At 43.9% G+C, this 61,914-nt stretch overlaps 4 protein-coding genes across 5 annotated transcripts; 2 read left to right on the forward strand and 2 right to left on the reverse strand.

Annotated features, from left to right (window-relative positions):
• The first annotated feature begins 546 nt into the window (after positions 1–546).
• Positions 547–7,515, forward strand: klhl22 (kelch-like family member 22). Of its 2 annotated transcripts, XR_011597329.1 has the most exons (8): positions 547–794; positions 1,924–2,089; positions 2,182–2,505; positions 2,675–3,084; positions 3,378–3,570; positions 3,743–3,976; positions 4,416–5,126; positions 7,032–7,515. XR_011597329.1 is itself a non-coding variant. In XM_070904036.1 (7 exons), the coding sequence occupies exons 1-7, from the start codon at positions 547–549 to the stop codon at positions 4,755–4,757; spliced, it is 1,917 nt and encodes a 638-aa protein (XP_070760137.1). In that variant the 3' UTR covers positions 4,758–6,037. The 2 variants fall into 2 exon arrangements, 1 of the variants encoding a protein (XP_070760137.1); XM_070904036.1 differs by lacking the exon at positions 7,032–7,515 and having other exon boundaries at positions 4,416–6,037.
• Positions 7,516–9,366: 1,851 nt separating this feature from the next.
• Positions 9,367–12,092, reverse strand: tbx16 (T-box transcription factor 16). Its single transcript, XM_070904037.1, has 9 exons — positions 12,077–12,092; positions 11,764–11,920; positions 11,541–11,643; positions 11,007–11,171; positions 10,617–10,763; positions 10,442–10,512; positions 10,245–10,333; positions 9,937–10,150; positions 9,367–9,845 (listed from the first exon to the last, which is right to left on the reverse strand). The coding sequence occupies exons 1-9, from the start codon at positions 12,090–12,092 to the stop codon at positions 9,425–9,427; spliced, it is 1,383 nt and encodes a 460-aa protein (XP_070760138.1). The 3' UTR covers positions 9,367–9,424.
• Positions 12,093–18,281: 6,189 nt separating this feature from the next.
• Positions 18,282–53,432, reverse strand: cabin1 (calcineurin binding protein 1). The gene is made up of 40 exons (XM_070904233.1): positions 53,307–53,432; positions 52,618–52,669; positions 52,371–52,463; positions 52,148–52,261; positions 51,354–51,488; positions 51,032–51,212; positions 50,808–50,937; positions 50,556–50,705; positions 49,957–50,264; positions 49,667–49,844; positions 49,443–49,576; positions 49,140–49,357; positions 48,877–48,949; positions 48,393–48,580; positions 48,139–48,279; positions 47,617–47,805; positions 47,280–47,522; positions 47,001–47,154; positions 46,805–46,920; positions 46,387–46,548; positions 45,322–45,528; positions 44,960–45,105; positions 44,505–44,766; positions 44,097–44,267; positions 43,303–43,392; positions 43,002–43,162; positions 42,694–42,905; positions 40,086–40,151; positions 39,157–39,336; positions 38,550–38,944; positions 37,113–37,226; positions 29,337–29,500; positions 29,145–29,241; positions 28,350–29,030; positions 25,976–26,050; positions 25,660–25,662; positions 21,960–22,215; positions 19,214–19,372; positions 18,905–19,107; positions 18,282–18,783 (listed from the first exon to the last, which is right to left on the reverse strand). Exons 2-40 carry the CDS (start codon positions 52,618–52,620, stop codon positions 18,628–18,630), a joined length of 6,708 nt encoding a protein of 2,235 aa, XP_070760334.1. The 5' UTR covers positions 52,621–52,669; positions 53,307–53,432; the 3' UTR covers positions 18,282–18,627.
• Positions 53,433–54,821: 1,389 nt separating this feature from the next.
• LOC139283819 (neurofilament light polypeptide-like) lies at positions 54,822–56,983 on the forward strand. Its single transcript, XM_070903859.1, has 4 exons — positions 54,822–55,892; positions 56,043–56,167; positions 56,293–56,693; positions 56,790–56,983. The coding sequence occupies exons 1-4, from the start codon at positions 54,822–54,824 to the stop codon at positions 56,981–56,983; spliced, it is 1,791 nt and encodes a 596-aa protein (XP_070759960.1).
• Positions 56,984–61,914: the final 4,931 nt, after the last annotated feature.

Here is a 61,914-nt window from a genome sequence, read left to right on the forward strand (position 1 = left end):
TGCTGGCTACAAAGAACTTGGTGCCATTGTGACCAAACAGCCAATCTAAAACGTCGTTGTTTTTGACGAACACGAAGATATTTTCGTGCAGTCGTTTTGTTTCTGTTTTTAAGGTGCCCAGCTTGCTGTTTTTATAGTGCGTTTCATCAGCTAGCAGGCTAACCAGCTGATAGCTTGCTAGCTAGATGTTCTTCACCGTTTAAACTAACTTAACATTAGCTGACGTCTTAGCAGCGTAGTGGCAGCTAGCAGTAGGTCGACGGTAGGGCGCATGTATGTAACTTTATACTACATACGTCTTTCTAATAGCTCTGTAGATTGAGCTATTGTGTGAATCGTGAATATAACTTGTTAAAGAGCAGTAACGTTGCAGTGACTGTGCAGTGACTTTTCAAGCAACCGTAACCACCCTTCTTTAGCCGTTAGCTGCCCAGCCTATTCCTCCTCTTTCTGTATATTTCTCTACGTGCAGACATCAGTTGTGGCTTTTGTTTATACCAAATATGAGAGAGAGAGAATGATGTCAGTACTAGACAGATAAACGCGATGAAGCCTGGACATCAGTGTACTGCCATGGCTGAGGATGGAGAGCTGAGTCCAATGGGAGGACGCGCTGGCTCATCGGGCCGCCTGGGCCGACAGACCTACAGAAGTTCAGCCCATTTCCGCAGCCTGCTGGACGGCTTGCTGGCTCTCAGACAAAGTGGCATCCTGTTCGACGTGGTGCTGCTGGTGGAGGGTCGACCAATACAAGCCCACCGTATACTTCTGGCAGCCGCTTGCGATTATTTTAGGTAACACTCACGGCAGGCCTCCTTGTCAGATACCAGTCAAGACTAGCTTAAACAATATACAGATTGAGAGGCACTCTGTACAGGCAGTAGTCATATGCTTACCATTGACTGTGACCAGAGGCCTCCAGGCTACTAAATGTATGTCCAGTCAAGCTATTTCACACAACTTGTTGTTGTTATTATGGTCCTGTCCCCGTTTACATGTAGCCCATTCTAATCAGTGAGTGCAGGTGTCTGTAGACACAGTGTATCTCAGGACATGGCCGAGGCTTGGTGCAGAGTCCAGTGTAAACAAAGTTTCTCCTCTTGCACACCATCCCCTGCAGCTTATCAACATTTTCACATGATCAGCAGTGGTGTGCACATTTTAGGTTGACTTTGTAGCTTGTGTTTACTTTCCTGCTTCCATCATCACCTAAATTGACCTGCTTTCGTGGACAAAGTAGGTCACGGATACAAACTCTGATGTCCACACTCGGCCAGCGGTGTACGTGACACAGATAGGTGTATTGAATGTGAAGTCAAACAATAAAGGAGTCAGTGTGTCACTTTGCACTTTACATTGATTTGTAGCTTTCTGTGCAGGGGTGGAGGAAGTTGCTTCTCTGGTGCATTCTCTGGTAAACCAGAGCCCTATTGTTGGTAGATAGCCCTGTAATCCCATTATATTGCTAAAAGTAGGTAAAGATAAGGCATACAGGTAACAGGCAGGTAACATCCGGTTACAGATAAGCTGTATTTTGTTGGGTGTGCTCTGCACCAGCAGTTGAAGGGAATAACAACTGAGGCTCAGTAGATTCAACAAAGATTTGGTTGAAAGCATACGAAGGTGTTGTGATGGATACAGAAATCTCAGCATCAGGAGCATTAGAAGCGCTTTGCTCACTTTTCAGGTGGTTTCTCAGCTTAACATGAACCCTTTCTTTTGGGCTTTTGTCTTTAGTGGACGGTTCATAGTAGAAAATGACAGAAAATCTGCAGAGAAAGAGATGTGGACATTGTGCCGTAAAAGTACAGAGTAGAATTCAAACTGGGGTCATTGTGGCTACATGGTATGCTTATTACAGTCACTGTGGCATCAGGTCACCCCAACATAAGCCATTTAACACGTGTCACTGTTCTCCACCAGGGGAATGTTTGCTGGAGGCCTTCGGGAGACACAGCAAAAGGAGATCCCAATTCACGGAGTGTCTTACATGGCCATGAAAAAATTACTTGACTACATCTACACTTCAGAGATTGAGTTAGACCTGGAGTGTGTGCAGGAAGTCCTGATAGCTGCCACGCTAGTACAGGTAAGCTCTTTGTTCTTTTGCTAGATCAAGTTGTACATTGTTGTATTTTTTGGGGGGAGGGGGGCTAATCCGTGTCCTTTTGTGTTTCAAAGCTTGAGCTGGTCATCGGCTTTTGCTGTGATTTCCTTTTCTCCTGGCTGGACGAGAGCAACATTTTAGAGGTGCACAATCTAGCCGATCTCTACGGACTGCAACAGCTTAATGCCAGGGTCCACTCCTACATCCTCAGGAACATCCAGACTTTGTCTCGAACCGATGTGTACCGACAACTCCCCCAAGATGAAGTCTTCAGAGCGCTGAGCAGTGACGAGCTTCAGGTGAACAGTGAAAACGAGGTGTACGAGGCGGCTCTTCACTACCACTACAGTCCTGTGCAGGTGGAAACTGACCAGGTGTACTTGCAGGTCAGTCAGAAGGTGTGTCTGCATTTTGTTCTCATCTCTCCTGCTCCATCACATACACACTATATACTATATACCTGCTTAGCTTTGCTTGAAGCTGTGCTTCAGTTTTACTCACACTTTGTCAAAGCTTTATCTTTCTGAATATGCAATCAACTCATTCTTTGATCTTTCTGACCCAAAGGATAATCTCAAGATGCTCGATGCTGTGCGTTTCTGCCTGATTGAGAAACAAGTCTTGCAGAGGCTGTACGGCAGACTGAACCAGTGTCCACTGAAGGAGTCTGTGTCCGCCGCCCTGCGGTACCACGAGCAGGAGATCTGGCAGCCCGTCTTGCAGAGTCCTCTCACCCAGCCGCGGTCCACCTTCCACTGTATATTGGGCTTCGGGGGGATGTTCACCTCCAGCTCCCTCACAGACGGCGAGCATTTATTTCAGGTGTTCCACCCGAGCTGGGGGATGTGGAGGACTCTCACTGCAGCTCACGCCCCCCGAATGTCCAACCAGGGTGTCGCCGTGCTCAACAATTTTGTTTATCTTATTGGAGGAGACAAGAACACCAGTGGATTTCGTGCAGAGACCCGCTGCTGGAGGTGAGACCCCATTTGTCCTGTTTAAAAAGTGCAGACCTAGACTCTATTTGAATTAGGTTCTATTTAGGACTGCAGCTTTCACTTACTTTCTTTATCAATTATTCTGTTGATTAGTTATTCTTTAGTTATTTGAACTTGCCACATGACATTGTGTGTGGAATAATTATCTAACAATTAATTGATTAAGCGACTATAATTATTTAAGTGCCAGTTCTGTTACCTTTGGAGTGTTTCACAGATCTGATTGGAATTCAGAAAATCATATCTTCACTGTTTTTAATGCTTTTCCCCAGATACGACCCTCGTCACAACAGCTGGTGCTCCATCCAGCCTCTGCAGCAGCAGCATGCGGACCACTGTGTGTGTGTGCTGGGCGGCCACATTTATGCCATTGGAGGACGGGACTACTGCAATGAACTGGACTCAGTGGAGCGCTATGACCCACACACTAACATGTGGGAGTTTGTATCACCCCTGAAGAGAGAGGTATGAGAATAGAGTTGAAAGATGGAAAAAAGGCTTGTAATACCGCTACTATCCACATGATGGTGCTACATACTCACCTGTGTGTTGTTAATTGGGCTTCCCTGTTAAATAGCAGGTACCCCCCCCCCCCTTCCTTGATTTTCCTTTAATACTAGTCTAACCCTCCCTCCAGGTTTATGCCCATGCTGGAGCAGTGCTGGATGGGAAGATGTATGTAACATGTGGCCGCAGAGGAATGGCGTACCTCAGAGAGACCTACTGTTTTGACCCAGTGGCCAATCATTGGACAGCATGCGCTGAGGGGCCAGTGGAGCGGGCGTGGCACGGCATGGCTGCTGTTAACGGACGCGTTTATGTTATTGGTGGAAGCAATGATGAGCGTGGATATCGGCGTGATGTCCTGAAGGTACAATGTCACAAGTCATCAGTGGTGAAGGCAGTGTTTACTCTGGTAAACAGTGTTTTCACTGTTTGAAATGTTGCCTGATGTACTTGTACGTCATGTTTTTACACACAGTTCATGCATTATGACATATTTCTTTTGTTTTTTTCTTTTGTTTTCCATTTGTTTTTTGTATGCAAATGTGACGTTTTTTTATGTCTCAAAGTGCCCCAACTTCTTGATCTCCCCTCTCTCCTCTCTGTCTGACAAATTTAGATTAGAAAATATTCTATAGTCTATTGAGTCCAACCTCATTTTACATTGTGGTGAAGGCCTTTGTGAGCTCGAAAGCCAGTGGTTTTTACTTATTGAATTAATTACAAGCCAGAGCAGTGCCAGGTTATTACTGTTTGGATAGCACTTCTATGAAATGGACAGTAATTCATTTCCCTGTCTTTTTCAGGTGGGATGCTTTGACCCTGAAGCCAACTCTTGGTCTTTAGTGGCCCCCCTCCCCGCTGGACACGGAGAACCCGGCGTAGCTGTGCTGGACAGAAGCATCTACATCCTGGGAGGACGCTCTCACGACAAAGGCAACAGGATGAAATATGTTCACGTGTACAACACAGACGCAGACGAGTGGGAGAATGAGGCCGAGTTTAAGGAGCGTGTCTCTGGCCTGGCCGCCTGCGTGGTGCTCATGCCCCCTGCTGTGATCGCCCATGCCAGGAGCTGGGAGCAGCGCACCAAGGCCTCATGGGAAGACGTGGACATGGTCAACTCGGAGGACTCTAGTGAGGATTGAAGCAGCTGTGTTGAACTGAATGTCTTAGCACTGGAGACACTTGTGTGCACTTTTGTTACGCAGCATGTTGAATTTTAAGTACCATGAGGACATTTGTGGCAGTGCTTATGGCAGCACCGTGTCCTTCTTGCACGTCGACCACTTTGAGTGCCTCTGAACCAAAGTGTCATTCAGGACCTTTGCACACTTTTTGTTCCTTTTCAAATCTTAGGTAATCGTCCATGAGTCCCTTGCCTCCTCAAACGCGAATGCTACTGTTGGTCTCTGATGCTGTCACTGTAGCTGCCTCTGCATTGTTTGTCATAGAGAGAGCCTCTATGTCCTCAAGTGAGAGAAGGCAGTGAAGACTACTGGCTATGCAATAACATGGTAAGAAGTTCTCTCAGCTGCCTGGGTTTGTTCTTTTAAGAATTTGTGACAGGATTTCTTCTAAAATTGGGTTTCGACTTTTAGACAGAGATTTACAGGCAGCTGTTACCTTTTGTAATGTCGCCCCTTAGTTAGCTAGAAATATTATTTATTTGTGAGAATTAAATCAACCATTGTTGATTTTTATATATATATATAATTTACTTCTCCACCCTAGCAGCTCCTGGTTATTGTCTGGAGCTACAACAGAGTTCTCTTCACATCCAAACTACTGAGTTATCATTAAGTTGTTATTTTGACATTGTGCCTTGTTTCTGTGGTTACAACCTGAGCTTGTGTTGTGAAATATATTTCTATGTTTCAGTGTATTCTGTGGATGGAGGTGAGCCTTTCGGTATTGTGCCTCTGACAGCACAATTAGTTTTTGTTTAAAGACACCATTGTTTTGTGTTTGTACCTTAATGATGAGGCGCTGGTGCTACAGGTTGTAGACCTCAGCTCACAACGTGTTGCCGTGTCTGTCAATTATTTATGAACGTCTTGATGTTTGTGTGGTGAAAACCAAACCATTTTTTTGGTGTCCTTTCACTGACCTTTCATTCTGTATAAGCTAGTCCATAAGTCAATCCAAAGAGCACAATGAAGAGTGGTTGTAGAATATTTCTATTCGGTGAGTCGAGCTTTCACTGTTTGATTTCGGCATTTAAGAGGTTTAATGACACCTGCTCCTCTACGTATCCTTTATTTCTCTACAACTCTGGTTTAAAATGTACTTTGCTTTCCCATATATTGAGAGTTATGTCCTAAGGAAAAGAAATGCAATGTACTAGAACACACTGTCACACGAGATATGCAAGTTTAGGATCCTGTTCATGAGGCAAGTTTTGAAATGTAATAAAAATAGTAATATATCACTTTTGTCATGTGTGCATGTTAGCTGGGTTCAGGGCTGTAGCTACCATTGAGGACACCAAGGTCATGTCCTCGGTATTCTTTCTGGGAATTTGGGGGTTTCAGCAACACATGGTGTGTATTATTTAGGTTGATTGTAGTATTGGTATATTTAAATTAGACTACTTTTAGTTCAACAAAACAATCAAAGGATTCTGTGTTTCTCCATCAGGATTTTATTCCTGACAGCAGAGAGAGGGCTTTGAAACACCATTGAGGGTCCATTGTTGGGAAATAAAAATGGTATTACAGGTGCATAATTCCCTAATAATTTCCTAAATGGTTTCCTGGAATCTAGTACTGATTACAGGGAAAATAGTTTGTTGTGTTGTTTATAAGCACTTCAAAGGAATTTCCTCAAAAGTCTTCATGAAACTTCATGTTGTTGTGTAATTCAACAGTTTCACGAATGAAACAGGAAATCTCCACTGACGAATGTCTTCCCGCTTTGAGCTTCTGTCGGTGGTTGCTGCCTCTGACCTTTATTCCGCCCAGTCTCTACTAGTTCCTCTCCATTTGGCCCTACACTCCATCAGCTTTATGAAGGCTGACTGCTGCTTTCCTCTCCGAGGCTGTTTCATCTACATCTGTTCCCCCCCCCCGTTTCACACTATTGTGCCAGTTGTCTGGTGGGATCTGCTGACACCAGCACTGGACAACCAGGATCAACAATCTGCCGCGTTTATGCGTCGGCCTTTTCATTCTAGAGCTATAGTGCCACCTTGGGTATACTTAAGACGTATGTCATGCACTTAACCACGTCAGCGGCCTTTACAGGCCTCTGAGTGCAGGTCGATCTGGTGCTCTTTGCTGGACCATTATCACAGCAATTAAAAGGCCCAAATTACCCATTGATGTAGAGCTATGCAGATTAAACCCAGTGGAGTTGTGGATGTGTGTGTGTCGAGGGAACGTCACTAAGTGCTCACTTTCATTCTCCTTTCTCCTCTCCAGGAGGTCCTCAGCCAGCTTGTCTGGCGATAAGTCAATAGACAACAAAGAGTCACCTGCAGATGGAGATCTGGACCCGGAGAGGCTCCTTTTCACTGTGGGACGGGCAATATTCTTCCTGGACGTCTATGGAGCTGCATGCAGTAGCGTTTGTCTTTAAATGACTTAAGGCCCTAACCAACATGACCGTATGTATTTACTCTATAGTACACATAATATACAGTATATACCATTACTGTGGTGTAGATGATCAAACTGCATCAGCATGACATGACCTGGCGGTAGCACCCTAACCTGTAGGCGTCTAGAAAATGTTCCCCAAGCTACCCTTCTTTCCAACCTCCGCCCTTTGTTACAAATGCAAAGATACGGTTTTCCAAGACATGCTGTAAATGTTTGAAGTGTTTTGCATGTCTTCAAATGTTCTGATACTGATACTCTGCGGCCTGTTTGCCGTGTTCTTGTCTGTTTAGACAAAAATGTCATGGTCCAGCAAACAAATATAATAGATAATCTGACTAGATTGTCGTTTTGTTTCACTTTCTTCTGTCGCTCATATTTGAATTGCTGAACACATCTGAGATGTGGGGATGACACATTCCGTCTTAAAGAATAAGGCTGACAAATGTGCATAATATTATGACAGTATATTACAAACATAATACAGACCAAAGGAAAACAATACATATCCATTCATACAAAGGTTGTGAATAGCATTTACATATTTGGAATCGCATCAGAATACTTCTTAAGACCCTTTTTTTGATATGAAACAGAAGGGTAAGTATTTAAAGGGCAAGATCCAGGTCTGTTTTCAGATCTACCATCCCACCAGGACATTACATTAGGTACAGTGACAATATCTTGGTGAACAATTCAGCTAAAACAGCTTCATCACCTATATATTCGTGTGACGTCACCAAATGTAAGCAACATCTATGAATACAGATTATATGCACATAGGATGTATTGTCATGTATGATCCCAACAATATCCTGTGAAAAGCTCTTTAATATCTTGCAGGATTTTATTTTCCCAGTTCCTTCCAGCATGATTTGATCTTTACTGGGTTTAATGAAAAGGCTGGCCTCTGGGAGATGTAATCTCATAATATCTCAGAATTTGAACTTCATTGCACTGACCCCCCCCCGCCCCCAAGTACAGATCTCTCTTTTGATGAATAAATGAACTGCGATGCAATTAACATACAGATGGGTGGACATACTGCTTCAAGAAGCCTCCAAGATAATGAATCGCACTGAATAAAATCCACACCACGCCAGAATTGTTCCTGAAGGATGCCCCCCCCCCCCGCCCCCCCCCCAGACTTTACAACAGTCATTAGCAGCTCATATCCACCCAGGGTGTAGGCAATGGGCCCAGCCTGTGTTTTTCAGTTGTGAAAAGGAGCCAACAGCCCCCCATTTTCATGCTTTTTAAGGCTCATTGAGATGGAGAACGAGAGTCGTGCAATGCTTTATGATGCCGGTGGGTAAACCTCAGCAGGTGAGCCGGAGTCACAGTAATACAATGTCTTTAATGCATGCTGGGCCTGTCGAAACTACAGAGTGGCCCTCATTAGATCAACAAAGAGGAAATACAAACAAACACCACCAAAGGACGTGCTGCTTATCAGAGCTGGCCGGGTACAAAGCATGCAGATGTGCACCGGCAAACAAAGACACTTGAACCTGCTGTATGCAGAACATGGACTGGAGGAAGACAAAAATGACAGACAGGCAACCAGTGGGAGATATAAAGGCCTGGGTGGGAATGTGAGGGTTGAAGTGATAACTGTCTGGGAGACGAGTATCACATTTTATTTGGATGTAAGTTTGAGTAAGTACTTGCCAAAGTATTATTTATACCACCCATCCATGTTTAAATAAGTGTTATTACAGAATGATAAGCCAAATGTTACATGTAAACTAGTTCTGAATGTTCTACCTTTGTTTAAGTTTACACAAACAAGACATCAAATCATGTTAGTTTAGGGTTTTTATTTTCAGATCACGTCACAATTTGAAGACAGACATACATACATTGCACACTTACGTTTTATTCTTTCTATTTTGTTATGTTTTTTTTTTTGTTTTTTTTTTTACAAAAATAATATTTACACTTGGAGAATGAGATGAAATACAAAATAAATAGACAATTCATTAAACAATAAAACAATCAATCAGAACGGAGCAGCACACTTTCGTTTCCTGCCAGTCTGAACGGAAGGCAGCGGCAGGCGGCTCCTCACAACGCTTTTTATCTTGCAGTTTCTCCGTCGTTGTCGCAGGCCCCTGCCCCTCTGCCTTGTCATGCATTCTCATAGCTGGGAGCTCTGGATCAGCTGCAGCATCATCGGTAGAGTCACTCTCAGACAGTTAACACTGAAGATCCCTTCACCAGCAGGAGTAAGAGAACAGCGGGTACTGGCTCCACTCAGCCACGTTGCCATGGTGATAGCCGTGGTGCACGGCTTGCGTGGTGTAGTCAGCGGTCAGGTGGTGAGGAGGGGGATACTGGGCGGGGCCGGGGCCGCCCCACTGGCCCAGGGGCTGCTCGGCGCCATACGGGCTGTAGATGTGGTGGCCGATCACCCCCGGTTTGCCGGCCTGGGCCATGGTCATGTTGAGGACCCCGGTGTAGTCCTGGGGGCCGCAAGGGGAAGGGCCAGTCTCGTGTGTGCGGGGCTTTGAAGAGTCATGGTCGGGGACGGTGGCGACATCAGGGACTCTGGACTCAAAGCTGCTGCGTCCTGATCCACTGTTGCTGCTGCCGATGCTGGAGGAGGGGGAGGGAGACTTTCCGTACTCGTGGAACCTGAAGAGCGAAAGCAAAAGTGGTCAGCGTTCTGTTCATCGTTATCATCTGTTTTAACATCATTATGTCACGTTGCATAACCAGTATTCACCTGTACGGTTGGTAGGAAGCTGGAGCAGGAACAAGCTGCTCCGTGTTGTACAGGTCCCTGGGGTCTGCCCCGGCGGGGGAGTCAGTCCTCACACTGGGCTCTCTCTCAGCAGCCCACGGGGAGTAACGCTCCTCTTTGACGGCGTCACCCTCTTTCCTTTTGGGCAGGTCTCCTTCCTCTCCGTCGTAACCCTCATACGATGACCGGCAGAAGTCTGAGAAGACACAAATCCATCAAATAAACTTCCAGGTACAAGACAAGAAAGTAAAAAAAACATCAGCAGGAGGACACGAGTCTTAAAACGGTACCTGCTGGACTGTCCTCCTCGGAGTCCCTGTTCAAGCTGTCTGACATCCTGGCCCGTTTCTCGAGGCAGGCTGGGTTCTTGGTTGCACGCCTGCAGAGGAACATCGGGTTCATTAATACATTACTCAATACAATCTACTACAAAGGAAAACTGTAGATGAGCCCCTACCATCAGTGCCTGTGTGCGTATGTCACCCACCTTTTTTTATTAGTGCCTTCATCCCGGAAACCTTTTGCAAATGGGTTGTGATCGATCTTCAGCTTTGTAATCTGTAGGTGGGGAAATCAGATCCAAAAGTCAAAAATCTCAGTAATGTGTCATTAAAATGACCTTGTCAGCAGTTTGGTTTTGGTTCCCGGTGACAGAAACTGACCTTGGTGTTCTGGTAGGCTGTGACTGCTGTGAAGGAGGTCTCAGGGAAGGTGAAAGTCTGGAAAACACTCCAGCGGACACTGAAGAGGTCGTCTGCCTGGACGATGTGGAAGCGCGGGTGGTAGCGATGCATGGAGTGCAAAATGATCTGCAGATAGGAGGACAGAGTGATTAATTCAGAGCACTTTCTTTCTGTTTTTAAGCACTTAAGAGCTTCATTTTTCCAGCATCCACTTTTGTCGCTGACATCCAGTGTGTAAGTGTTACCAGTTTGTCCCCCAAGGACTTCAATTATCAAACATCTTCTGAAAAGGTAGTGCAGATATCATTTGGTAATATGTTGTTGTTGTTGTTGTTGTTAAGCACTCGAAATGGGAGTGCTCTTACTTACATGGCCGTGCTGGTCGAGCGTGTTGTTGGTGAGCTTAAGCTTGAGGAAGGAGACGGACTGCTTCATCCAGTGGCTCCCCGGGGCTGGAGAGTCGGGGTGGAGGTAGGTCCTGCAGGGAGGCTGGGGCTCCGCTTTTCCTGCCACCTCCCATTTCTCTTTATTCCACTGTAGGAAGGAGACAGATAGTCAGTCAGTCAGTCTGTCACAGAGAAAGGTGATTTGCAGAAGGAGCTTCATCTTCCTCCCTTCCCCACAGTGTGAGAGGAGGACGATAGAGTGGAGAGCGGCTGCTGGCCAGTACCACCCACAGAGATAGGGGGTAGTACAGTGGGCTCCCAGCAGGGGATAGAAAAACAGGAAGAGATAGCACCCCTTTGATGTACAATGTCAAGAGAGGGGGGACGGGGGGGGGTGATAAACGGGATGACTTGTCTGGAGATACTGGTAACCACCGAGGGATATCTACGGCCAAAGCCATGGCTGTGATAAGTCAAGGCTACTTTTTATTGTTGGAAATTAGCCGGGCTGTCTTACCTTATACCTGAAACCATCCTCAGGGACCATGTCGACCAGTAAGATGTACTTGGCACATGGAATAAGGCCGGATAGATTCACTTTACAGTGTGGAAACATCCTCCTGGAAAACAGAGAAGAACACATATGAGAGGGCAAGAATAAAAAAAAAAAAAAACACAGCAACAGAGGAAGCTACTGTCCAAAAAATTTTGCATTAAATGTTATATTTCTGCCGTCTTACCTGCCAGGTTTGGTGATGATCATCTCTGTCCCTATGCCGTGGAAGGTCTTCCAGAGTTCAGGGTCCTCCAGAGTCATCCTGATGTTGCCCTGGAGATAGGTGTCAGGGCCAGCAGCCATGGAGGAGGGAGGAGGGCCGCCGTAGTTGGGCTTCAAGTCTAGAAGTAAATAAGATTCATCACAGCCGTGCTCCACTCACAGCGATACAAGACATAATCTCTGAATCGGGCGCGCTCGAGTCAAGAACAAACAACTAGACAAAACATGGCGGGGAAAGCCAAGTGTAAATCCAATGGAAGCCAGTCACCACTCACCTCTGATGGACTGCATTCTTCAGGTTCAGCAGCAGCACGGCTTGAAGAGGTTCATGCACTGAGGGTCAATAAGCAATCCAAGTATCTGTGATATCCAAGTGTTTGTCCCTCCTTGGTCTCCTGCCTCATGTGCAAAACAGAAAAAAAAAAAAAAAAAAAAGAAATCCAGCAGTTCAGGCAGTCAGAAGGTTAGGCAGTCTTATTGCAGCAGATATTTCAGAGCTCTTGAGTCCTGCAGGAAGGGGTGACCATGACTTTTAAGGGGAGCTGCCGAGTGGGTGGGGTCAAGAGAGCCATTCCCAGGCTTTGAAGTGGCACAATGATGAGTCAGTGGCCTGCTGTGATTGGAGGGTGCTGGAAATCAAAGAGACTTAACAGAGCCTTGATACCGTCCCCACAGGAAGGGGGACGGAGGAAATGCATCTTTATTAACTGCTAAGAGACTTTAAAACAAATATGGACGGACTTCCCCGCTGCAGATCAGGACTGGCAGCGGCACCAGAATCTGTGTAAATATCATTCACACAGACATAACCACACACCAAAATGGCATTTAGTGTGTTTGTGCAATGTGTTAAATACCCGATAATACATTCAACACAACATGTACATTTAGATAATAAAAGAGTGTTTTTGTGTGCACACTGGAGGAGTCGTTGCTTTCTTTAAAGTAGCATCTTCAAGAGTTTTCTCAATGCAGAGCCATTAGTCTAACACTAATTATTTATATTGGTCTGAAATGAGATAGACATTTTCTGTCATCAAATACATGATCACCTTTACACTTTTACATTCTCAGCTTTTTCCATCAGAGAAATTACGCAGTGGGTGGGAAACTCTGTGTAAACCCATAATGGTGTAATGACAACATACACTCTTTCTGCAGGTAACTCACCTGGGGGCATCCTCTGAAGGACTACAGGCAGTGGTGGTGATGGTGGTGGTGGGGGTGGGGTGGAGGGGGGGGGGGGGGGCATTGTGTATTGGGGTGTCTAGACAGGCCCATGCTCTGATAGATAATCTCATTAAGCTAGTTTCCCTTGAAGGAGCTGGTTTCTGCATGTGGAGAAAGCCCTGTGTATAGGCAGGCAATTAACAGCCAGTTAGCACCACAAGCCCAAGTCAGCCTTGAATGGGACAGGAGGGGTCTGACAATAAAGACCTGCCACAACAACCCGGCCGCCCTCCCACCATCCACATCCAGGCAGAATCCACGGGTGTCATTCATAGGCCCGTCTCCGCCTGTATCGTGCCAAGTTACCACAGGCGAAACAAATGCTAAACACTGCAGGCGTTAGCACAGAGGAGCAACATTAAACCACAGTCCCCCTCTTGTTTCCACTGACATGAAAATTTGAATTGAGGTGACTTTCACATCTCATTCAGCCTCTTTTCTAGCATGGACACACCACTTCCACTCACATTTGCCATTGTATTCTCATGTCTGCGTTGCTGCATACAATGCCTCCTGGGAGCCCAGCTCCCTGACACCCCTGCACAGAGGATTTCTTTTTGCTTTTGTGCAACCGTATGGATAACAGGTTAGATGCCGAAACCAAATACAATATATTATCTTTACTTTTAACAGCACTGTGTGCAGAAGCAAATGGGTAGCGCAGCTACTCTGTAGAATCAGCAGTTAAAAGTGTGCATAAAGGGATGTTCAGTGGCAGAAAGTCCTCCCTGTGAAAATATTGATTAGCCCCTTTAAGGCTCCTTAAAGAGGGTCGATGCAGAATGAAAAGGATAATAACATTCTGCTTGTAATGATGCACTTAAAGATGCAGAGATCTCTGCGCGATCATTTACTCATGTTAAATGCCCTGATGTAGGACTCTCCCAGCAGCCCCTCCCCCTTACTCCTCTGTGGATCCTGGTGGCACAACATTGGCCTTGAGGAAGTGCGATGTGTTTTTATCCTCCTTATGTGAAACCAACTGTTGTCGAGGAGTTATTAATCACAGGTTCAGTGTGGCTCTCCTCACTTAGCACTTAGCCAGCTCCTCTGTGGCCCGCGTGGGGATCCCCTCGAGCTATTTCACAGGGCCGGGAGGTCACACGGCTAAGATGCTGCGAGAAGTAAGTCGGTTTTGATGAGAAATTGTCTGCAGATGGCTTCAGGTCGAGCCGAGGAGTGTGTCAGCGTCTGAGCTGAGGTGTACATTTCAGCAGCGGCAGTGTCAATCCCATTACGCACTGGAGCTGGAGGTGACAGGTGTGACTGGTGAAGGCCTCAGTACATGGCCTGGGGACAAACGTCAGGGACAGGGAGCTCTGCCTTATGCAACGGCCAGCCTGGTGGACGATTTGGACTGGATGGCACGTCAGGGAGGTCATCTGGAGAGGATGGATAGGGACCTGCTTCAACATAAATGAATACAAAGAGTAAATAATGAGGGACAACAGGGGGAATCGGATCATAGATATCCTCATACCTCCTGTTCAAATTGAACCCCCATGCCCGAACTCCACCGTGGCTTCCCTCCCTGCATCTACTCCTGGATCACCTTTGGCAGTGATGTTCCACCTCCCAGGTGTCAGTCTTTTGGCCATTTGCTTTAACTGCACAGATCCCCTTGTGCTCAGCAGTTAACAGCTGCCAATATACAGCCAGGGCCCGGGGATCAGACGGCTCTCCAGCAGCCCAATAAAGAGCCCCTGGAGTGGACTGACGAGAAATCTCACACCTTTCGCTCACATTAGCCATGCAGCATGCCCTTTTGATGCTTAATTGGCCACTTTGAGGGGTTTGTAGAGATAGCAGCCCCACGGCTGGAAACAACATGATGTCACACGAGGCCGAACAATCTCTCATGGCAGGAGAAATGCCTTCACCTGACAACAGGTCGATTATAATTAAGACTTTATCTGCTTTGAGCTGCTGTGCTGTGATCAGAGAGGACTCACAACATCCAGTCCAGTTTAAGGCACGGCAGAGAAACCTCTCATCTAAAGTCTGCATACAAAATGAGGTGGACCCAAGCATGTGCTGTATCTAACAAGACAACATAACTAATGAGTCAGATTTTATCAAGGTAGAAGCAGATTCATCAATTCCCTTTATACTCTACAGAGATTATACAAAAGAAACCTCTTTACTGTGGGGGGGAAAAAAAGAGAGAAATAAATCTGTTACAATATCCTGTCTGGGGGTCCCCGTCCTGACAGCAGAGTGACCGTGATCTCACATGCAGCAAGCAGGGGCCGGGCGAGCTCACATTTGGTCCACCACCATAAGAAAACAAACCTCAAATCTAGCTTGCCTGGCAAAGGGGGCAAATGACAACTTCACAGCACTTCATAAGAAACTCCTGGAAGTTGCTAATGAAGACTAATGACTTCCCTCGTGTCGGAGACTTCACACCAGAGTGTACAAGCCCTTTGACCACAAAGTCAATGTGGTCAGCGGGGTGGTCCGCCGGGCACAGGAGCCCACAGCCCCCCCCTGGAAAGCATGGTGACTGGAAGAAGATACTTTTTCATGATATTTATTTTAGCCCACACACACGCCTACTTTTATTTTCCTGTTAAAGGATTTATTTTCTGAGTTTTTCTTCATCTGACTCGAGGGTCTAAGGGTGGCGGGCGTCGTATGCTGTAAAGCCCTTTGAGGCAAATTTGTGATTTGCAATTTTGAGCTAGATAAACAAAATTGACTTGACTATCCTGCAATAAAACATCTGTTGGTTGAAATTATCCTGCAGAATTTCATAATTAGCAGTTTTAAGAGTTGTTTAATTATGAAAACAAATCGTTTTTATGTGTTTTATTAGCAGCCTGTAGGAAGGCAGGATCAAACATTGAGTGCGTTGTTGATAGAACTTAAAGAATGTGTTTTCAGTCTCATAGGCCACACACACACACACACACACAGAGTCTGGAAATCAACTCGACTGTCACGAGTTAAAATGTTGGCTGGTGACAAAAAAGTGTGTTTTAGTGAGTGACCATCACCTTCACTCGAGGGACGTCCCAGCTCGTCGACCATTCACCTGACCACTTCTTAAAAATGAATAGAAAACTAAATGAATGTTACAACCAATCCTCATCAGGCTGGCTTTAGCCTAGTCATTTATTAAAAAAACAAAAAAACAAAGTTGCTCAATTTGAAACTCTTCTTTGACAGGAAGTGAAGTTTAAGCATCTTGACTGGATGTTCTTGATGCTACACGTCTCTGTGGCGTGTTGTCGCGGCCTGTTCATGTCGTCTGTATTGTATTTATTGTTGTAACAGTTTTATGTTGCCCTCTTGGTAATGTCTCATTTAAAAAAAGACCAGTTACCTGCTTAAATAAAAGGAAAATGAAATGAAATACATTTCTTGATACAGTATTGTCTAGACTAAAGCAACAGTGAACTGAGGGGGAAATGCTCCTGTCAAATTATAGAGTAAAAACTTGCCACTTATTTTCTTGGCTCATATTAAACATAGAATATATTCATTTATCAAGTTGTGTTATTTATTATTGTTATTTTTGCTCCTTCTATGCTCCATGTCAAAGTGTTATGAATTCTCACATTATGTGGAAAAACTTGATAAAAACAAATGATGCATTATTACTGAACTAACTTGAGGAAGTGACAAGAACTGGGGCGGGGGGGGGGGGGGCATTAGAAGCAATCAGGTGTTGTCAGGCAACTGTGTATAAGTACATGTTGTAGGATGCTTGTGTTTTATATCTACAGATAATTGTATGCATCGTGTGTCTATGGGTCTTATAATAAACCATAGTTACAAGTCACAGACGGTGTTGCCAACATGGCCCCTCAGGTACTTTACCGCTTTCCCCAGAAAGCCCGGAGGTCGGAGCTCTCTGCTGACAGACAAAACCACCGTCTAATCTGATACAAGGACCCCTGTGGATAACAGGTTATGCAGATCTAGATGCCATTTGAAGTAGCACACAGAACAAATATGCGTTTCTCAAATATATTTTTGGTTTGACATCTATAATGCATTCAGTCCAGACATAGAGAACAGTTCCCCTCCAGCAGCCTGAGCCGGGGGAGGGGGGGGGGGGACCGTGCCGAGAACCCGATCACCTCTTTAGCCGTGGTACATTCCCAGAAGCTCAGTAGAACAATAAAAAAAATTATCTTACACCAAAAAAAGAAACCAAAATAATGAAATAAAAATACAAAACAGTTTTTTTTTTTTATATCAAGGGTGATAGTTTACAATTATTCATTTGTGTCCTTTTTAAAAATGATTTTTAGACAGCTTTCAAGAAACACAATCAGTAAATATCTTTCTTTTTTTTTATAGAAAACAATCTGTAAAAAACATTCTGTTGTCTTCCTCTGAGTTAAGCTAGAATTGTGACAAATTTACCAAAATGGTTTCAATGGAAAGGCATCTGTATAAGAAAGTCTTCCTCGGCATGCATTTCAATTCCACTGAAGTCAGGAGAGATCTCATGAAACGCCCGTTAGCGCTGAGTCGCTTGCTGACTTGATTGACATTGAAGTGACCCTCGCGCCTTAATGTTTACGCTCTCACACATGCGCACACACTTCTCCAGCTTAATACTCAACCCATTAAAGCCAAACGCATTGGAAAGATATTTAGATTATCACGCGTACAAAAGCTAATTCCTATTAACTGAAACCCCTTTCCGTATCATTCAGATCAGTGCTGGTGACAGGACGTCTTCCTGGTAAGAACTGTTCCTCGTAGCTACAAATGCACACCAAAGGAAAGAAAAAAAAAAAAATATATATATATAGGACAAAATATTACAAGAAATACAGTGAGTACAAAAATAGCACAGAGTTAAGTGCTAACTGAAAAATCATCCCAAATGTTAAGTGTAAACATTTCCAATCTGCTACAGGTTGTGAGGCTGTTGTGAGGCCCGTTAGCTCCACAGAATGCAGCCGATTGTCCTTATTTTCACCCTTGTGTTCATTGAAACACATCGTGTGCCAATGCAATGTGTCTTGCAGATGAAATTCCCATGCCAAAGTAAATGAAGTGGAGGACAGCAGGTACATGCTGCCGAGAATCAGTCCAGACTGAGGCGACTGGTTCTCGGATGAGGATTTAGCTGCAGCTTGGAGGTACAGTTAGCTTTAAACATAAAAAAAAAAAAAAAAAAAAAAAAAAAAAAAAGATGCATAAACACGGGACTGGTTGGCTTTAAAGGCTGAAAGTCTTTTCCTGCCAGATCCAGTGTGCAGCTGGGTGCAGGAGAGAGCTCGATAAGCTGACGTGTGATATGCATAAATGGCACCTTACAGACCAGACATGCTGCGAGACCGAAGCCATCGTTGTCTGTCATGTACACCATCCCTGCTGACGAGCAGAACGACACAGCGACATGACAGGCGATGAGAATACTGCATTTTTTTTTTTCAGTTTGGGAGTGCTTTTTTTTGTAATGCACGTGAGGGAACAATAGCATCAACAAAGACAGCTGCAGTGACATGTACCATTCTTTTTTTTTTTTTTTCTTTTTTTTTTAAGACAGGGGCACAGGGTTTGGCTGAGTGAGGCCAAGCTGCGACAAATGTCTGTTAGGTCTCAGCGTGCACACAAGGCCTTCAGCGGCTCAGATGTCCATGTAGTCGTCCTCCTCCTCCTCCTCCTCGTCCGACTCGCTCTCCAGAGACGACTCCTGGCTGGATGTCTCCTGCACCTCCAGCGCCGGCTGGCTCAGGGTGTCCTTTTTGACTGTGGCCGCAGACTGAGATGACAGGATGACGTTCTGTACAGGGGCAGACAGCAGGGGTCACTGTTGAGTGTTAGACCAGACTACAGTGTAAACAGCTGCATGTTAGGTCGTGAACTCGCTCAGAGGACCACATATTTAGGGGCAAGCTGCATACCTTGAGTCTTTGTTTGGTTTCCTCTGAGATGCTGCCTTTGGGGGAGAGAAGTGTGGGTGTCGGAGGTGTTACTGTGATCTCTGGCGGGAACTTGGTAACCGTGGAGGGGATGAAAAGCTTTGGCATGTTGGGGGGGACACGGGAGCGGATTCGGTTGGGGTCTGGAAGCTTTGACTGCTCATTGCTGGCATACTGCTGCTGGTCTGAGAGAGAAGAACAAGGGGACATTTGTAAAGGCATACGAGGTCACAGTATACACAGGAATATCATTTATCTTTTCTGTCACGCCTCTGATTCAAAGGTTCTGACCTGGGCAAGGTTGTGCGGTGCTACATGTGGCAGTTTCTTCCTGGAACCAGCCTGCTGCAGACTCTTGTCCTTGGGATACAGTGGCCAGTTTCATCTGTTGACAAAGGTGCGACTCCTGCTGTCTGTACGAGAGTCCCTCTGAGGGCTCCTCCCGCTCCTCTGTGGACAAAAACAACAACAAAATACATGTTAAAACCTTACCATCAGCACCGGACCCTCCACAGACTTTTTACAATATTTATCATTCTTTACAAAAACACGTAATTAATGATCTAATCAGATCCCTTACTGACAAAGACAATCACAACAACTTTATCTTAAGCTTTTAAATTGACAACACTGCAACTTGAGTTTGATGTTTTTGTGTTATTAGTCACAGAATGACTAGAAACCTTAGCATTAACATTCGTATGCATTGTGGTCTGATCAACAACAAGAAGTCAAGGCTTGATCCCCAGTATTGTTGGCCCACATAAGACTGCGTTTACACAACATCTGACTTCCTTAATGTTTTTTCCTACTGAATCAAGATGTTGAGGCCACGCATCCAAATGTGTTGTTGGATGTGACTCCGCTTGAGCAGAAAAGAAGCAGTTTTATTTGATGGAAAGGGCAGAACTCCTGAAAAAAAAATCTGTTGACCTGACTTCCTATGCCAGTCATCAAATACACTGTGACATAACCACTAGATTACAGTATTTTGACATAAATATACAATAAAACATGTCTGTTAAACTACAAGTTTACCTAAATGACTTATTTTCCATTTGATGGGACCGTAAAGTTCCCTTCATTAGCCAGCTTATCTGCAATGAGTACATGTGAACCAACTGCAAATTCACCCCCCCCCCGCAGCTCAGACAGACACAAATGAAAACAAAAATGATCTAATACTCTTTCAGGCTTCTCCACTAATGTTGCCTAGGAAACCATTACATAATCCACAGAGCTGCAGTGTTGCTTGATGCTAACCTGCGTGTGTATGTGTGTGTGTGTGTGTGTGTGTGTGTGTGTGTGTGTGTGTGTGCGCGCGCATGCATATGTGTGTGTGTGTGCAAACACTTTTGCATGTATCTCCAACACTTTCAAAGGTCATCCAACTTTAATAAGGAAGGAAATGATCCACACAAACTGCTGATATGCAGCTACTGGTTACAGACACTCCCAGTGAACTGGACATGTTGATGTAATCGATGTGCTCGCAGTTTCACACTGCAGTCTGGTTTCTTGCTGATGACATGAGACCGACAGGTCACATGACACGTAATAGGTGATAAAATGGACTCCATACAGTTTGCTGTGAAGCTGCATTGTGGGTTTCCAATTAAGGACAAAAACAAGATGAATACTGCCGTGCTGCAGAGAGCTCTGCCTGACAGCTAATTCATTAAAAGGTTTGCACTTGGGGGGTATTTTTCACTGACAAATACTAAAAATACAATATGCTCGAAATACCACAATGAAACGGAATACATTTCATAACTCTTTGGAGTCACATTTTTGCTTCTTGTTTAAACATTACAATCACATTTGTATTTAGAAAATGTGTCTGTAGAGAGCAGCCTAGCAGTACCACAATTCATAAATTACCCGAACGTAAAGAAAAAGTTCTAAAGTTCTGCATTAAAAAAAAAAAAAAAAATCAGACAGAAAGAAATATGAATTTGTTTTGACTTCTGACGCTGTAGAATCTTCACAATCAGTAACGTTTGCCTTTATATGAATTGCTGTGTGAGCAGATGGGAAACAAAGTGTTAATATCATTCTAAGTTGTGTATGTGAAGCTCCCATGCAGCCATACATCTCAAAAGCAACAACTGCGTCTAGTTGGTTACCTGCAAGAATATCTGCAGATATCAAAGAGGTGAAATGAAGCTAAGGTCTCAGAGGCTGCAGTAAAGAGCCCATGACCATTAGCTGACCATGGGCAAAAACAGGAGAGCCATCTGGATGAGAGCCAAATACAATAGCTCCGCTTACTGAGCACTTATCTGACAGAAAAGAAATGAAAGCTGCCTCAACAACAAGAGGACTGCCTTCAGTGTCTCCAAATGCTGCTTACTGCCCTCTAATGGCCTCGTACAAAAACCTAATGATTATTAAAACGTTCTAAATAATACATTTGATAACTAGAAAAAAGAGAGGGCAAATATTAAAAATACACTACCAAATACTACATGTGAGAGAATGTATCATCTATTTTTCCATTTCACGCTATTTCGAATATCAGGGGGGATTCAGGCTGAAGACACTGGGTGTAGGAATTGTATCTTTAGGTATTAAACATGAGATAAACATATTTAGATGTGAAACATGAGATAAACAGCACATCTAGCTGCCAGAATATTCATTATGAGGATCAGCAATGGTTACGCCAAACCCCTCCAGAAGCAGAAAGGCAGAAAAAGAGTCACAATCTGGAGGACACTGATTGCTAAAACTCTTGCTGGGGGACTGACAAAACCCAAAAGGCAAAATATAACCAGGCCAGGGTCTGCTGTTATGTAACAGGTCTGTGGAAGTCCACAGGCGCCCCCTGCTGGTCACATGGACTAAAGCACTTGAGGATCTTTACAAACTGAACTGACAACTGCAAAACACCACACTAGACTATACCTGCACTATTACCAATTTCAACAAAACAACATTTCATCTCGCAGTAACTTGTTAAGACGTGTGTATATCACATTGTGGCACAAACACTTTTACAACCATACAGAGAGACGTGTTGAGGAGGCCGCTGTACCTGTGTGTGGTAGGAAGGCCATGGCAGCAGCAGGGTGGCTAGCTGCTCTCCTGTGCTGTGGCTGATCGTGGAAGCCTGAGGCTTGAGGTCTGGACAACTTGCTCAGGGGCTCGTACACCGATTTGGCTTGGCCGTCCTGGGTAGACAGCGGGTGGCAGGTGTGGCTGAGCAGGACGGGCGTCGGCAGGGAGGCGGGGAAGAAGATGTCTCGGTGGTCCTTGGCGTACTTGGGTGTGGTCGGGGCATCGCCTGCAGACTGTTGGAGACAGAAGAGCAGTGGTCGTAAGGAGGTGTGACTGACCTTGGGGATCCATCTGCAGCGGTAACCCTCCTCTGCTCAGGTAGATTTCTGAGAACTGTACATCCTCTTCCCTGGAGACAGAGTCGGCTCAGAGACTCAGTGCCACAGAAACAGAGCGAGCCACCGTCGATACCACTGCACTTCTCAAACAACACACATCAGCAACATTAGTCTTGGCTCTTTCACACAAGAAGTAATGAAATCCTTTACGGAGTTGCGTTGACGTCCCTCAGGGGTTCAGAGGCTTGTGTGCTGGACTCTGTGTTGGGTGCTGGCGAGGACCACAGCTCTACGCCACACTACATCCCTCTGAGCCACTTTCCTGTGTGTCCTTTTGAGGACCACTTATAAACACAAGAGCTGCACAAACAACCTGTGACAACAGCCGCCCTGCTCCCACAGCCGCTGTCATGGCAACACAGAGGAGCACAGTTAAGAGAAATGAATACACCATCTCTACTTTTCAATTTAAAATGGATGAAAAGTTGGATGAAAAGTAGCTTTTATAAGCCTGCAAATCCAGCTCTTCAGTCTTATATATGAGCTGTGGCAAACTGTAACAAGCTTAGGAAATAGTGCATTTTATATCCAATGGAAGCGTACTGCATTATTTAGGCAGGTATGTTGAAAGGTAAATATGACCAAACAGAGGTAAATTTGACTGAATTAATTTGATCAAATGTGGTACAGTTTCGTCAGGATTTCAAAAGCTTAAGAGGCAACGTTCAGGGCCACATTACACTACTCTCATGGCGAGCAGGCTTTGACAGATACAGCATGTTAGCCTAAAATAATTTGGCAATAACAGAGCTCTCAGACTCTCTGCTGGGAGTTGAAGTCAAATTGCGCTCTGAATCAGAGCTGTGTATGATGAAGCTCCCTACGGGATTCACACAGCAGAGCACAGGCAAATCAAACAAACAAAGTAGGCCTTCCAAAAGCTTAGACTGCAACAGATCCTTCAGCTCAACACAGAGCGGCACAGCAGCTCCGAGCACGCACCAGCTCCGAAACCAGCTTTGATGATTCATATCTCATGAATTAAACATCGGCAACAAAGACACCAACAAGTCAGCTGGACTGTGCACATCAGAAAAAACACTGTACCTGAGAAAATTGCAGCACATAGCATGCGGCCAGTCTGTAGACTCCTCCAGCGTCTGCCGTGTGGTTAAGAGTGGGCTGCTGGCGGCCAAACGAAGGTCCCACAGTGTGAATGGAAAGACGGTTCTTTGCAATTATCGAGATTGGGCTTTAAATCAGATTAGAGGAGCTGTAGATGTCGCGTACAGGTTTGGTCATCTTTCCAACACAATTGAAAGACCGGCCGACCGGACATTTTAATTAAATTGCCTGCCCAAATGGGACTGACAGGGGGTGCTCCTTTGTGAAGCAAATGTCCATATTCTGCTGATATACAGAGGGTGAGACTGGAGGGTTTTAATTAAGTACCTCAAAAAGAGACACCATCTCCCCAAGTAGAGGAGAGCAAAAACCAAAAAGATTATGAAAGCATATCATTCGTTGAGCGACGGTAACAGAGAGCACAGGTCATTTAGCCTCGACATGCTTTCCTCCTGATTTGGCATCAAACTGAGGGAGCAAACAATAAAAAGAGCACAACATGGCAAATCTTCCGGCTCGGCACTATACGAACAGATCTCGCTCTGCACTTGTGGGGGCTTGAAGGAATGTGTGAATCTGTAAGAAGCAGGCAAGAATTCTTCATGTCCTCGAGCTGAGAACTCCAAGGTGCCTACTCACATTTTCCCCGCCACACTCCGGCGCAACCAAATGCAAACCATGACATGAGCTGGTGGTTCAATAATTACACATAAACAGCAGTTAGATTAGACTGCAGAACAAGCTAGTGTGCAGAAGCTCCCTACCTAAATACCATCATGGGAAAACGAGAACACAAAGCACCACACACAGGCTAACGATCATAATATCCGACAGGTCCAACAATCACGCCATGTCTTCCTGGCAACATCACATTTACCTGACCCGGAAGGTGTCTGGGTCAGACTCCACATATGAGAGTCACCAATTAAGTATTCAAATTTGGACAGTTCTTGATTTTGATGAGTCTGAAGTTATGTTGCTATTATATGATTTCACTGCCACTCTATTTAAGTGTTTTCAATTTGTAGGTAACTCTGCAATAGTATATAAATTATATCTAATATTAATGTCAAGCATAACTGCATTGAAGTTGAATATTTATTTAGCTTGAAATAAAATAAGACGCACCAATTTTAAAACATTTGGTGCAGACATTAAGTGCATCAAGATATTACGGAAGAAGATTTCTACATGTAAATAAATAAACAAAAACTGGAAACTGATTTCAAAGCTGCCCACGCAGCTGTTTCAGCAAAATAAGACTCTAATTCCAACCAGATTTGAGAAATGTGGCTTGTCGCTCTGTGCCTCATCTGCACCATCATCTCCATGTCGTGTCGTTTATGCGTGACAATTAGACAAACAAATGCACAGACAAAACGAACAAAGACAACAAAAAGAACGCAGAAGATAAGATGGTGGGATCAGTGAACTAGGAAGACAGATTTATTTTGCCCACAGCTACTTCTCATGAGCCTGAGGTTTGGGGAACATCACCGTGACAACAGGATGTGGGCAGAGAGACCCTTGTTGACTGTGTGGGCAGGAGGAGGGATGTGAGGAAGGGGGAATCACTGACACAGGATGAGGCAGAGCAACTAATGATTCGATGAAGAATATGAGAGCTGAAGACAAAGCTGAGTTAATAGTTGGTTTAGCTCTCGCTGAACCCATTAGATTTGCTACAATTAGACATGCTTATTTCATGTATTTTGCAAATCATGTGCACATTGCCTGTGCAAATTAGCAACATGCATACCAATGCTCAGTTGAAAGTGACGACAAGTTTGGCAACTACTGAGTGAGGCTGAAGGGACAACAGGGAGCATTCACACCACGCTTTGGGCTATATTTAGTACTGGCAGGCTGGAGGAGGATAGATAGAAGGAACATGCAGCATCTGTAGTGAAATGTGCTAAACTGATAAGTAACTTGGTAATTCCCAGACTTACTCATCAGTTTAGCACATTTTACTACAGATGCTGCATGTTCCCGTGTCCACATACAACACAACAACAACAACAACATATTGATTCTTAAACTTGCCATTAGGTGCTAAATAGCAGACAGGCAAGTAAAATTAGCATTTAGCCTGGATTGGCAGATGGGTGGAGTGCACAACATCAGGTCAACTCCGACAGATCATTTTAGCTTGGCTGGTAAAGCATACGTTTGCCATGCTGGAGACCAGACTTTAATTAATCCTGAGTATGTCAGTTCAGTGCCGTGATGGATGCAGCTTATCAGAAATGAGGTGCCTGATTAAACTTTTACCTGCTGCAATCAAAAACACAATGTTGTTATGATCATTTTACGACTGGCTGTGTAAAACAGCGTTCATAAAGTCGCTAAAATACTGCTGCTGTATCTTGTTTTGAGTAAAGCCTTCAATCATTAAAGCTTTACTATAAAAGACGATGCCATTACGTGAGGGGGGAAAAAAATCGAGTATTTGGCATCAACTTGGATAAAGCAGGGATAGACAGAATGTACATTTAGCTCTCTGTATAAATGTGGACTACAGTGTGATGGGAGAGAACCTGTAGAGGTAGCAGAAAGATGGCAGATGCTGAGTTGTTTTTTTTTTTACCTGTCTTTGGGCAGAAGTGGCCAACTGTATCTGGCAGAACTTCACAGCTTGGTCCAGAGCTACATCCTCATCAACCTGAGACAGGAGAACAGGCAGAAAAAGGACATTAGGGAGCGCAACATATCTTCATATTCTCATCGTTATATTCCAGTGTCAAATCTTTTCACACGTCTCTTTCTATTGAGTAAAACTCCACAACGCTGAGGTAGCGGGTGTCCTCCTGCAAATTCACCATATGTTTCCGAGGTGACCTGTCCTGTGTGCATACCATGCTGATTACTCACTCCACACAAATGCCAGGCGAACAACAAATTCTTCTGATTCTGTATGAGAGCCAGGAGGATTTCTGAGCTCCTGCCTCTGATCATAGCACCAGTAAAGAAAGGCTCACATTAAGGCCCAGTACAGCTAGTGGATGTGTGGGAGTTGGCGAGCTTAGCTACAGCCAAACACCGTACACCTAGCAGTAATCTTGTTCACACAGCTGTTATGTTCCCTCCAGCAGCCTGTTGTGTGCAGCGGTTCAGGGACCCCCTGAGGGAGGGATTTTTACAGCAGCCTCGTTCTAGTTTTCAAATGATGCCAATTGTTAAATGGACTGAGTCAAGCGTCAGAGCATCACAGCCCTCTGCTTCCAATTCATGTCTGCCTCACTTGCAAACCTTCCTTGTCGAACCACATACAGTTCCCAGTGGTGACTTATCAATATCATATCACGATTACTATTAGAATGAGGCAGATTTCAACCAGACATTTCTATCACATCAATAAACCCACCCATTTGATATGACAGGATACACTGCGTTCTGATGGCAGGAAACGCTCCGTCTGTCTAGAACACACGATTTAGAGGCTCTTTAAAATTTACCACCTAAAGTGTGAGCCGAAAGAAAGAAAAAAATCTGACTGAAATAAGCAGAAGACTTGAACAAGAATGAAAAAGATGCATGGTACAGATGTAAACAACATCTATGTGCAGCTGTGCAACGTAGCAGACCATAAAACCACAACGCGTCTGCAGTTTGTGCAAGTTGGTGCACAATCAGAAGATGCGTCTGGAAAATGTCCAAGCATATTAATTGCATAACTCATTTGGTGACAGGAAACATGTCGTGGCTGGTTCTGGTTACTCTCTCTTCTGGGTGTGTCTGAGAAAATATTTTCTTTGCCGTCTCTAAAAGACCACAGGAAAAAAAAATCTTAGCTGCAACCCAAGCACCTAAAAAAAACAAAACAACAAAAGCTGGCCTGTCTCCTCCAATATATTCCTTCTCCTCTTCAGCTGTCCCTCGCCTACTGCCCTCCCACTCCAGCTCTCTGGCACTTACACAGCCAATGACATGGCGACTTCTGTAGGGCCAGTATCGATCTTCAGCTCAATATGGCTATATAAGTGGATGTTGGCTGTTTTGCAACTACAGCCTCACTGCCATAGAAAACACTGAAGTTGGACTAACTTCCAACAACTGAGCTACATTTGCTCTAGAGAGATACGAAGAAACTGCAAAGCTTCTTTGACACTTTCTATGCAGGAGGAGGTTAACAATGATTTACACATTTCACATAACAAGCATAGATGTACAGATGGCAGCCCTTTCGCTGCTTCATGAACAATGGGCAGTCATACATTACTACATATTTCATTAATGCATATTGCTTAACAGACAAAAGTGAAATGTTTGCAATAATCTTAGAACAGAAGAGATTTTTGTCTCTGTGATGGCACTATGCCACTACACATTTTCACATTTCAACCCCAGCACTACAGCCATTACACACACAAGTCTTTCCCCATTCAACAGTCTTTGTATGGGAGCACAAACTGGCTGACAGACACTAGAAAATGATTCAGCACTTGCATTCAAAATGCAACCTCAGGGCCAATCACTGCCATTTATAAATTGTGGGAATGCAGTGATGAGATGCATCAATTTGACGAGAATGACTGATTACAGCAGCTCCCCACCTACTTGTGACATCATGTATTCAAAAAAATTCCCAATTCATTTGAAAAATACCCAGTAGGGCTACATTTAGAGTCAACAACCTGTTTCAGGACAGCAGAAAGACCTAAGTCACAGAGGTTGAATTTGGATCACAGAGTAAAAGCACAACCGCACTTTATGAGCTAGATTTGTCGCAGTGTTTGAAAACTGAAAGAGGGAAAGTCCCTACTCCCTATACAGTGGGTGTTGTTACTAATTCAGTTAGAAGAGGGGTTTCCCAAATCAAATTTATTTTAGAAGGGCTCATATCAAATCAGCATGACTTTGCAAAAGAACAAAACATTATAGCAGCACATGTATTTGCAAAAATAATTATCTCTGTGTGCACAGCAGAGGAATCTGGTGTGCTACATCATGAAGAGGTTTACCTGTTTTATGAGCATATACGTCTCTGACATGATCTTCTCAATGCGTCCCAGGTCGTAGGTCATGACTTTCTGGCCTTGCTGCCACACTCGGTAGGCATCAAGCAGTAAGGTTTTTCCAGACTCCACATCCTCAAGAAGCTTCCTTTTCCTGTTTGGCCTTCGTAGTGACCCTACATCAGTCCCACTGGCTGCCACAGTGACCTTGGGTGCTGAGGCTTGGAGCTGCTGCTGTCTGGAACTGATACTTAGCTCCTCTAGAGACAGCTCTGGCGTCCGGCTGCTGTCAGTCACTTTCTGCTGGGGCTCCACTGCACTCAGGGAGGTCTCAGCCTCCGTTTGGTTGCCCTGAGAATCTGTGGTAGTGGAGGGCCTTCTCCAGTTCCCAGTGTCCAGCTCCATGGGTTCCTCTGGCCCTGCTTTGTGCCCCTCACTGCCAGCAGTCTCCACCTTCCCAGGGTAGCTCTCCTGAACCTTACTCCCTTTATCGATGGATGGTGGTGGGGTGAGTTGTGCCTGGGAGGCTTCCCTGGGCCCTGTGTCAGTGGCACAGGCTCCCTCTGTGAGCCCAGGCTTCTTAGGCAGTGCATGTTTGCTGTCCTCTGAACTGGGCCTGTTGGATGTGTCCGTTGTGGTCATCTCCCCCATGGAGGGCGCAGGCGCTTTGTGAAGCTGCTCAGACACCTGAAAGAGAACAGAACCTGTCAAAACATGAAGTGGGTGCATGCCAGACGTCTAAAACACTGAGCGGCTCTCAGCTCTGAGTGTGTGTGTGTATAGTGCTTTGTGCTTCCTTACCCCTGTGAGACTGTTCAGATTGTCCTCCAGGACTTTTACAGTTAGGAAAAATGCTCTCTTGGCCAAAACCTGGCGATCAACATCCCGTAAATACTTCCTTCATGGAAGAGAAAGAAACGAGAGGAGAGATGTCATGGAACAAATACATCATACATAACAGAAACAGCAGTATCATACAAAGTCGGCCCTTACTTTCCCTGGTCAGGGGTTCTCTGCAGCATGAAAGAGACTTTCAGCAGAGTATCGTGATCCTTAAGCTGAGACAGCACCTCCAGCAAGAGGACAATGGATCGGTTCATATGAGATGCAAAACTTCCTGGGCGATCAATCTCATCTACTGGAATACGCCAGATGCCCTGGAGGGGTGTGGAGGAAAAAAGAAGAAGTAGAATCTAGAGTTAATTTTTGACAATGCCACAAACAATAAACAAAAATATTATGTTTTCAACAAACTGCTTGTGGAACATGGCACAGACACACTAGACAGGCCAATAAGCCAACAAGCTAATTTGTGAAATCCTGAAAGTTTATGTTTTTATGACTGCTCTCTGCTCCAGGTTGTCAAAGGGCCTATAAAGTGTGTGACACACAGAAACAATTAACAGGGAGACATGGAAAAACTGAAAGGAAAGAAAGTGGAAGCGAAAGCAAGGGAATTAGTGAGAGTTAAAAACATGGCATTCAAAGAAGAAAGTCCTAATGAGGGGATGGAAAGGCTGCAGGAGAGATCTTGCGGACTGGCTGGCCATGTAGGAGGTGGGGAGGGACGGATGGGGGGGGGGGCCTTCCTCTCTGGGCACACATGATAGGCAGCCTCATTAGTGCTCAGCTCTGTCCAAGTGTAACGGGGGTCAATCTACTCTTGACTATCTATATTCAGTTAAATATCTTTGTATCACTGATAGTGGTAACTGCACTGTGTTTGATGATGGTGGTGGACTAACGGCTGACAGTTAGCTAGTCGACTCAAACAAAGTGACATGAACGGCTCCTATGTCGATTCAATGATGTTTTTTTGCTTACAAGAACTTCTGGATCTGAGGGATACAAGCCTGGTCTCAGTCAAACGAAGCTTATAATATTAATAAATGATTTCTGTAGCCAACCTCAATAACCATTAACTGACAACGGTCTAACCTTGACCAGGCTCAAAGACTTCTATTACAAATGACACTAAGACACTACACATACAGATAGATCAGTATACATAGATCATCGGTCTCTCTCAGATAGGCTATAGCCTGTATTCATATTCAAAGATTTTCACTCACCTGGGAGATACAAGCCCAGTCTGACTTGTTCCCCCGGTGATGGGCTTTATAGCTGCATCGTTACCTTGGATACTGTGTAGCATAGTATTGCATACAAAATAACAGCATAAAAATATGAAAATAACACAAATATGTACACCTTACAATTATCAAATAAAAGTTTAAATTACTGACAAAATTAAAATTCTATATTACAAGATTTTGCTGTTAGACATAGTTACCATCTAAAGCTCAAATCATGTATTTAATGTAACATGCATATGTTACACAAGCAATGCAAGAGACCAGCAGACTGGCTGCCAACAAACACACAGTCCTCTTTTGCAGAAAGCGTGATGAGGTGTTTTTTGATGGACGAGTCCACCTTTTTCAGTGAACACATGTCCTCTCAGCAGGTGAAGCGAGGTGAGGTTCTGCACTCTGAAGCTACTGATGCGAGTGCAGATGGTGGCCTAGGCTGTGTACAGTCATGAAGCACATGGCACAGAGTACAGCTTCTGGCCTCAGAAAATGTGTGCGAGACAAAACAAAGATGACCATATCAGGATGGAACAAAACAAATGAGATGGCTCTATCAGCTGCTGAAGGCACCGGGGAGCGTGGCGCTCCTCCTCACAGACAGCTCCAGATTGTCAGATGACATTTTCAAAGCCACTGGAGAGGGACAAAGCGGGGAAGAGAGGCAAAATAAAGCTAGCAAAACAAATCACATTCCTAAGGACGGACTTCTAGCTTGCCCACTGAGAAAGTTTCAAATCTATTACATCTAAAATGTAATATAGAAACTCATCCTAGAGAAACCAAGCGTTTGTGTTTAAATCCAAGCCTTCCTTTGAAAAATCCTAAATCAAGGATGTGTTTTTCATTTATACTTCATGGGGGCTCTTACATTTGTATTTATAAGCATCTGTTAAAATTAATTTAGGAATACATCTCTTCTGCTCAGATTTTTCAATAATTATTTCAATTCTGATGTTACGGGATCCAGTTCCAACTGGTGAAATGATCCCAATTCAGATCTAGTGGTCAACGAAAAACCCTGAAGAACAAGCGTACGACTCCAATGCATGTGTGATATTGAGAAGATTTATTTTCATATGATGCAATCAGGCAGGGCTTGGGAAGGTTTTAACCTTTCAATGCACAGATTACCAAAAGCCTCCAACAGGAGTGGGACAAGTATGATGAGGGGGTGGGCTCCGCTCACTTAGAAAAACATCTCTAATGGAGGAGAGTCGTTCTTCATCAGGGAACCATCCAACCACAGCAAATCTGTTTAGGGAAAGCAGAGCCATGGCTTTACACAGCTTATGCTGTAGCACAACAGCTAAAGCAGATTTGTAAGACTTTAACTGCAGTGATTTTTCCTTTTTTTTTTGGTGAGAGAAAATATGACCACTGCTTGATATCTGGAGCGACAGCTTTGGCACAGATGTGGCCAATACATCACGCAAAAATCAGACAGAGATTAAGATGCATAGCAAACAAGGGATGAACAAGGGATAGATACATGACAAGAGTCATTTTCTGCAAATCTGATCTTTCTTCAGGGTTTCTTTCTTTGGTTACAGAGGGCATGTCACATCATGAAGTAATCCCAATTAGTCACTTATTCATGTATCACAAACTGCAACATAAAGGAGTACTGTTGCAGAATAACAAAAAGAAATGGCAAAAAGAGTCCGAAGAGCAGGGACTATATACTGATAGTTCCTCTACTTCCTTGTGTGATAGGCTGAGCCAAAACAAAATGCTGCTGAACAACATTGGAAGGCAAACCCTCAACCTGTTGTCTTATCAACTTCATCTTCTACTAACGAAAGGTACAGACCCAACATGACCCATGGTAAAAGTTATTAACTGCAGGGAAGTTGCACAGTATTAATGTGTCTTGTAGCAACCAACAGTCACTCGTGAAGCTTACTGGTAACAACAATTGAACTTTTTTAGCGGCCAGCTACAACTTTAGATTGTAAGATTGTTTTAGAAAATCTGAGAAGGCTGATCACCTGCTCGTGCCAGCATTTGGCAGGTGGGTGATACAATCTTACAGCGTTCTACATTCTCCTCTGAACTGGTGTATCTGACGAGCTGAAATGCAAACAGTTCAGACCCTCAGGAGGAGTAGCTGAAGGCATTTTCTTTCGCAGTTCTGTACCACTGTACAAGAGTACCACTGATTTAAAAACACCACACTCTAAGTATAACACAAACTCTCACAAAATGACACAAACTCTGCTCACAACAAAAATGAACACCAGCTCGATTTTGTAAAAGTCAGAGGGAAAGAGAGAACGGGACTCACCATCACCAAAGAAAGCTACTCCACGGTGCCTGTGTTAGTATTCTTTTGGACAGTTTCCTGCTGGCGGTAGCAGCACCAGCAGCGCCTCCACCCTGAAAGAGGCTCACGCTCAGAGAGCAAGGGGTGGGCTGCATTTGGGTGCTAGGGCACCGAGAGCTGCAGGAGAGGAGAAGAGGGAAGCACAGCTGCACACGGCAGAACAGGAACAGAAGAAGAGGAGAATGGCAGCTGCCTTAGCAAGAGGAGAAACAGCGCTGGAGTCAGGGCCTATAAGCTCAGTATGCCACTGACAGACAAGCTGACTCGCTCCTCTCCTGCTTTCAAACCCTGCCATCTCAAAACAAAAACACCCACGCACTCTATCTCCGCTCTCCCCTGACCCCAGCCTGCTGGAGTTCTTTCCCCCCTCCTCCCTTTCTCTCGCACTATACACAGCATACAGCCAATCCTCGTAGGCCTTTGCCAGCCAATCGGAGGCAAGCAAAGAAACTCCCGCCCATTAGTGCACACCCACACAATACACACACAAACAGAGGAGTGAGAGAGAGAGAGAGTAATGAGGAAACAGAGCGAGTGCAACAGAGAGCGGAGATGAGTAGAGCGAATAAGAACCAGGGGGAGGGGTAGAGCGTGATCACCCTGAAGACGGAGCAACAGGAAAAGAACAAGAGAACATAAACTGACTGAGAAATGAACTCAGTGCTACCACATCAATGTAGTGGGAAGTGTCAAGAGGGTGGCACACCAAAAGTGAACCAAAAAACTTGAAGAAAGGTTTGTATCAGTAAAGCCCTCATTAACCACAGAAAACCCAGGCTGAAGAACAGTGCTGCCTGAACACATGAGATTGTGACACACACACACACACACACACACACACACACACACACACACACACACACACACACACACACACACACACACACACACACACACACACACACACACACACACACACACACACACACACACAGTGTTTCCTCAGCCAGCAGTATACTGATAGCCCTCACCTTCTTCCTTTCCTCTCTTTCAACTCTGGTCGTGTCTCTCCAGCAGCCTACCATACACATACTAAGCAAACACACCTTGTTTTTCCTGCTTCCTGTTGTGTGTGAGGCAAAAAAAAAAACTGCTGAAAAAATATCAAGCTCAACTCGTCACAGAGCAGAAGAAGGCAATGGAAAACACACTGGCAGCCAGACTTAACCCTCCAATATGCAAATCAAAATATCAACTTCTACTAAATGTATTCATTTTGAGCCAATACTCCTCCCCTTAGAAAAGCAGAAAAAAAAGTTCTCCTGAGTGGAGCTCCACCTAGAGCACATTGCAAAGCTGAACACACAAATGTTCGAGTCATACATCAAACAGAGGCAAGTAATGCAAGTGTAACTGTTCCCCAGAAGACTAGCCTAAGCTAATATAACAAGACACGGGGCCTACCTATAAGCAAAGTTACATTCAAGCAGTCCAATCAAACATGAACGCTCGTTCTGAAAAGACAGTAGCAGTTCAAAACATGTTCTCTGAAAAGTTACAAGACCACTGTGGATTCACGTTTTTTTTCTGTAATGTAGCAACAAGGACAGCCATTTTCTCTGGAGCTTCGTAGAGAGTGATGTTCGAGTGGGTGGGAGAATATGTAAGCAAGAGTATGTGTGTGTGTGTGTGGTGTGTCAGGTTGGGGGGGGGGGGGGGGGGGGGGGCACCGTGCCTGAGTGAACACACAAGGGCTCCTCACGATCTCTCAACAGTAGTCCTGAGCAGCCACAGGGCCTGTCGTTACAGCAGCATTATACCCAATATCATTAGATTCAGCTTTCATATTCTGCTACAAGGGCTGGGAATCATATTATTACAATATTCCATTACAATAATTTGCCCACAATGATGACACTGTTATAACACAAGGAGATTGCAATAGCTTGAAAGGTCTATGCTACATCACAATAACTGTGCATTATAGAGAGCTGTATTACAAGCAGCTGAAATAAAGTAGTATGTAGAGTAGTGAGAGTCGGAGCCTTCTTAACATGCACACTGCATCATAAACACAGATGCCATCATTTAAAACATTAAAACAGCCGTAAAGTGGCAAAGCAGAACCGTTCAGACTCCAAATGTTTGCAGTAAAAGGAGGAAACACAACACAAATATCAGTGTATCGATAATGTATGGCCTTAGACATGAAATATTATGAAATTAATTAGTTGTCCCACATCTGTGACTCTGGAAATATGAACCTAGACTTAATCTACATTATGTAAATTAATAACTACATGACTATCATTAGCTTATTATTGGTTTGAAAGTGCGCTGGCCCTCCTAGAAAGCACACATGCTGACAACCACACCAATAAATTATGCACCACCACCTCATCTGGATCACTTCTAAACAGCAGTATATAGGTTACTTTATGCAGGCCCCAATTAATGTAACCCAGCCAAGGCAAGAGGGAAAAGTAGGGCATCATGACCTACATTAGGGAACTCAGTATTCACCAACAGGCTCATAGAGGTGCATAACTCAGCTGAGAGTCAAGTCTCCTCGACATCAGGGTGCCATATGTTTGATGTGATCAACGCTCTTTGTCAATTTGTGGCAGCACTCATGCTGGTTGTTCTGTCACTAAAGAGATGACTCGAACACACACAACATATTTATCAAACACTGACAGTGAGTGATTAGTCAGGCTCAGACGCAGCAGTCGGCTGTCAGCTGAGATTGACTTGCCCAAAGTATACAGGTTAGAAAAGCCGGTCTTGAAGGGTTCTGGTTCCACTTCTACCTGGCAAAAACTGTGTGCTGAGCAATGCCTTTCTGACCATCTGCATTTCAAGAATCCCTGAGAAAAGCGCTTGTGCGCTTTTGCTGATGATGAAGCTGACAAAATGAAGGGTGAAAATACAGGCTATATAATGTGTTTACAGCTCATAGACTCAATGAAAACAGGCATGTTTGATGAAATATTTAGAAAGGTTTGCATTGTCCTATGGTAGAGAGGGGGCTTCGTTTGAAGGGAACAGTAAAGCTCCAACAGTTGGTATGCCAGGGTGGCAGGTTTGCCTCCAGAAGGGGCTCTGTGAGAACCCAGTGGGAGCCAGAGCGCTGCAGAGCGCTCCTCCAGCTCAGACCTGGAACACATCGCTTCTACAGTCTATTGCCAGAACCCTTCTGGAGTCATTTTACTCTACAGCATACACAATCATCTATGTCCAAAATAAAGTGCACCGCCAAAATATATGCCCTGACAAGTGACTGATATGAGGTGCTGACATGATGTGACATTATGTTTGTATTATCTGCTCTGTAACAAAAGACACAGCATTTAGGCTTTGACAGATCACACAAGAAACACATGAAAAAGTAAGCCAATTTCTGCACACATTGAAGACATAATGTGTGCTTCAAGTGAAAAGGAGGTAAATAAACTGACATGCAGAACAGATGACAGATTCAGACAGTAATCTCCTCCACTGGAACCCAACAGAGGCCTTGTAATTCTGAGAGGCAGATAATTCAACAATCTCCCACTGTGTGGCTCCATTTATAGCAGCGCTTGTATCTAGTGATCCATATTTAGGGCTGATTTTTGTGCATCCAATTGAATTATGTGAATAATGTGTGTGAAAAGGGTAAACCTAACTGTAGTACGCCAATCATTCGCTCACAGCAAACACGCAGACAGCTCATTAGTCACAAACGTGAGGGCACACTTCAGTGCTTCACAGGTTCTTCCGCTGGGAGTCTCCATTAGCTACTACTGTGCAGTTATGTATTATGATAAGGATACACTTTGGAGTAAGAACTAAACAGGTATTTTGTATGTTTGCAATAGGAAAAAAAATATTATTTCCAAACCTGATACTAGGAAGAATAGTTGCTACCTTGGTAGCGAATAAACGATTCTACATGTGTGCATTGATAGGCAGCCAGAGGTGACAAAAACTATTGAAAAATAAATAGTGGACCAATAAGAGAATGACTTCAGTGTCAACATATTTACCCCAATAAATTATAATTTATTTATAGCTGTAAAAGTAGCTGTAGAGTTTCTCTCTGTATTTGACAATACCTTGAAAAGGTCCTGTGCCATTATTCCAATGTTGTAATCTAATAAATGAATTAACAAGTAGGAATTTATATTACATTCATTAAGGCATGTCTGCATTTTTTATGTCTCAAGTCAGTCAAGTGAAATGTTTTCTGTTACTTCTGCCTTATGTGAAGAAATGTTCATGAGACTTTAACGTTTTTTGGCGTTACTATAATGAAACACCAATCCATCCAGTGATGACAGGTGTCTCCAAAACGTATTAAGCAATGTGTGGTGACATAATGAGACGGAGAGGAGGAAAAAAAACATGCCGGCATGGTGAACTCTGACTTACATTGAAGAGGTTTGTCTTGTTTCTTTCACAGAAAAGTCCTTGTGCTGGCATGTGCTTCAGCTGTTGCCATGGGACACTGCTTCCTAGCAACACATCTCGGGCCCACTGTAGGTTCTGTGGCGGGAAATAAATAAATAAATGAGAAAAAAAAAGACATATACATTTGTATGTACATTTTCTTCTTCACTTCTTAATGAGGAAACCAAGGGGATACCCCTCCATCAGAAGAGATTGACAGAAGTGACAAACAACAAGATGTATCTTAGCATGTAGTATTTAATATCTGCTAAGGAGAAAATTGTAATCAGGAAAATGCAGGCCGCTTTTCACAGTGTGATGACTCACAAATCAGTGTCTACACCAGTGCCCTGTTGGAAAAGATAGCAAGCTAACGCCACTTCATGTTATCTTTCACAAACCCAGTAGCCTATAGCATGAAATTACAGGCTCCCTCTCCTTCCATCTTTGGAGTGAGGATAAAGCTGGCCAGTCAATGTGAGTGGAGCAGTTTTCCTGAGAACAAAGGGGGCACAGAGGCTTTTAACACTGGATGTGTCGGGTTGTGAGGGCAGCTAAGCAACCTGTGTCAACAGCATCACATCAACTGACTGTGTCATCTAGTCACTGCCAGGGTGCATTTGCTTTCATCCAGGCTGCTGATAACTCCACTGGAGGCAAAAACCAAAGGGGGAAACCTTATCACCAGTGTAAGCCTCAGTCAAAGGTTATTGTACATTTAAGCCTCAAGGAAATAATCTTTATTGCTATTATTAAGAGTCACATGCACTAAAATGAATAAGACAAAAAATGTAAGATTTCCTCAGTGTTGTAGCAAATTACGAAGACACTACTGCTGGGAGTCATGAAACTCATGACGCTGCACATACAGTACTCTGAGGTCAAATGAGCATGTTACAAAACATAAAATATGAAAGAGCAGGGACCTTTCCATAGCCGATTCACCCTTACTGAGTAGAAAGTACAAAGGCTGTATTAAAAAGGTTTGACAAACGGAGTGCTGACAGAAGGATGCCACCACAGTGAAGCACAACGCAACCGCCCTGTGCCAAACTGGCTGAGAGAGCACTGCGCTACCACCCACGCACACCTCTGCCCACAGAGCCTTATAGCCAACACAGGCTGTTTCAGCAACTCGTGTATCACTGCCGAGCTCACAGACCCACAAGAAAATCCAAGGGGAAAAAACAAAACCATCGCAGCTCTGATACAATTGTCAGCGAAATAAGAATTGCAAGAGGTCCATGTGACTTTCGAGGGAATTGAAAGAATTCTTAGCAAGCCCCATCTTCTGTAAATGTCACCATTAATGACAGGAGATACTGATTATAGGTGTAAGGCTTAGCTTTAATGGATGGCTTGGCCTTTGAAATGCAATGAGAATGGTCTAGTGCCATAAGTTAACAGGGGCGGACTGACCTGATGGGTCTTGCTGTTGCTGTAGAAGAAGGCCAAGCGGTAGAGGCTCTTGTAGTGCTGAGGGAAGCGGCCGAGGCAGAGGAAGAGAGCGCGGACGCACATTTCCACCAGCATTCGCCTCTGGTCGGCACGTTCTGTAGGCAGGGCCTTGGGCACCTCGATCACTTCAGCGGGGGGCTCTGGCTTCCTCTTTCCCTCACTGGCTGGGGTTTGAGGAGTGGCCTGTTGAGAGGCGGTTGGCTTTGGAGGAGTAGCTGGGACAGGAAGAGGATGAGGACAAGGGTCCACAGAGACCTTGGGGGCTGAAGCCTCAGGGAGTGTCATCACCACAGCTTCTACTACTTCCTGGATAACTTTTTCTTCTGTCTGGATGCCAGAATGTTCTCCATGTGATGCTAAAGTAGGGTTTAGATCAAAGACTTCAGGACTTGAACTCAAAGTTTTGCATGTTAGATCAGTTTATCTGATTGTTTAATGTGGAGCATGTAAACAAGACACCACATCTGACTATAGGTTTTTGTGCAAATTTAAATACTTTGTGCTGAAACAATGTAATGGTACAGGTAAACACAGCCAGCAAAGATCTGTCATTTCAATCCAAGTGTACCTGTGTCCTCTGACACGGACTGCCCGTCCTTCACAGGGGTTGTACTTTCTGATGACGATGAACTGGCTTTCCCAGAGGCAGGTTTGTGGCTGCTGTCTTGTGAGCTGGTGGGATCTGTGAAGGCATCCTGGGTGGAGTTGGAGTCAGAGAGCATCACCACCTCGCTGTCCTGACTGCGCTCTGCCAAAACAAAAAACACCATGGGTCATGCCGCCAGTTGCGTGGACCCAGATCAAGACAAACGACTTCAGCCTTTGGGGATGTGATGGATAAATCAATACACAATACGATCATACGATATTGATCATACTGCAATTTCAGGCTGGTTAATTTTTCATTGGTCAAGAAATTGAGATTACTGTACTGTATGAATTTCAATGCCAATTATCCAAAATATGTAATTGCATACTTTAACAGCATGCTGTGTAGGCCTTTTTCAAGCTGTTGGTTGGTGACTTGTTTTTAAATGCCAAACATTCCCTGTTGTAATAATGAGGGGGGAAAAGAAATAAGTACAATTATGAAACAAAAATAGGTCATGAGCCACAAATCCTTATTAGTGCATCCCTAATGACACATTGTTATAAAAAGGAGAAATGGTTTGTTTTTGTAAGTGGTCCAAAACCAAAATGCCAGCATTCCTCTTAATTGCCATGTTGTGCAGCCTCAGCAAAAAAAGGTCCTTGGCAGGGAACTGTAAATAACAGAATCAGAAGGGCAACAAGCTTTTGCTATTTCAGTGAATAATGCACACAAGGGACTTTTCAAAAGATTCACAGTCATGAGTTAACAGCCAAGGTACTGTGGTACTGATGTATGTATGTAAGCAGACAACCAACTGTGTATTCAGTGCTTCCTACAAGAATGCACTCTGTTCTGGATTAAAAACATCTCCTCTTAAAGATTTGGGTGGGTTTGAAGAGCAGTACCATTCAGAGAAGCCAGCCACATTGGAGACCTGGGCAGGCAGTAATCATGGTCAAACTCTGGTGAGGCTGTTGAAGATATGGGGAGCTGGTTTTAAAATAGAATCAAGAAAAGCTGTATCTCGAAATGTATATATATATATTTTTAAATCTGCAATTTTCCTAAAACAAAAAAAACGAAAACAAAAAAACCCTTTACCTTTCTTGACAACCGAGTACAGATTTAATGCCACTCCCTTTGAAAGTGTAGAACCTGATTCAGACACAAATATCTGTGAGAACGCACAAAATGTGCAGTGCAAGTGTTTTGATAGTATTTCAACGGTCTTACAAATTTCAGTATTTCTGAAGATCAATTTCTTCCTCCTAAACTTAAAGATAAGGCCTGTGATATGATCAATGGATAAAACCTAGAGCTGCCTCGTCAGCAATGCAGTTTAAGACACATAACTGATCTCCTATTTTACTGTCAATAGAGAAGTAACATAAAGAAAACACACAGTACAAATCCAGAAAGAATATAATACGATAAAGAGGAGCATTTTCCCAGATAATGATTAAAGGCTGAATGTCTGAATCAGGCCCCAAAGTCGTCACCTTGATGTGCTTTAAGCAGGACTCAAGCCAGAAAAACTGGACACCTACAAGCAAACATGTGCAGTCTCAGAGTTGAGTGCCAACAACGGGCCTGCCACATTCTTCCTGACTTGGCATTTTCACACTAATTGGCCATAATTGGAAATTATATCCAATTAGTGGAAAATAGCAAACACATGACTCACGTGGGATTTTTGAAATATCTCCAGGGAGTTTAGCTTTCTGTCAAATTAAGTCCACACCAAACTCAAACAAAATATGACCACATGACAACACCAGACAATTTAGTGAAAGTGTGATAAAGGACTGACTGTCCAGTCGTGAAGACATTCACCCCATTAGAACTACATGCATATCAATGGCAAAGCAGGTGGTAAAAGCAAGCAGGCAAAGAGGTAGCAGGCAGGTAGGTAGGTAGGAAGGAATCTGGAAAGGGTGACAAAACTGGCAACATGGGCAATATGGCTGCGTTATTTGCACATTCAAGCTAAACATGACACATGGGGAGGGTGAACAGATGTCACTGCTTTTGTCATATGGAAAGAATGGCCATGACTGTTTTCCCCAAACAGCATTTCGGCTTCCGTTTCATAATACCCTGCGCAGAGTTACAATAAATGACAATGTTGGCTCCAATTCCTGAAATTGAAATCCAGGCTGCTTTAACTCCATCATACGCTCAATGTGTAAGTATGTGGCTGTTTTCTGTTAATTCTGACATCTTGGTGACACAACACCAAAACCTTTCTCAGGCACACTTAAAGTGTCTTCTCTGAAATTCAAACAAAGGCAATTATGACTGCAACACCACATACTTACATAACTGGTTAATTTGCATAAATCAAAAAGGTCAGTTATTATGTTGATTGCACACACAATGATGTACTAGGTGCACATTAGTGAAAGCAATAATGTACATCTAAAACACATTGCTGTACATAACTATCAAGTCTGTTTTTCAAAAAAAAAATGTTCTTTCATATCCAGCTTCATGAGAAAAATACGTATCATACCGTATTATTAAAACCTTCACTTAACCAGGTAATTTATTGAGATTAGGATCTCTTTTGAAGGAGACACACACTCTCTCACACACACACACACACTATAATTGACACCCAACAGGTAAATACTGTCCTTGGGAACTTTCATTACTTTTCACCATATAGATGGATTTAATTACTAGGGACGTTAAAACTTGTGTGTGGTTAGCTTGTTGTGTGTCTTGTTTGGGTTTCCATTTCTTCTCCTATAAAAGAGATCTTAATCTCAATAAATTACTTGGGTTATAAAGGTTATAATAACAAGGGAGGTGCTTGCCGATAAATATGTAACCACTGTAATCAAGACTTGGTTATTATTGGCAAAGCCCTCTGGATTAGCATCTGGGATCTCTGACAATGCAAACCACTCTGTTTAACCAACTGTGCTAAACACACAGTGAAGCAACAATCAGGATCATTGAGAATTTGCAGCTCTTGTGGTGTGGTACCAGTCGACAGCAGCTGATTGAGGCTAAAAAACACACAAGCCTGCAATACTGAACAGATGTCTCCATGGTGTTATAGGCTTAAGGAAGTTACAAAAAAGCAACAATTGTAAAAAATATTAGGAGATGCAAGATGAAAAGAAAAGAAAGAAAAGAAGACCAACAATAAAGCAGCCAAGAGAAATTGATGTTATTTCAGCACACACACACACACACACACACACATACACACGTACACACACACACACAGAGGCCTTAATGCTCTCTGCAAAACTCAATCTTCAAATCCATTTGTTTCAACACTGCTGCTTTGTCAGGCATAGCAAATTAGTCAAATAATCAGTAGCCATATTGCCCATTTCACCACATCCCAATCACCCAGTGCATGGGGATCATTGTAACTGAAACCAAAGCCATTAAGCATGGTGATTAGCAATCTGAGCACTCCCCAGTGGGCTTCCTGTCCCAGTGCAGAAAGGGCAAAGAGCCCAACCCCAGAGACAGTGTCTAGGACTGGGACTGTACCATCAGCCTGCTGCTCCTCATGCCGCTGCTGCTGCCACTGTTGCCGTCGGAGTGTTTTGCGTTTGGCGTAATCATGGTCAAATGGCGTGGCCACGTAAGGAGGGGAAGTCAGACCTGGAGTGGCAGCTGATGGAAGGGAGGAGCTGTGGGCGTTCCCTATGCAAACTGACGAGCAATTAAAGTCTTCATCCATCATGGAGGGGGGTTTCTCCCTGCAATGAATCAAGAACAACGTTGAGAATGAATGTTCAGCCATATGACTGAATTGTTGTTCGGAATTCCTGCAGGGTTATATTTCTGTAACTTACTTTTCATGGGACCTAGGCATGCTTGGCATACTCTTCTCTTCCCCCCTGGCAAACGGCCCGGTAGCAGCCTCAACCAGCAAACTGAACAAGAGCTCGTGTTCCAGACCAGGCTCATTAGCCTCTAGTAGTTTTAAGATGGTGGCACTGAGACGGAAATGCAACTAGAAGAAAGAGGTTTGGGGAAAAAAAAAAAGAAGTTTAATGTCTTTAAATGTGAATGCTTTCAGACCATTATCTTACATAACACAATCAATGTGACACAGCTAGAAACTATATGAGCTACCAGCCACAGGTAGTTTACCTCTAGGGCCTCCATGGCCAGGTCGGGAGGATTATGATAATGGATTTTCCGGGGGTACCTGGCAGCTTCTTCATGCAAATAGTGTGCTGCCTATAAATATAAAGAAGAGAGAGTCACCAACCCAACACAATCATCTAGCAATATAAATGAACAGGTAAAATGGAGGTAAGGAGTGCAATAAGGAGTAGAAGACAGCCATGTGTGCTGGGATCCGGGTTCACTGTGTTCACACTGCCCCCCTCATCCTCTGCTGACCTCCATGACTGTGTTTCATACAAGGTTCATCTGCCTCCACTGATCTAATCAGAACAACAGAGCTATGACTAACTCCATACATTGTTCTCTCTAGGAAAAACAAACATCTTGCGAGGGTGGAAGGGCAGCGATCTTTGTTTCTGTAGGCGGATTATGAAACAACTCCAGGGAGAACAAGAAAAATGTCTGCAATCAATTTAGTACCGAAGGATTATTCCAATTACTGTCAACTAAAGTTTTCATTTCCCTGGTTTTTACCATCATGACAACTATATTGAAAATTTCCCAACTTACTTCACTGACTTCTATCATTTTTTGTCCATTACACTGATGTACTCAGAAATACAATTAGAACAATTAAAAATTTCAGATAACTAAAAAATATGGTGTTTAATCAAGATTTCAACCTTCAGGAAATGGATTCATTTGAAAATCAAAACCTCAACAACAACGTTCATTACTAAACATAAATCAATGAACAAATTCATGGGATGATTGTCATGTAAAACTTGAATCTACAACCTGTTGTAGTTGTTTACCTTTTTGTAAAACTGCAGATATTCCACTGAGGTCTGTTTGCGTTTCTCTGCTATCTTCCCCAGCATGTAGTGAATGAGCCATTCTTCTTCATCACTGTCACACTCACAGCGGGAAGCACCCTGGAAACACTGGAACGCCGTCTCCAACATGGAATCTCTCCTTTCTTCCATCTGAAACAACACACACACAGACACACAGCGGAGCCTTCATGAGTAATTTAGGTCAAGGCAACAGATCAATTTACTCTACAATGAATTCACATGTGGCATAAGCAAAAGTGACAGGATGTGACATCTGTTTAGCTCACACATTGAAAACCTGACACAAAAGCGGACTTAACGTAAACTGGCAGGGAATACAGATGAGCAACAAGATAACTCTGCTCATGAGGCACATGTTAACCTCACCTGTTTAACCACCTCTGGGGGGAGCTCGTTGCGCCACTGCTTGAGCTGCCGCGAAGCAAACGAATGCAGCGCATATGATATGGTACCGTACTCGATCCACAGAGACAGGTTGGAGCTGTCTATCTCCAGGGCCCTCTTAAAGCAGTTCAGCACTGCCTGGGAGTGTTTCCATATAGGAACGTCACTTTTCAGCTCATTGGAGTTGAGCTTTTCCTGGATACGGCTGGCCCGAGCTAAAGCCATGCCTGCCCAGGAGTCAAACCTGAGGAAAGATACATGTTTCTAGTAAAGTCACTGCACTTGATGGATTGCTGCAAAATACAAGTAAACAAACCCTACACATTAACACTTAATTGCCAGTATTCATACACACAAAAAGTTTACCTTGTAAAATTACAAAAAATATGTTTTGTAATGTGCACTAGCATTGACACTAGTGTGGAGAAATGAGCTACCTGTTGGGACACACGCATATGTCATGCATATAAAACTTGATGGCTTTGGACTGCTCTTTGTTCTTGAAATGGTAATCAGCCAGCAGGTAGTAGATCTCATTAATGATTGGAGGTGCAGGAGCACTACCCTCAGGAAGGCATGGGGCCTTAGAGAGAGAGAGAGAGGGAGAGAGAGAGAGAGAGAGAGAGAGAGAGAGAGAGAGAGAGAGATCAAAATTCAACATTTGAATCATCAGGTTTCTCAGTGACAAACCTGTAAATGAAGATAAGAGAGTGACATAAAGGCAGAGCAAGACTTAAAACTGTTTAGCATGTCTGACTCACTGGTGTTCTTCGCATTCAGTGTGGGCCCACCAACTGACCTTTTCTGCCGTGCCCTCAATGTAGGCTGCCACTTCATCCATGGTGAGGATGGGGGTGTCACTTGGGGGTGCGATGCCAGCAAACCTCCTTAGCAGATTGGCCAATTCTGCAGACACTGTGCTCGTCTTATAGCTGTCAAATTCGGGCAGTGACTTTGGTTTGAAGTACTGGAACATGAAGAGGGTATCGCACCACAGCAGCTCAACCTGCAAAACACAGATTCATTCCACAGGAAACATTAGTGTCATAGTCCATTGTATTAGAGAGTCACACACAGCTCCAGAGAAAATTGGTGGCATCGAGGTCTCCTGGGGACTCTCTTGCACTGTGCTATTGTATAATTACAGTCAGAGTGCCAGTCATCTATATGCACTGGGTCACAGTTGTGGGAATGACACCCACCTGGTGGCTGGACACGTGCATTACAAAAATATAAGAGACCAGGGGCTGTATCCACAAAACTTCTCTGTGCCAAGAGTCACTCTAGTGGTTAAATTCTCACAATATTATCAGAGTTATTGCCCCCTCCCCCCTCATTCAGTGAATTAATGCTATTATGCCATTAATGCTATTTCTCGGCCTCCATTTATTTAAATGATACCAGACACGAGTACCTTGCAAGCCGACAAAACAACATTAATGGATAAAGCTTTCACTGTGTTGTGAGAGTTAATGAGGGCACATGTTTGCGTCATTGGCAGCCTGCCCCTGTTCAAACACTCTGTTTATGTACGTTTGCCAATACAGGTGAGAAATCATACCAATAAGTCAAAGCCTTGAGCCATTTTCACCACCTCTTCACTATTTCACCGCCTCTTCAACACCATTTTTTATCTAAATACCAGCTCAGCCACATTTGGAGTCTTTTGTTTTACATTTTCAATTACATAATATAATGGTTAAAAATAGGACAAGCAATCTTAGCTGAGATTGACTTTTGTACTTTGCTAATCAGAAGTTAATCAGTTTAGTTACAGAGTCACTTCAAGTTCATGCAACATATTACAATACGCTTAATCAAAGGCATGACCTGAGAGACTTTTAGAAGCATGTGAGTGAGTGACCTGTGGAGATGAGTGGTCCTCAAGGTAGCGGGTCTTGCTCTTCTTACTGGGGTAGGCATATAGGCAGAAGAAGCACTGTTCCAAGGCCATCTCCAACTCCTCTTTGTAGGGATGAGAGTCTTTGTTGGAAGAGGCTACAAGCTCTTTTTCCAAAACTTGAACCTACACCAAACATAATAATAACGCACTGTCAAACTGTTCAAATGGTCCATACAAATACATTTAGTCAAAGAAACACGTCAGGTCTACAGTTGATTTATGTAAATATTCAATAGCAGGAATCCACAGCAGATACAGATACAATACACTCAATTGAAGTTCTTTTCAAATTAAAAAGGCATATATGTAAGCTTTACATTCACATATCACTTCGGTCAGAATACAGTATGTGCAGAGAGATGTGTACAAACAAACTTACATAGAACTTGAGGAGTGCACCATCTGAGTTGCAGCACAGGGAGCGACGGCCAAGATACTCATGGGCTGTGTTCAGAAGCATCAGGGAGGAGGGCAGCATGGGAGTGTCTGAGTCATCTGAAAATGAGACTTGACAGGGTCACTCCGTGTAACAACTACCAAGGGAAAACTGAAGGCATGAAAACAAGTCAACAAACCTTCATCATCCCCTACAGACATATGCTGTCGAAGCATACAGTCAAAAGCAGCCTCCTCATGTTTGATGATGCGATACAGGATCATCCAAGGCAGAACCGAGAAGAAATAAGGCTCTTTGGGATCGTCGGAAATGTTCATGCTAAGATCAATCAGCTGGAAACACAACATCAACCACACAATACATTAACAATCCCACAAAGGCATATCAGTTTCTTATTATAGTATCAGTTTAGCTGTTTCTTTAGGAAAACCCGTGTTGTCTTCAACTTCCTTCTAACCTGAATTAGGTTGTTTGCCAGTCGAGCCATACTAGAGAGGTGGGGGAAATTGCTTAGAAGCTGAGAGTCTTTGGTGAAGCAGACCTCGATGCCATCCAGCAACTTTCCAATGGTGCTGACCCACTCCTCCTTACTAGGAGGAGAGCTGTTTGGAGCAGAGTTGAGCTGCTGCAGGGCTTCATTCAGAGCCAGCTCGCTGTACTCCAAACACTGCTGGTGGTCCTGCAGCTTCAACAACGAGCTCTAAGCCAGAGAGTTCAGAGAATAAGAAATGTCAACCATCACACATTTCAAAAGACATTTAGATTCAAATCGATATCGTGGCAGCATATCTAACCTGCAGTAGCATCAGCTGAGCAGGCCGTTCTGGTGCTGAGCTCACAAACTCCAGAGGTTTACTCCTGCTGCCGTAATTAAGAGTGGGCTGCAGCAGGCGCACAACTGACTCAAAGTCTGCAGACTCAAAGAGACGCTGGATCTCCTCCAAAGACTGACAACGCTCCAGAGACTTCAGCTTCTTGTCAATCTGTCCATGGGGATAGAGGAAACCCAAAAGAAACCCACAGTCAAAACAGCTGTGAGCGCTTTGAGGGACTTGCTAACAGTTGTGCTTCTTGTCATTTACTATTATTAAAAAAAATACGTAAAAGATCAAGAGAACAGCTGTGTTGTTTATGAGTTATTTTTGCTACTTCAGATATCACACATTCTGGTAATTCAAATATGGACTGGCAACATGTTCTTTTCATAACTCATGGAAACATTAAGGAAATTGAATCTAAAAGATTAAATATAATATGTTAGAAAATAATAGGTTATATTGATAAAAGGAAAACGTTTTATCAGCAAGTGCACTGACCTCCTCCACAGAGATTGCTGCATCTACACGTAGATTAGGCAGGTTGATGGTAATGTAATGTTTCCCTTCGGGGGTCTTTGGTTTGCTCTGCAACAGGCCTACACAGACATCATAGCTCTCCAGGGCCAACTCCATGTCTCCCTGACAAAAGACAAGAAAGACTGACTTACAAGCCACATCTGGCTGAGCTGAGTGAAAAGGACTTGTACAATCAAAAGTCAAGCACAAAACAAACAACAAAACATAGACTTTACCTGCAGAGCCAAGAATCGTGCCTTGAGCCAGTAGACACGCACCATGACATCCTGCCAATCATCCTCAAACAGGTCTCTTTGGGACGACCCCAAGGCCAGCAGTAACAGATCGCCCTGGAAGTGCTGCCCGGGGAATTCTGAGTCAGCTGCATCATTGCCAGGACCAATGCTGCTTCTTCTTGGAGACACTAGACAAGGAAAAAGTGTATGCATGTTGCTCCCCACAAATGACTTTCCAACATTTAACAAATCCTAATGTTCAGAACTGTAATTGCAGTGCCCCCTTTAGGCCAATCAGTCGCCTTTTTAAAAAAGCTAAAATTACATTTATCATATATGACATATCACATGCAGAAAAACTAACAGACATTGTAGCACCAATCTGGGTTACATAATACTGCAGCACAGTACTGTAATGCATCAATCAACCAAGGACTGTTAAGATTCAATCAGAAAGGATGAGGGGTAGCTCACTGATACTTACCAGTTTTCCCTTTGTTGTGTAACCATTGCTCCAACTGCAACTCCATACAAGCTAAACTCATTGCCATCATTTCCTGGACATGCAGTAGATATAAACACTTATTAGAGATCATTGCAGGTGAATAAATATAATTCTGATGAAAAACTATGGTTATGTCGCTGGTTCCAATTTAAGAAAATGTAAACCTGCAGTCAGCAGAAAAACCACTAACATCAGCAAACTAATTCAAGTTAAATACATTAACCAGTTTTCTTGTCATTTACCCGGATGTGTTGGTTGCTGCAGTCCCGGAGCAAAGGGTTAGGAAGACCACTGCTGTGCTTTCTCCAGGTCTGATAGACCTCCAGTACCACAGCAGTCAGCCCCCGAGGCCACTGCTCCAGGAACTTCTGACCCACTGCTTTCAGATAGCGCATCATCAGGTCCAGTATACCACCATTGGTCATATTATTGAGCAGGAAGTTGTGGACATCCTGTTTCTCTACAGAAGGGAATGTGCAGTTTGTTAATATGACAGAAACTTGACACAACAGTGTATAAATACAAACCCACGATGCACTACATACCAGACTCCATGTATTCCACTGAGTCAACAAGTAAGCAACTCCCATGTAGAGGCTGTATGTTCTCCTTCCCATCACACTGTGTCTCAAGATTACTCAGACTCTCATCATCATTATCAGGATCAAATTTCTTTAGCCTAAGACCAACGAGCAAAATAGTTGTTATCAACAGAACTATAAAGGAGCTATCTATCGATGTATTATATATGAGGTTCGGTGTAAGCTACCTGGAAGGAAGGTATTTAAAAAGCAGCTCCTGAAAATCAATCTTCTCCTCCTTCTTGCATTTGGTGTTTCGAACACGTGCAGAGCGTCGCTTGGCTGTCTCCCCACTATCTTCCACGCCACGTTTCCTTTTGGGAGCTTTCTTCACTTTATCTGTCAGTGAAACGTCCATTGCTGTAGCTGTGGACGTACAGTAGCATAAACTGAAACCAAACATTCAATCTTACCAAATTATTATTTATTATCATATGTAGGCAGGCAAAAGAGAAATTTGTCTTTATAAAGAACTAACCGACAGGGGGAGCAGAAGTGGTGACCTCCACGGTGGTCTGGCTGGGGGTAATCTGAGGTTGAGTGCTGGGTTGGGGCAGCACTGCTGGCTCAGGGAGGGCCATTGGTGGCAGGGATGAGCTGGGGCTGCTGCTCAGCACGGTGGTCTGGCCCATACTGACAGGGCTGCTGGGCTGGGGGAGGTTCTGGAGGAAGTTTGGATCACGGTACTCTGACAAGTCAATTCTGCGGCCAAGACTGGGGCGTGGTGGCTCACATGTGGTCTGATGTTTGTACATTGCAAGAAGGCTTTCTCCCACATGCTTCCATCTGAGAAACAAACACAAGAGTTCATTTATAGCTCAAAAAACTACAGGCAAAACCAGATAGTACAACCCTCAGGGGAAAAGGTTAACAAAACAATTCAATGTCAGTGGAGTTCAAACAAGAATTTCAGTGCATTATATCCCATTTCTGCATTTTCTACCTTAGCAAGAAGGCTGAGCAGTATTAATTGATCTATCGTCAGAAAGACAAATAACATAACAAGCAAATTTAAACTAAATCGCCCAGACAGGAAAAACAAAACAATTCACAGAGACACAGCAGCATAGCACTCACGAGAGGCAGCGGATGGGCTGAATCAGGACAAGGTCAGGCTTTGGTTCACAGTGAGAGAGAGCCTGTCTGCGCTTCCGTATCTCCAGCGCCTCTTCCACAATGGATTGGCGTTCCTCTTTCTCCACTTCCACATAGTGAATAGACATATCACTGCAAATGACCCACAGAGATTCGTCAACGATGTGAAAGTATAGAGCTGCAGCTAGAGCACATTCTAAACAGGTGGAGGAATAAAAAGCGAGCTGGTTTCACCATTTCAAGAACATCTGCATTGTGTCCCTTTTCAGACAGGGCTGCTCCTCAAAGATCTTCTCCTTCAGCACAAGGCCTTTAGTGTAACAATGATCCTTCTCAAGGGCTTTAGCAATGAAGTACAAACAGCCTGGAAAAATGTAAGCAGATGACAGTTACTCAGCTCTTGTACTGGTAATGAGAGAGGATACAGAGCAAAGAGCTTATGATGATGTGTTACGTACAGGTGTAGTCACTGAGTGTGTAGAGAATAGTTATGAGGTTGTCCAGACAGGGCCAGTGGTCGGGGTTACAGTGCAATCCCTCCTCAAAGGCATGTCGAGCCAGAGGAATGCGCACCAGTCGCACAGCCACCTGACCAATTTTGTACCACATGTTCACGTCAGTGGAATCCAACATTACTGCCTAAGAAAACAACAGAGCAAAAAATATGGTATGAACACTCACCACAGTGTGTGTATTAAAAAGCCACATTTAGCTGCACAAAGCAGTGCAATGCCAAGAATGATAATAAATCACTAAACTGGCACTGTTTTATCATTTTACCTCCAAATAAAACTCCATAGCAGTCTCCAGGTCATCCCGCAATGCAGCCATACTGGCCAAGTTTTTAAAAGTTGAATATTTCAACATCAGTCCGGGATGCTTGAGACCCACTCTCTGATCATCCGAGGGCGTGGCCTAAAATATTAGAGGATACATCAAATTTGGCACCAAACACTGTGATGCAGATTCATCTTAAAGCCGTCAAGCAGTATGAATGATAACACAGCTCCTGTACGTGAGCAGGGTCTGTACTACCACTAAGCTAAATTTTAAGCGAAACTGATTTTTGGCACTTTAATCTTTAATTTTTAGAAGAGAATGTTGGTGCAGCACTGCAGAGAAATTCGAGAAATATTTGGCACAAGTGGACCTATGCAAACTTTGCATAAAAAGACAGTTCACATGATATAGAAAAACACTACAACACTCAAAATGAATCAAGTGATTTCACAAGTGAAGACTATTTCAGCACCAATTCCTGAAATGAATATGCAATGTGTGGGAAATATCTGAATCACAAATACTGATCAGTATTTTAATTGCTCTAGACAAATGGGAATTTTGTTATTACGATGGTAAATTAGGGTGTTTCACATCATAAAGCCTGGCCATGTCCGGATATCATACAGTCCCCCCTGAGTGACCAAATGAGGTGTATTGCGGTGAATATGTGAGAGCATTACGCTGGTCTCAATTACATCCCAGATTCACAGTAGTTTGGGTGTTCTGTGCAATCATATTAACAAAGACATTTTGACAACCTTGACAGGACTATATGCCATGTGATATTTTACCTCTTTGAGCAGTGGAGTTTTGAGAAGCTCATGATAGGCCTTGGCAGACTCTTCAAACTTGTCATGCTTTTGCAGATCTAAAGCTTTGTGATACAAAGCAAATGCCTCGGCTTCCTGAAGACAGAAATAAAAGAAAAATCAGACAACTTATTTAGGTCTACAGAGGAAAACGACAGCAACAGCGGATAGGTTGATTGCTGATTCATCTGCAAATAGTCTGTACCTGAGCCTCTTTTGTCTGACTCTTGTTAGTTCTCAAGGGGTCTTGAGACTCATCTGCAGCTGTCGAAGCAGCATTCAGTGCTGCTATGCGGATCTGAAGAGAACACAGAAAAAGAGACAAACCCCTTTAGCAAGCAGAGGTACAACTCAGGAGGGGGAGCTAATACGAGCAGAATACTCTGCACAATCACAAGATGCATCGATACAAAACAGCCACTGAGGATGCACTCAATAATTAAAAGCCTTACCATTTTAATATGTGGAAAGCAGACCTTCACGATGTGGAGCTTTTGATTGGCTCTTGAGAAACGTACAGAAATCGAGCAAAGAGAGAAAGGTAAAAGTAGGCAAATGTATCATTACGTAAGAAAAACATATATATTAGAGAAAACCATGTTTATGTCCTATCACCAGACAATCACCGACAAAGGCTCGTTCTACCGAGACTGTCTGTTCTTCAAAAGCTTTCTATTGTTCATTCGGTTTGTAAAATGTTGAGTGTATGAGAGAGCTTCTCGGCTAAATAAACCCTAACTCGACAGAGAGAAGAGCAATGCACACTAGTATAGTCAGATGTGATCACTTGACATAATTGCTAATCGAGATGGGCTTGGGACGGACTAGCTAACGCTACCCTTACCAAACTGCCACTAATAACTTAGCTTGCTTAGCTTAGCTCTGCGGTGGGGCATTGCTGCTGTTTGTCCGAGCAAGTGTGTAGGTTAGCTTCACTTGTGAATAACACAACCAGACCCCTGGGCAGCAAATGGTACATACATCTTCGAGACGGTCTAGCAAATTCAACTAACTAACAGCTCCCGTTATTGCCTCAGCTAATGCTAGCTGATATTAGCAGACACATTAGCTATATGAGCTAATGTTAGCTAACGTTAGTGTTTCACCGGGTCACCATCACTTGCAAAGCTGGGCGACTTACCGTTCATTCCCGTTTTAACTGCATTTGTAACGCTACTATTGCTACAGCAAGGCAGCGAACTGTAAAGAAACACTGAGGTCATGAGTGGACATGAAGCACAAAGCAAGTTTGAAACTTCATTTATTCATCATCCTTTGTTGTTGTTAACGTTAGGAGCGTTTGCGTCACAGCATGACATTTGCTACCCGCCAATTAGTAAAGTCGTCACTCATTGGGTAATACACTGGGGGTGTTTTCATTGGACCAATCATAAAGTATGATATTGGGTGAAACCACACCGTCAACACATATCACCGAAATATCATTTGAGACAATGGTAAATGCTTTAAAGTTAGTGATTGCAAAATGAATTGATATTATATAGACAAAATCAACAATTTAACATAACTTTAACCTTTTTGACATGTGCATTTGGCAATTCTGAAACGAAGTTTTAAAACATGTCGAAATTGTATTAAATTATAGCTTAAAGTGTAGATATTATCCTATCTTTATTTGTGGGTATGCTTTTAAATTATGGTAAGCCACCTAACCACATAATGTTACGGTTATTAAAGTAAAGGTGATCAAATCGGCAGCCTATATAGTCAGTATGGGGGGGGGGGGGGGGCAGTTTTCACTGTTCAAGGGTGTTTGCTGCAGCAATCATGCAACAGCATATTTTATAGCCTACACTATTTCCACAGCAGGACACAAGTTTACTATTGTCTCTGAGACATTAGATTTATTATATATACACAGTTTATGAAGGTTAAATCAGGGGATAACAAGGAAGGGTACACATAAATCATTTCTTATACATCAGCGTACTCTGTATTGTACATTTATAGTCAGCATTTGTAATGTGTAACCTGCACAGTAAACAGACAACCACTAGAGGGCAAACCTTTATTTTATAATCGTGAAAAATGTTTTCTCTGAGATGGAGGTGGTATTTTAATCACAGGATTTTCTAAACTGTTTGATCTTCAGCTGATTTGCTTTACCGTGACATTTAATTGTGATACTTGTGATCATAACAATATTATCATGAATATTCCTTCCAACACAGCAGACGGATGATGCAAAACAGTGCAAAGCAGTGTCATCCTTTCCAAAAGATGAGTTTCCTCCCCTCTTCCCTCAGGCAGTATTTCAAGAGTTTGTACAGTTACATGACAGATACATTATGTCTTTGTCAGGATTTATGGTGCCAAATTGTAACAACTTCTGCAGTTTTTAGGAGTAACCGTACACTGTTTTTGTCCTCAGTGACCCTGTCTGTTGCAGTCCCTTGTTGCTCCACCGTTTATCCCCGCCTCCTCCACCCCCCACACTCATCCTCACCCCACCTCATCTCCCCCTCGGCCGAGACTGGCTGGCTGGCAGCATTATCAATTCCTTCTGTCAGCATGCCCGCAAAAAATAGCTTACGTCACAGTCATTACTGGCTCTATAAAAGCCAGAGTAATGCAGATTCACAGTGCAGTCCACCCAGCTACATTCTTAGACATAGAGCAGACCTTCTCTCAAGTCATGACTTCCATCGGCTTTGACCATTACTTCCCTTCTACTTACAAGAAGAGAGTAGTTGTGCGGAATGCAGGATATGGAGCTGGTGGAGGAATAGGATCTAGGTATGCCTACTCCAGCCACTCTGCCCCAATAACTTCCTATGCATCTTCACGCAGAAGTTATCCAACACACACTCGAGCAACTTCCAGCTACTCCTCTGTGCTTTCTGCTCCAGTGTCTGCAGCTGCTACTGAGCTATACCTTGACCAAGCAGCCCAGGTCAGCTCTGAGTTCAAAGCAATAAGGATCCAGGAGAAGGCTGAGCTGCAGGACCTGAATGACCGCTTTGCAAGCTTCATTGAGAGGGTCCATGAACTGGAGCAGCAGAACAAGTTGCTGGATACTGAACTCCTGCTGCTCAGGCAGAGGCAGACAGAGCCGTCCAACCTTAGGGCCCTGTATGAGCATGAGATCCGCCAGCTCCATGCTGCTATAGAAGAGGCCCGCCATGAGAAGCAAGCAGCCCTGGACCACAAGAATGAGTTGGAGGACGTGTTGAGGAACCTGCAAAAGCGCTATGAAGACGAAGTGCTCGGCAGAGAGGAAGCAGAGGGAAGGCTCATGGATGCCAGGAAGGTAGCAGACGAAGCTGCCCTGGTCCAGGCTGAGCTGGAGAAAAGAGTTGGGACCCTGCTGGATGAGATGGCCTTCCTGAAGCGCCTCTGTATGAGTGAGATTGCAGAGCTGCAGGCCCAAATACAATACAGCGCAGAGGTGTCGGTGGAGATGGAGGTCGCCAAACCTGACCTATCGGCTGCTCTCCGCGACATCCGCGCCCAGTATGAGAAGCTAGCGCAACATAACCTTCAATCAGCCGAAGAATGGTTCTGCAACAAGGTGAATGTGATGACAGTAGGCACAGCTCACAACACAGAGAGTGCACGTAATGCCAAAGATGAGGCTGGAGAATACCGCCGGCTCCTCAAAGCCAGGACGCTGGAGATCGATGCCTGCAATGAGATGAATCAAGCTCTGGAAAACCAACTACAGGAAATGGAGGAGAAACAGAGTGTTGAGATCTCTGCACTGCAGGTGAGGAACAGAAATATACTGAAATGAGGGAACAGGGCTGCAAAGATCTCTGTGTCGTGCATGCAGTGATACCCCAAAGATTAGCTGAGATGCTTTCTGCATCCAGCACATAATGTGCCACTAAAATGTCACTTTACCTTTTCTATACAGGATACAATAAGTCAACTGGAGGAAGAGTTGAGGGCAAACAAGAATGACATGGCCCGCTACTTGAAAGATTATCAGGACCTCTTGAATGTGAAGATGGCCTTGGATATTGAAATTGCAGCCTACAGGTGAGAGTCTTACACACAGAGTCTTTCTAGTGTTTTGTACGTTTTGTTGTAATTGTGGGATTTGAATGAATGCCACCGATCATTTAGCATCCCATTTACCTTTGATGTGTGTTTCACTCTGTTAGGAAGCTCCTTGAAGGTGAAGAGAACCGTTTCAGTGCGGCGAGGCCGGGGTCTGTCACCGCTTACTCCCAGGCCATGTACGCTGCTCCATCCTATGGAAGAACACAGTTCTCCATGCAGTCTCAGCTGAGCTCTGCAGCTCCGTATCTGCTGAGCTCCCGCTTGTATACTTCCCTCTCCACAGAGGAGACAATATCCGCAAGCCAAGCGCAGCAGGCAGAGGCCAGCCCTGCTCAAGAGAAGGAGGAGGAAGAGAAGGAGGAAGAAGAGGAGCAGCAGGGTGAAGAGAAGGAGGGGGAGGCAGAGGAAGACCAGGGAGAAAAGGGAGAAGAGGGAGAGGAAGAGGCGGAGGTGGAAGAAAAGGAGGAGGAAAAACAGGAAGAGGAAGAAGCAGATGGAGAAGGTTAGTGTGGTAATTTAGTTTAATTGATATGTGCATGTGTGTAGTAGTAAATGAATTCTAACTTTCATCCCTCCTCACGTGGTTTTGAAAATGAAGAGGGTGAGGCAGAGGATGGAGAAAAAGAAGAGGAGGAAGGAGGAGAGGAGAGCCAACCTCAAGAAGTGGAGGACGCTGAGCTGAAAGAGGAAGAGGGCGATGAAGCGGGTGAGAAGGGGGAGGAAGAAACTGAGAAACAGGAGGAGGTGGAGTCTGAAGAGAAAACTGGAAAAACAACAGATAAAAAATTGTAAATTAAAATGCTTTAGAAATACCTGCTAGCTGTAGCTGAAGGAAGTCTTCTCCAGTGCCCTACATGTACAGAGATATGTCTCTAAATCAGACCAAATGAAAATCTCTTGGAAGAAATATGACGACAACATGTGAACAAATTCTCCGTATGATCCACTTGAGTGATTTGCAGCATGTATACGCACCCTGTACCAGCAAAGAAACTAAACAATGTAAAAGCTAATCAATAAATTGATGAAGACAGGATGTGACAAGTGACTGGAGTAGAAATTCTGCTTTTTTTTTTTTTTTTGCAAACACCTGTGTGCTTTACTCTCACCAAAACACGCCTGTACAACTGTCTGTATGTGCGATACCCAGTTTGAAATGCCTTACTTCAAGTCCTCACTGAGTGCTTTAAATCCATGATGTGAGCCAAAGAGCCAGTGGTTCTATCCATATTGATGTGTCAGTCCACAATTGTCTGGAAGGGATGGGCTGCAGCAAACCGGCAAAGTCAGCAAGACTGAGTTGTGTCGGGTTCTTTCAGCAAAAGATGCCAAGACAACAGTATATCAGACAGGTATTAAGCTTCACATTTTCAACATGATCTGCCAATAAAGCCTCATTAGAATTCTCTTGACTTGGCTAAACCGAAGTCTAGTGTATAAAGAAAAGAGTTACAGTGGCGTTTTTTGTCTTTATCTCAAGTCAGCAGGTCGTCCCTGTCCTGGTGTGCCTACAGTCTCCGTGTGATCAGTGAGCTGACACCGGTGTTTTTCCTGCTGCCTCACCCTCATCCACATCACTGTCCATAAATCAGGGCGCACTGAAACCTTTATGACTCAGCTAGTCTGCTGCACCAAAGAATCTGGCCAAGTGTCAACTCATGCAGGACAGCAAGAGAGAGAGTCATTTCCTTATTTCATTGGGGGAGAGAGATATTGAGGAGGAATCAGGGAGAGAGACAAGCAGAGAAATATCTCACTGCACTAAACCTTGACAGAGGACAGACTGTGGAGAGACCGGGGGCTTCCTTTAGGCATCTGCAGAGATGCAATCACACAAATGAACCCCAAACACACACACACACACACGCCGCTTCGTCTTCTCTTCTCTACACACATTCGGACGCACAGGAGTGGATGTGGGATGGGAGCTTCTGTTTGATGTATCTGAAGCACACTTTTGAAATATTGCATCATCTTATAATTGCAACATATGGACCCAACTTCACTTCAGCTGTACATAGGATACATGTTCTAGCCGAACTTGCACATGTCAAACAATGCCCCAAACTGTATGCAATCTCCTTCTCCTCTCCCTCTCCATCTTCCCTGTCCTCAGTTCACCCCGCCCTGAGCTAAACCACATTATCCCCCTCCTTCTGTTGCTCTCGGTTGCTACAGTCAGACTAGAGCCAGTCCAGAGGAGCACTCAATTCGATCATTAATTCTACTTTGCAATGAATTTGGCTTTCGCTTACACACACCTTTCACCACTCAAGGAGATGGCAATACTGTAAATGTTTCCTTATTGATTAAAAGCACACTAATGATATACTACTGGCCGGGTTTTAATACACATACCACCCTGCAGGGAGAACGCTGAAGTAGTGATAGAGCTCTTCGCAACAGATACAGTAAACCACCAGCAGGATATATAGATACTCCCTCAGGTGCTCATATGTATCACTTGTGTGGCACACAGCTAGAAGAGGCTTGCAAGGCTGTATGTGTGTGTGTGTGTGTGTGTGTGTGTGTGTGTGTTGGTGGGTCGCAGGGCATGGTGGTCCCGGTAAATGTAGCACATCAAAGCAAAGCTGTTATTTTTATTACATTTCATGTTTCAGATATTGAGTTCCATCCTCTGTTTCATCTGTCACATTTGGGCTGTGAACTGACTGGTATATAAATCTTGTAGCTCCCGGTCCCTCTCCCTCTCATGGGCATGCACTATGTCAGAGGGAGGGAGGCCCATCAGTAAGGCACGCTGTGACCTCCCAGACATATGGTCCTCTGATGAAAAACAAAGAGCTTGAGGTGCAGCAGGAGACATCGGCAGCAGCTAGTCTCCTGTAAAAAGGTAAAAAAAAAAGGTATCAGTATTGAACGCTTACCCCAAAATAGTTATGTCCTCGTTTTCAACGTAAACGTTTTTGTGTTTGACTCGTACATTTAGGATGATTATAACTTCAAAAGGCAATGCCACATTTTTGATAGCCTCATCATATTTCATGGATTCACACATTTAAATCACCTTCTGACAATTATGGTACAACAGTTTTTAACATTATTGTCAGGTTGAAACCAAACTGACATATCCATTGACGTCAATCTGTTCCCAGACTTTAACAGCACATTGTCTAAAGGCTGGCTGTCGTGAGACATTGTCCACAGAGGGAGAGGAATATCAGCTTTCCATTACAACAAATGCATATTACATTTCAGGAGAGTACAGAATGCAGTGATACACTGTTTTGGAGTTAATGTCAGAAATCTAATCTGCAAACCAGAGTGCCAGCAACACTGGTTGTGATTTGGTTTTGTGCTTGGGCCTCTAAGTTTACAACCAAATTGATGCTGAGGTGAAATGCTGTGTGTTATATATATATATATTCACATTCAATCTCTTCACCTTGACAGAAGCACTTGTCGTCCTGATTATGTATTTTAAATTGTAGGTGGGTGTGCGCACTCCTCTCAGACGGCTCAGGCTCTGGTCCAGACAGTGAGGGTGGTCACGCTTTGTCTCCAGCCTGCAGCCTTTATGGTTGTCACACAGCCTCGCTTTTGTCTCCATAAAGAAAAAGGAAGTCTTAGATAAGAGTTGTGGCTCCCTCTGCTGAAACTCGGAGAATCCACCTAATTAAAAGGCTCTGTCGAAAAACGAGCCTTCACATTGGCCTGGAAGACAGCAGACTATTTCATTTAAAGATGTGGCACTCTCACTCTAAAAATAGATACGCGCTCCTCCTGGTGAACACATAGCTGCAGTTTTCAGATGGCCTTATGTACCCACCACAGAGGTACAAAGGATGCTTCACTGAGTCAGATGGAGACAAATGGGGGAGCCTCAGGGCACATAGCTTCTCATGCATCACAACCTGGAAATAAGATATTAGACTTGCGGATATAAATGCGCTAACTCTAACTTACCTGCAGAAGACTGATTCTGTGATCACATGCATTAACACTATATATGTCCTGCAGTCATTCCTGTATTTCTTCAGGCTGGGCTGCAGGTGAAACTTCTCTGTGCAAAATAACACAGTTTATCTGGCCAGCCTGTACCTGCCTTCCTAACAAAGAAAGATCCATCACAGCCAGAGTTAATGTGCAGGAATTCATGTAGGTGTCAATATTAGGACAGAAAAATATTGACAGATTGCATCATGACACAGTGACCATGGTGACGCACATGCAGGAACTGACGTCACGCAGCGCTAAGGAAACTTAGTAACTTATGTAACATCCTGTAAAAGTAGAAAAGTCTGGATATACCTGCACCAAAGGTCAACTGCAAATCTACTTTCGCCCCAGGATGTTGAGCTCCTGTGCACAGGTAGTGCATTGACCTATCTGCTATAGCATCGCAGGACCGGGCTATTACCTGATTCTGCTGCCAGACAGCCAGGTGGATTCTGAGGCCCCAATTTGCCTCTGGCGTCATGCGGCCCTGGCAGCAGACCCATAAATCCATTAGGCCTTTTGTCTGCTTTTGTCTCAGGAACTGAACACCTCAGTGGGGGCCACAACCAGTGTTTAGAGCTCTACCACTCAGAAGTCTCTGAAGCATTGTAGTTGCTTACATCAACAAAAAAAAATCACAGTTCACAGAGTTCAGTAATATCAGCCACTGAATAACAGTGGGGTCAAGTCAGGTCAAGCTTCATTTAAAAGATGCATTTCATACATATGAATGCTAAGTGTGTTTCATCAGGCCCATGCACTCAAGCACTCAAGCATGTACGCACACAAACACTAATCAAATTCTCTGTAGGAACGTGGATGGTAGACAGAGAGCCCATGTAATATTCTTTCAACTGTCTGTCATGCTAAATGTTCATTCATAGTGTGCCTGTTTGGCAAGGCACTGAGAAGCCCTCAGGCAAAGTAAACACTTGTTATACCCTTGTTTCAGGACAAAAACTGTATTTTATTTAGCTACAATAACTACAGCCCACTCTCACCAGAACACTTCTTCACTTTCATGCAGAAAGTGAGAGCGGTCCGTCTTTATGTTCAGCTGTCCTGGCTCTGTATCCACATGCGCACCTGTTTCCATTTACCTCACAAATCACCACATGGCTGGATGATCAATTTGTTTTTCGTTTTTTGTTTTGCCACTATCACTAAAATGCTGCGCCTTTTTAGTTTTAATAGAGGGACGTCTGAGACGTAACACAATCTGATCTAAATTAGAAGATGAGGGGATCTCCTGTCAGGACTCTGTGCCTGTCTACTCCTATTGCGTATGGAGCATTCAACTCCAGATGAACTCTAGAGTTCATCTCTGCTTGTCAAGCTGTCACACACACTAATGCAAGACATGCACGCACACACCCACACACCCAGGCCAGCACACCAGCATCTCAATTCAATGATTTCTCTTTAAAGTTTCTGTGGGGGCCGCATTAAGTAATAGATGCAGATATTCAAAATACATTGCCACAACAAAATGTCTCACGATCCTGAGGTTTTGACAGTCCACTGTATGCAATAGCACAAAGCAGTCAGGTGATGGCAACATTGTATTCCTTTTTGCAGATTTGATTGTTTTGAACTTTTGATAGCCCAAAAGCAACTCCTCACATTTGATAAGAAGTGGGAGACATTTTCCCCAAAGGAATACAGAGAGTCAGAGGTAAAAAGGGCATGAGAAAATGTAAAGCCCCCTTACAATGAATTCAAATACTCAGCAAACACCTACAGCTCAGCAAGAAATAGGTCAC

The sequence above is a fragment of the Enoplosus armatus genome, chromosome 4, assembly GCF_043641665.1.
Source record: "Enoplosus armatus isolate fEnoArm2 chromosome 4, fEnoArm2.hap1, whole genome shotgun sequence".
NCBI classification, from domain to species: domain Eukaryota; kingdom Metazoa; phylum Chordata; class Actinopteri; order Centrarchiformes; family Enoplosidae; genus Enoplosus; species Enoplosus armatus.

Excerpts from the sequence above, each read along its gene's own strand:
- klhl22 (XM_070904036.1), top strand. The coding sequence starts at position 547 with ATGAAGCCTGGACATCAGTGTACTGCCATGGCTGAGGATGGAGAGCTG. Across the intron at positions 795-1,923 it reads GCCGCTTGCGATTATTTTAG|GGGAATGTTTGCTGGAGGCC; the intron begins GTAACACTCACG and ends GTTCTCCACCAG. Across the intron at positions 3,085-3,377 it reads GCAGAGACCCGCTGCTGGAG|ATACGACCCTCGTCACAACA; the intron begins GTGAGACCCCAT and ends GCTTTTCCCCAG.
- tbx16 (XM_070904037.1), bottom strand. Across the intron at positions 10,151-10,244 it reads CGAGGAGGACAGTCCAGCAG|ACTTCTGCCGGTCATCGTAT; the intron begins GTACCGTTTTAA and ends GTGTCTTCTCAG. Across the intron at positions 9,846-9,936 it reads GCTTCCTACCAACCGTACAG|GTTCCACGAGTACGGAAAGT; the intron begins GTGAATACTGGT and ends TTCGCTCTTCAG.
- cabin1 (XM_070904233.1), bottom strand. Across the intron at positions 48,581-48,876 it reads ACACAACAAAGGGAAAACTG|TGTCTCCAAGAAGAAGCAGC; the intron begins GTAAGTATCAGT and ends TTCCTTGTCTAG. Across the intron at positions 18,784-18,904 it reads AAACCAAACAAAGACTCAAG|AACGTCATCCTGTCATCTCA; the intron begins GTATGCAGCTTG and ends GCCCCTGTACAG.
- LOC139283819 (XM_070903859.1), top strand. The coding sequence starts at position 54,822 with ATGACTTCCATCGGCTTTGACCATTACTTCCCTTCTACTTACAAGAAG. Across the intron at positions 55,893-56,042 it reads TTGAGATCTCTGCACTGCAG|GATACAATAAGTCAACTGGA; the intron begins GTGAGGAACAGA and ends TTTTCTATACAG. Across the intron at positions 56,694-56,789 it reads GGAAGAAGCAGATGGAGAAG|AGGGTGAGGCAGAGGATGGA; the intron begins GTTAGTGTGGTA and ends TTGAAAATGAAG.